Source organism: Taudactylus pleione, unplaced genomic scaffold (assembly GCF_031769625.1).
Source record: "Taudactylus pleione unplaced genomic scaffold, aTauple2 ptg000352l, whole genome shotgun sequence".
NCBI lineage: Eukaryota > Metazoa > Chordata > Amphibia > Anura > Myobatrachidae > Taudactylus > Taudactylus pleione.
In genome coordinates, this window is record NW_028284753.1 from 3,013,997 (window position 1) to 3,086,085 (window position 72,089).

Consider the following 72,089-nt stretch of genomic DNA (forward strand, 5'->3'; position numbering starts at 1 on the left):
ATCTAGGAGTGACACTGCAGTGGCAGGCAGGATGGCAGTTAGAAAAACTAGGCCCCAAACTGTACATAATGCAAAGAAAAAAAGAAGTGCAAGATGGAATTGTCCTTGGGCCCTCCCACCCACCCTTATGTTGTATAAACAGGACATGCACACTTTAACAAATCAATCATTTCAGCGCCAGGGTCTGCCACACAACTGTGGCTGAAATGATTGGTTCGTTTGGGCCCCCACAAAACAAGCTGGCAATTAATGTGTCCCTGCACAAACTGGCTCTACGGAGGCAAGATGTCATCCTCATCCTCCTCATCCACCGATTCCTCACCCTCTTCAGTGTGTACATCCTCATCCTCACAAAGTATTAACTCGTCCCCACTTGAATCCACCACCACAGGTCCCTCTGTACCTTCTGGAGGCTGGTCTCCCTGGAAGAGCTGATAATTCATTTTGATGAACATCATCTTCTCCACATTCTGTGGAAGCAACCTCCTATGCCTTTCGCTGACAAGGTTCCCGGCTGCACTAAACACTCTTTCGGAGTACACACTGGAGGGGGGGCAACTCAGGTAAAATAGAGCCAGTTTGTACAGGGGCCTCCAAATTGCCTCTTTTTCCTGCCAGTACAGGTATGGACTGTCTGACATGCCTACTTGGATGCTGTCACCGATGTAATCCTCCACCATTCTGTCAATGGTGACAGTATCATATGCAGTGACAGTAGACATGTCAGAAATTGTTGCCAGGTCCTTCAGTCCGGACCAGATGTCCAAACTTGGTCCTGCCTGCCCTGCATCACCGCCAGCGGGTTGCTTAGGATACCTAAGTTTTTTCCTGGCAGCCCCAGTTGCGGGAGAAAATGAAGAAGGAGCCGTTGACGTGTCACGTTCCGCTTCAGCTGACAGTGTGTTCACCAGCAGGTCTTTGCACCTCTGCAGGCTTGTGTCGGCCGGAAAGAGAGACACCACATAGGCTTTAAACCTAGGATCGAGCACGGTGGCCAAAATGTAGTGGTCTGATTTCAACAGATTGACCACCCTGGAATCCTGGCAAAGCGAATGAAGGGCTTCATCCACAAGTCCCACATGCCGAGCGGAATCGCTCCGTCTTAGCTCCTCCTTCACTTTCTCCAGCTGCTTCTGCAAAAGCCTGATGAGGGGAATGACCTGACTCAAGCTGGCAGTGTCTGAACTGACTTCACGTGTGGCAAGTTCGAAGGGCTGAAGAACCTTGCACAACACGGAAATCATTCTCCACTGCGCTTGAGTCAGGTGCATACCCCCTCCTTTGCCTATGTCATAGGTGGATGTATAGGCTTGTATGGCCTTTTGCTGCTCCTCCATCCTCTGAAGCATATAGAGGGTTGAGTTCCACCGCGTCACAACCTCTTGCTTCAGGTGATGGCGGGGCAGGTTCAAGAGTGTTTGCTGGCGCTCCAGTCTTCGGCACGCAGTCGCTGAATGGCGAAAGTGGCCAGAAATTTTTCGGGCCACCCAAAGCGTCTCCTGCACGCCCCTGTCGCTTTTCAGAAAATTCTGCACCACCAAGTTTATTGTGTGAGCAAAACATGGGACGTGCTGGAATTTGCCCAGATGTAATGCCCGCACAATATTGGTGGCGTTGTCAGATATCACAAATCCCCAGGAGAGTCTAAGTGGGGTAAGCCACTGGGCGATGATTTCCCTCAGTTTCTCTAAGAGGTTGTCGGCGGTGTGCCTCTTACTGAAACCGGTGATACACAGCGTAGCCTGCCTTGTAACGAGCTGGCGTTTCTGAGATGCTGCTACTGGTGACGCTGCTGCTGTTGCTGCGTAAGGTGATACATCTACCCAGTGGGCTGTCACAGTCATATAGTCCTTAGTCTGCCCTGTTCCACTTGTCCACATGTCCGTGGTTAAGTGGACATTGTGTACAACGGCATTTTTCAGGACACTGAGGACACTTTTTCTGACGTTTCTGTACAGTCTCGGTATCGCCTGCCTAGTGAAGTGGAATCTAGACGGGATTTGGAACTGGGGACACACTACCTCCATCAATTGTCTAAATCCCACTGCACTAATGGCGGATACCGGACGCACGTCTAACACCAACATAGCAGTCAAGGCCTCAGTTATACGTTTTGCTTCAGGATGACTGCTGTCGTACTTCATCCTCCTCGCTAAGGACTGTTGGAGGGTCAATTGTTTAGTAAAAGTAGTGGTGTTCCTACTTCCTCTCTGGGATGATGAACGACTCCCAGCAGCAGCAGCAACAGCAGCAGCGGCAGCAGTAGGCGTAGCAATGCAGGATCCTCCGGAGGAATCCCGGATAGGAGAGTCAGTCATGCCAGTGATATGGCCTGCAGGACTACTTCCGATCCTGACTAAGGAGGAAATTGACGAGGAGGGAGTTGACGGTGTGGTTTGCAGGCGCTTGGATACAACAGGACAACGGGATTTAGGTGTCCCTGGACTGCTTACGGTCTGAGCCAAAGTTTCTGAACTTGACAGTAACTTTTTATGAACGCGCTGCAGGTGCCGTATAAGGGAGGATGTTCCTAGGTGGTTGACGTCCCTACCCCTACTTATTTCACCTTTACATATGGTACATATGGCAAGACAGTTGTTGTCCGGATTTGGATAGAAATATTGCCAGACCAAAGAGGTGGAATGTTTGGTCTTCTGCCCAGGCATGACCGTGATGGGCTTTTTCATCCCACGGACAACAACTGTCTCCCCCGGAGCCTGATTTAAACAAACCACATCACCATCAGAATCCTCCTCGCCAACTTCCTCCTCAGCGCCAGCTACACCAGTATCCTCATCCTGTTGTACTTCAACAGTGACATCTTCAATTTGCATATCAGCAAGTGGACTGTGGGTGCTCCTTTCAGCACTTGCAGGGGGCGTGCAAATGGTGGAAAGAGCCACCTCTTCCCGTCCAGTGCTGGGAAGGTCAGGCATCGCAACCACCACCACACTTGGACTCTCTTTGGGGATTTGTGATATCTTCTTAGAAAGCACAGTTCTTCGCTGTGCTTTTGCCAGCTTAACTCTTTTGATTTTTTTAGTGGGATGAGTGCTTCCATCGTCATGTGAAGCTGAACCACTAGTCATGAACATACTAGGGATCGACCTTAGCCGTTCCTTGCCACTCCGTGTCGTAAATGGCATATTGGCAAGTTTACGTTTCTCTTCAGCTGATTTAAATGTCTTTTTCAAGGTCATTTTCCTGAACTTTGCCATTTGGGATTGTATGTGCCCTCTACTATGACATTGGACATCGGCCTTGGCAGACGACGTTGATGGCATGTTATCGTCTATGTCATGACTAGTGGCAGCAGCTTCAGCACTAGGAGGAAGTGGTTCTTGATCTTTCTCTATTTTATTTTTATCGGAGAAAGTTTGGTCCTCCATTTATGTTATATCGATTTGATATATACGTGCGGCTAAACACAGAAAATAAATTTTTTTTTGGTTCGGACTGGAGTGTACTTTGTGGGTTACAGCACCCTTAACGGTCAAGCCAGCCGGCCCTTTACTTATGACACAGGCGCACGCTTGGCACTACTTTGTTGATGCACGTGCGGCTACTGCGCACACAATTCACAAACACAGAAAATAATTTTTTTTTTGGTTTGGACTGGAGTGTACTTTCGGGGGTTACAGCACCCTTAACGGTCAAGCCAGCCGGCCCTTTACTTATGACACAGGCGCACGCTTGGCACTACTTTGTTGATGCACGTGCGGCTACTGCGCACACAATTCACAAACACAGAAAATAATTTTTTTTTTGGTTTGGACTGGAGTGTACTTTCGGGGGTTACAGCACCCTTAACGGTCAAGCCAGCCGGCCCTTTACTTATGACACAGGCGAACGCTTGACACTACTTTGTTGATGCACGTGCGGCTACTGCGCACACAATTCACAAACACAGAAAATAATTTTTTTTTGGTTTGGACTGGAGTGTACTTTCAGGGGTTACAGCACCCTTTAACGGTCAAGCCAGCCGGCCCTTTACTTATGACACAGGCGCACGCTTGGCACTACTTTGTTGATGCACGTGCGGCTACTGCGCACACAATTCACAAACACAGAAAATAATTTTTTTTTGGTTTGGACTGGAGTGTACTTTCGGGGGTTACAGCACCCTTTAACGGTCAAGCCAGCCGGCCCTTTACTTATGACACAGGGGCACTCTTGGCACTACTTTGTTGATGCACGTGCGGCTACTGCGCACACAATTCACAAACACAGAAAATAATTTTTTTTTAGGTTTGGACTGGAGTGTACTTTCGGGGGTTACAGCACCCTTAACGGTCAAGCCAGCCGGCCCTTTACTTATGACACAGGCGCACGCTTGGCACTACTTATTTGATGCACGTGCGGCTACTGCGCACACAATTAACAAACACAGAAAATAATTTTTTTTTGGTTTGGACTGGAGTGTACTTTCGGGGGTTACAGCACCCTTTAACGGTCAAGCCAGCCGGCCCTTTACTTATGACACAGGCGCACGCTTGGCACTACTTTGTTGATGCACGTGCGGCTACTGCGCACACAATTCACAAACACAGAAAATAATTTTTTTTTAGGTTTGGACTGGAGTGTACTTTCGGGGGTTACAGCACCCTTAACGGTCAAGCCAGCCGGCCCTTTACTTATGACACAGGCGCACGCTTGGCACTACTTTGTTGATGCACGTGCGGCTACTGCGCACACAATTCACAAACACAGAAAATATTTTTTTTTTTGGTTTGGACTGGAGTGTACTTTCGGGGGTTACAGCACCCTTAACGGTCAAGCCAGCCGGCCCTTTACTTATGACACAGGCGCACGCTTGGCACTACTTTGTTGATGCACGTGCGGCTACTGCGCACACAATTCACAAACACAGAAAATAATTTTTTTTTTGGTTTGGACTGGAGTGTACTTAGGGGGTTACAGCACCCTTTAACGGTCAAGCCAGCCGGCCCTTTACTTATGACACAGGCGCACGCTTGGCACTACTTTGTTGATGCACGTGCGGCTACTGCGCACACAATTCACAAACACAGAAAATAATTTTTTTTGGGTTTGGACTGGAGTGTACTTTCGGGGGTTACAGCACCCTTTAACGGTCAAGCCAGCCGGCCCTTTACTTATGACACAGGCGCACGCTTGGCACTACTTTGTTGATGCACGTGCGGCTACTGCGCACACAATTCACAAACACAGAAAATAATTTTTTTTTGGTTTGGACTGGAGTGTACTTTCGGGGGTTACAGCACCCTTTAACGGTCAAGCCAGCCGGCCCTTTACTTATGACACAGGCGCACGCTTGGCACTACTTTGTTGATGCACGTGCGGCTACTGCGCACACAATTCACAAACACAGAAAATAATTTTTTTTTTGGTTTGGACTGGAGTGTACTTAGGGGGTTACAGCACCCTTTAACGGTCAAGCCAGCCGGCCCTTTACTTATGACACAGGCGCACGCTTGGCACTACTTTGTTGATGCACGTGCGGCTACTGCGCACACAATTCACAAACACAGAAAATAATTTTTTTTTGGTTTGGACTGGAGTGTACTTTCGGGGGTTACAGCACCCTTTAACGGTCAAGCCAGCCGGCCCTTTACTTATGACACAGGCGCACGCTTGGCACTACTTTGTTGATGCACGTGCGGCTACTGCGCACACAATTCACAAACACAGAAAATAATTTTTTTTTGGTTTGGACTGGAGTGTACTTTCGGGGGTTACAGCACCCTTTAACGGTCAAGCCAGCCGGCCCTTTACTTATGACACAGGCGCACGCTTGGCACTACTTTGTTGATGCACGTGCGGCTACTGCGCACACAATTCACAAACACAGAAAATAATTTTTTTTTGGGTTTGGACTGGAGTGTACTTAGGGGGTTACAGCACCCTTTAACGGTCAAGCCAGCCGGCCCTTTACTTATGACACAGGCGCACGCTTGGCACTACTTTGTTGATGCACGTGCGGCTACTGCGCACACAATTCACAAACACAGAAAATAATTTTTTTGGGGTTTGGACTGGAGTGTACTTTCGGGGGTTACAGCACCCTTTAACGGTCAAGCCAGCCGGCCCTTTACTTATGACACAGGCGCACGCTTGGCACTACTTTGTTGATGCACGTGCGGCTACTGCGCACACAATTCACAAACACAGAAAATAATTTTTTTTTGGTTTGGACTGGAGTGTACTTTCGGGGGTTACAGCACCCTTTAACGGTCAAGCCAGCCGGCCCTTTACTTATGACACAGGCGCACGCTTGGCACTACTTTGTTGATGCACGTGCGGCTACTGCGCACACAATTCACAAACACAGAAAATAATTTTTTTTTGGTTTGGACTGGAGTGTACTTTCGGGGGTTACAGCACCCTTTAACGGTCAAGCCAGCCGGCCCTTTACTTATGACACAGGCGCACGCTTGGCACTACTTTGTTGATGCACGTGCGGCTACTGCGCACACAATTCACAAACACAGAAAATAATTTTTTTTTTGGTTTGGACTGGAGTGTACTTTGGGGGTTACAGCACCCTTTAATGGTCAAGCCAGCCGGCCCTTTACTTATGACACAGGCGCACGCTTGGCACTACTTTGTTGATGCACGTGCGGCTACTGCGCACACAATTCACAAACACAGAAAATAATTTTTTTTTTGGTTTGGACTGGAGTGTACTTTCGGGGGTTACAGCACCCTTAACAGTCAAGCCAGCCGGCCCTTTACTTATGACACAGGCGCACGCTTGGCACTACTTTGTTGATGCACGTGCGGCTACTGCGCACACAATTCACAAACACAGAAAATAATTTTTTTTTGGTTTGGACTGGAGTGTACTTTCGGGGGTTACAGCACCCTTTAACGGTCAAGCCAGCCGGCCCTTTACTTATGACACAGGCGCACGCTTGGCACTACTTTGTTGATGCACGTGCGGCTACTGAGCACACAATTCACAAACACAGAAAATATATTATTTTTTTAGCACTTGGGGGGAGCACCCCTGATGGACAGAGCACCCCCTGGACAACACTACAGCACTCCTTTAGGACTGGGACACTGCACAGGACTTTGGAGTGGACACAGCCCCTATGGAGAACTGACTGCACAACACAGTCCAGCCAGCCCCTATGGACTTTGAAGTAGTGGACACAGCCCCTATTAACAACAGCAGCACAACACAGCCAGCCCCTATGGACTTTGAAGTAGTGGACAACAGCAGCACTACACTACACTACACTACACAGCCCTAACTCCCACCCTCCCTCTTCACTGTCCACAGCCGAGTGAGAAAATGGCGCCGACGCGGGTACCTTATATAGGATCCAAAACCCGCGAGACTCGGAAGGCGGGATGATGACGTTTTGCCTCGATTTCAGATCCGAGTCAGGCGGGAAAAGTCGAGCCTGACTCGGATCGGACTCGGATCGGGGGGGCTCGGGGGGGTTCGGATTTCAGAAATCCGAACCCGCTCACCCCTAGTTTTGATATTTGTTTTTGTGTGTGCTACTGTTACGCTATTTTTGTTCAGTGACACTGCCGGCCAGACCGCAGTTTATCATCCACGTATTTGTGACTCTGCAGGTGGTCCATCCGCACTCCACAGGGGTGTTTTGTTGGGTGCTGTCTTGTTCATCAAGGGGCTGCTGGCAGGTTGGGAATTGCTTTTCTAGTGAAGTGGAATCTAGATGGGATTTGATAGCAGGGACACAGGACCTCAATTAACTGTCTAAAACCCACTGCATTATTGGTGGATATTGGACGCACATCTAATACCAGCATAGATGTTATGGCGTCAGTGATTCTCTGTGCAACTGGGTGACTGCTGTCATACTTGCTACCCCTGGCAAAGGATTGTTTACCAGTCAGTTGTTTTTTAAAGTACCACTAGTACTCTTCCTGGTCCCAATCTGGGATGAAAATCCACTCCCAGCAGCAGCAACAGCAGGCATAGCACTCAAGGATTCTTCTGGAGCAAGGACTGATGTGAATGATTTAAATATTTTTTTGTAAATGCCTCCCTTTCTCCCCTCCCCTCCTCCCTCATAAATTTGTTTTGCAATAAAAAAAAATAATTTCATTTACTACTAATCAAATCTTCCTTTATCTGCTTTCAACTACATATTGTTACGATTCCCAAAGCCAGCTCTGTGTGAATACCCTAAAACCCAGGCTAGAGAGGTCTTCCACCAATAATAACCACCCATTGTTCCTTTAGAAATATGAAACATTTGCCGGTACTTAGGTGGCCTCCTGGTCTTATTACTTGGGGTAATAGAGGTTCACACGGAAATACAATGGGACTCAATGGAGAAAGAAATGACAGGAACAGAAACTGGTATCCAGGAGACTTGAGAGTCAATGATGTGGCTGATGGACTGATGGTGTGGCTAGGATCCGATTGTAGAAGACAGTACTCAATTGATGCGGCTTTGGTAGCCAATAGTGCAGCTTGGAGCTGATTGTAATAGACAGTACTCAATTGATGCAGCTTTGGGAGGCAATGGTGTGGCTTAGAGCCAGTAGCAGAAGGAAGTAAACACTTGGGACCTCATTCAGACCCGCTTGCAAGCGGGTCGATGGTGTGGGCCTGCGCACGTGCAGCGCTCACACTGCGCGTGCGCAAGCCCTGGAGCGAGTGACAAATGCACTCACTCCGGGGCTCGCTACAAAATGGGTGGCTGTCGATGTTGATTGACAGCTCACCCCATTTTGTAGGCGAGGTGGGGGGGTGGCTGGACAAACGGAGGCGTTCCTGAAGGAACACCTGCCATTTGTAGGCACCCCTACTGACATCACCAGTGATGTCAGTAGGGAGCTTCCTGCTCTGTTAGAGCAGGAAGCTACCTGGGCCTTGCGGTAGATGAGACCCTACCGCAAGGGTATCGTAGCAAGCCCCGATGGGTGCGATGGTCTCTACCATCACGACCATCACCTAGTCACTCGCTAAAGCTGTGGGTGGTAACCCACAGCTCAGTGAGCGGCCAGGAGGCCGCCTTTCAAAAGAAAAGCGGCCGCCCTCATTCAGAGTGAGCGCTCGCTTTTTGCGAGCGCCTCTAATGAGGTCCTTGATGTGGCTTTGAGAGCCGATGGTGTGGCCTGAAACTGATTGTAGAAGAAAGAAAGGAATTTATGAGGGGATTTGAGAGCCGATGGTGCGGCTTGGAGCCGGTAGCAGAAGAAAGTATAAAATTGATGCAGCTTTGTGAGCATATGATGCGGCCTGAAGCCGATTTAGAAGAAAGAAAGTAATTGATGAGGCTTTGAGAGCCGGCAAGCAATTTGGTGTACAATTCTGTGTACTTTGGCTTTGAGAGCCAGTACGCAATTTAGTGTACAATTTTGTGTACAATTTCGTGTACTTCGGCTTGGAATGCCATGCGCAATTTGGTGTACAAGTTTGTGTACAATTTCATGTACTTCAGCTTTGAGTGCTGGTACGCAATTTGGTGCACTGATTAGTGTACAAGTTAAAGTTCTGCAGTTTTGAGCTGATGATAGCACGGGAGCTACTGATGCAACCCGGGAGCCGTAAGATATAGCGTTCCCGCTAGGCTGTTTTAGCGGGGCGCGACGCCCTGCCCTCCTTCTGGATGGCAAAAAGCACCCTGCCCTCCAGGAGGAGGGCAAAAAGCGCCCTGCCCTAACAGCCTGCAGGAGCCGTTCTCACCCGCGGGATGCAGTGTCCCACGGGTGGAGAAACATGTGGTGTCCCGGTCACCGCCGGAGAATAGACGTCGGGCGCATGTGCCCGGCATCTATTCTCCCTTTCTGCAGCGCTTGGGGGCTGCCCGGCATGTCCGTAAGAGCCGGGCACACCCCCAAGTATGACGAAAAGGGGGCGCGTCTTATAGACATGCCCCCTTTTCATAACCACGCCCCTTTTCGGGCGCGCGCCTTCGGCGCGTGCACAAGATTGCCCTCTCAAGCTCCGGTGCCCTGCCTTCCGCCGGAGCTAGAGGGAACACTAAGATAGACAGGTGAGCCGGTGGCATCTCGGAAGCTGTTGGTGTGGCCAGAGAGCATAGGAGAGACAGGTGAGGCGATGGCAGCACAGAAGCTGCTGGTGCAGCCAGAGAGCTGTAGGAGAGACAGGTGAGCCAATGGAGGTACGTAAGCTGCTAGTGCGGCCAGAGAGCCATAGGAGAAACTGGTGAGCTGAATACAGCACGAAAGCTGCTGGTGCAACCAGAGAGCCGTAGTAGAGACAGGTAAGCCAGTGGCAGTATGGAAGCTGTTGGTGCAGCTGAGCTGAGTGGACCTACATTAACGCTATAGTCAGCGAGATGACAAAAGTCCAGTGTGTACAAATAGGAAGAACACCCAATCATGCAGTGCCATGGATAGCATGTGACATCCTGATGCATGCCGATCGCCTATCAGCTAAGGAAAGCGGAACAACAGCGTCATGCAATGGTGAACTTCTGGAGGGAGATAATTCATGACCGCGACTTGTAACAGTACACCCCCCATGATGCAGGGTTGCAGAACCCCCAAAACAAGGTTTGTCCAGAAATTCTCGGAAGAACAGTCTCTTCAGCCTGGGAGCATGTAGAGCCCTTTCCGGAACCCAAGAGCACTCTTCCAGACCATAGCCCTTCCAGTGGACCAGGAAGTGCAGACGACAACTGAAGCAGACCTAGATGGAAAATTAGGCTTAAACTTGACGGAACTGAAGACTGGTTTGAACAATGAACAGTGATAGGTGTTATTGATGTGGAGAGACTTGGGTAGCTGAAGTTTGAAGGCTACCGGATTCACCTGTGAAATGATGAGGAATGGGCCAATGAACCTTGGGCCCAACTTCTGATTAGCCTGTTGAAGCTTAATAGTTTTTGTGAAGAGCCAAACCAAATCACCCTTCTTAAAAACATCTCCAATGTTTGTCAGCAGACTTCTTGGAGACAAGAGAGACCTTCCGAAGGCTTTGATTGACCTTAACCAGATGTGATAGAGTCGAGAGACAGAAGGCGACATCAACAAACCGGGATTGAATGAATTGGCTCTGGGATGTTGGCCCATGATGCACAAAAATGGGCAAACTGAAGATGCTAAATGACACGAGTTGTTGATCACAAATTCAGCAAGTGGCAGATGGGATACCCAGTCGTTATGACACTTGGACATGTAACAACGTAAATATTGTTCCAGACACTGGTTGACCTGCTCAGTTTGCCCATTGCATTGTGGATGGTAACCAGAAGACAGGCTAAGGTCAATGCCCAAGGAAGCACAAAAGGCCCTCCAGAACTGTGCAACAAACTGTGAACCACGATCCGAAATGATATCCCTAGGTAACCCATGCAGGCATAATATGTGTTGAAGAAATAGATCAGTGAGTTCTTTAGCAGAGGATAGCTTGGGCAAAGGTACAAAGTGTGCCATTTTACTAAAATGATCCACCACTGTCCAGATCACAGAACATCCAGCAGAAACTGGAAGATTGACACTAAAATCCATGGTGATGTGAGACCAGGGAATCTTCAGTATGGACAGAGGAAGCAACAGACCTGAAGGAGCTGTTCAAGGTGTTTTATTTCGGGCACAGATCTCACATGCCAGAATGAACTCGCACATCTTTGGTCAAGGAAGGCCACCAGACTGAACAGGAGAGCAATTCCAAGGTCTTACCAATACTCAGGTGGCCAAAAGCTCGACATGAGTGCAAATCCAGTAACACAGACTTTCAGAGCCTCTTTGGAACAAAAGGAAGACTGGCAGGTTTTTTCCGGAGGAGCCTCTGGCTGACAGGCTTGAATGAGTTTAGCCAAATTTTGAGTGGAAGTGGAAGAATGTGTCAGGAAGAATCAGTTTGTCAGAATTGGGAATCAGTTGAACTGGTTCAACGCTCCTGGAGAGAGTGTCCGCTTTGATGTTTTTAGACCCAGGACGGAAGGAAATGACAAAATTAAAATGGGTGAAAAATGATGTCCAGAGTGCTTGCTGGGAGTTCAACCTCTTAGCTTACTGGATGTAGGAAAGGTTCTTATGGTCAGTAAGAACTGTGATCCGGTGTTTGGCCCCTTCCAGCCAATGACTCCAGTCTTCGAAGGACCATATCATTGTGAGCAACTCCTGATTTCCCACATAATAATTACGCTCTGCAGAGGAACATTTGTATGAAAAGAAGGCACAGGGAAGCAATTTATCGTCAGCAGGATCTTTTGCGACAAGACGGCTCCGGCTCCCACTTCGGATGCGTCCACTTCCAGAACAAATGGAAGATCTGGGTCTGGGTGATGGAGTACTGGCGCCTGAGTGAATGGGACCTTGAGGGCTTCAAAGGACTGTACTGCTATAGCTGACCAATTTAAGGTATCTGCTCCTTTCTTGGTTAATTCCACAAGGGGTGTCACAATAGTGGAAAACGATTTTCTGAATTGGCGGTATTAGTTGGAAAAGCTGAGGAAACATTGTATTGCCTAGAGAGAAGTTGGCTAGATCCATCTCAATATTGCTTCGACTTTACCATGATCCATCGAAAACCCTTGGGACGAAATTACATATCCTAAAAAAGAGATCCGGGTAACATCAAAATTGCATTTCTCCAGCTTGGTGTACGGATGGTTTTCTCGTAGTTTTTGAAGGAACAAATGTACATGCTGATAATGTTGCTCAAGCTACTGGAAAAAAATTACACCACAACAAATATTCCCAGAAACTCTCATAGGAAATCATTGATAAGGTCTTGGAAGACTGCCAGGGCATTGGATAGGCTGAACGGCATGACTACTCGTAATGTCCCGAGTGAGTACAGAAAGCTGTCTTCCATTTGTCCCCACTTCTGATGCGAATCAAGTTATATGCTCCTCGAAGGTCAAAATATTGGCCTTGCACAGCTGATCGAACAGTACTGAGATGAGAGGTAACTGATATGAATTTTTTATGGTGATATTATTGAGGCCTCTGTAATCAATACAGGGGTACAGGGATCAATCCTTCTTTTCCACAAAGAAGAAACAATCCCCAACTGGTGACTTTGAGGGACGGATGAACCCCTTAGCCAATGCGTCCTCAATGTACAATCTCATGGCCTTATCTTCAGGTACTGACAGGGAACATAACAAACCTTTAGGCAGTTTAGCACCTGGAACCAGGTTGATGGCACAATCATAGGATCGTTGAGGAGTAAGAACATCTGCAAGTTGTTTAGAAAAGACATTGGCAAAGTCACGGTACTGGAGAGGAATGGTGGAGGACCAATTAATGATGGGATTATGGCCCTCATTCAGAGCCGTATGCTCTGAGCAGAGCGCATGCTCTGAATGAGGGCCGGCCTCCATGAAAATGGAGCGTCCTTCTGGATGCTCATATAGCTGTGGGTCACCACCCACAGGCTATATGAGCGTGCAATTTGATGGCCGCGATGGTCGAGACCATCGCGACCATCGAAACTGCGAGCCGGAGCCTGCGGTTGAGGTTTTCAACCGCAAGCTCCGGAGTGATTTTGGCTCTATCAGAGCCAAAATCACTCCCACTGACATCACTAGTGATGTCAGTGGGCCGGCTTCTGACGGGAGGCGTTCCCGTGGGAACGCCCCCGTCAGGGAGGCACGCCCCCGGCACGCCTACCAAAGGGGGCGTGCTGTCAATCAACATTGACAGCACGCCCCCTTTGATTGGACACAACGAGCGAAGGACTTTCCTTCGCTCGTCGCGTCTGGCGCATGCGCACGACGGAGCTCCCTCCGTCGTGCGCATGCTCAGTCCAGAACATTGACCCACTTGCGAGCGGACAGTCGCTCGCGAGTGGGTCTGAATCAGGCCCTATGTTCTCTAAGCCATGGGAGACCAAGAACAACTGGAGCCAACGGACCATGGAGAAGATAAAACGAAAGCACCTCCGAGTGTAGAACTCCAACAGTCATGTGGAGAGGAGGTGTTTTGAACTTGATATGACCACATAAAATCAAACTCCCATCCTATCCGCAGATCGGGATCCTCTGATCTAAAGGAACAGTGGGAATATTAAGGCCTTGAAAGAAATGAGTCCATAAAATTACCAGCTGCCCGCTATCCATAAATGTTTAAGTGGCAAAAGTTGACTTGAGGAGTTGAACGATCATCGAATTTTTGGAGGAAATGGGGACCAGGCCTAAATTTACTGTCATTCCCCCTGAACATTTAGGCCTTGCCTTTTACCGGCCTGAGTGGACAGTTGTTTACAGTATGTCCTTTGTCTCAGCAGTACATACAAATGCCTAGGGTACATCTCCTACGTCTGTCATCGGGTTATAGTCGAGATGCCCCAATTTGCATAGGCTCCTCTGGATTTGATGCTGGAACCCATGAGAGAGAGCGGGGCAACCTGGTGGGAAGATTTTGCTCCCAGAGACGTCGGTCAATCCTCATGGCCCTCTGCATGAGATCGTCCAGTGTGTCAGCAGGACAATGTTGGACGAGGATATCTTTAACGGCATCAAAAAGGCCAAGACATTATTGAATGCGTAAGGCCGGGTCATTCCATCCAGAGTCAGTAGCCCATCTGCGGAATTCAGAAGAGTAATCTTCTGCCACCTTCTGACCCTGTTTGAGGGAATGTAACTTGAACTCTGCCAGAGCAGGTCTATCATGGTTCATCATACAGTAGACCCATGGCAGTAAAGAAAACATTGACTGATTGTAATGCTGCATGGGTTGAGGGCAACCCAAAAGCCCAAGGCTGTGGATCCCTCTGGAGAAGGGAAATCACCAGTCCTACTCATTGTGCTTCTGTCCCAGAGGAAAAAGGACAAAGCCTGCAGTATAACTTGCAGCTTTCACAGAAGTTGAGGAATTGCTGGTGGTCTCCAGCGAATCGATTTTGCTAATTAATTTTGGGCTCTTTGGAAGGAACAGAAACTGTGGAAGGTCGGCTTTCTTCACCACGCAGGTAGAGTTCTTGGACTTTCTGAGTGAGGACTTGGATTTGCACAGCGAGCACCTGGGCAGTGTTCTTTATCTGTTCCATGATAGTCCTCTACTATGAATTATAATTTTGTGGGCCGACTATAATGTTACAAATTCCAGAGCCAGCTCTGTGTGAATCCCCTAAAACCCAGGCTAGCGAGGTCATCCACCAATAACAACCGCCCGTTGTTCCCTTAGAACTGTAAAAAATTTGCCTGTATTTAGGCAGCCATCTGGTCTTATAACTTGGGGTAATAGAGGTTCACATGGAAATACAATGGGACACAATGGAGAGAGGAATGACAGGAACAGAAACTGGTATCCAGGAGACTTGAGAGTCGATTATGTTGCTGATGGACCAATGGTGTGGCTAGGAGCCAATTGTAGAAGACAGTACTCAATTGATGCGGCTTTGGTAGCGATGGTGTGGCTTGGAGCTGGTTGTAAAAGACAGTACTCAATTGATGCGGCTTTGGGAGCCGATGGTGCGGTATGGAGCTGGTAGTAGAAGAAAGGAAGAAGTTGATGAGGCTTTGAGAGCCGATGGTGCAGCTTGGATCCGGTAGCAGAAGGATGTCCACAATTGATGCGGCTTTGAGAGCCAATAGTGAGGCCTGAAGCCGATTGTAGAAGAAAGAAAACAATAGATGAAACTTTGAGAGCCAATGGTGCAGCTTGGAGCCAGTAGCAGAAGGAAGTGAACAATTGACGCAGCTTTGTAAGCTCATGTTGAGGCCTGAAGCCAATTGTAGAAGTACAAGTTTGTGTACAATTTTGTGTACTTCGGCACTGAGTGCCGGTACTCAATTTGGTGTACTGATTAGTGTACAGGTTAAAGTTCTGCGATTTTGAGCTGGTGGCAGCTCGGAAGCTGCCAGAGAGCCATAGAAGAGACAGGTGAGCCGATGGAAGTACAGAAGCTGCTGGTGCGGCCAGAGAGCCGTAGGAGAGGCAGGTGAGCCGATGGCAGCACGAAAGCAGCTGGTGCAGCCAGAGAGCCGTAGGAAAGGCAGGTGAGCCGATGGCAGCATGGAAGCTGCTGGTGCAGCCAGAGAGCCATAGAAGAGTAGGGTGAGCTGATGGCAGCAGGGAAGCTGTTGATGCGGCTGAGCCGAGTGGACCTACAGGAACGCTATAGTCGGCGAGGTGGCAAAAGTCCAGTGTGTACAAATAGGAAGACTGCCCAATCACGTAGTGCTATGGATAGCATGAGATGTTCTGAGTCATGCCGATCGCCTAGCAGCTGAGGAAACCGTAACAACAAACAGCGTCATGCAACGGTGAACTTCTGGAGGGAGATAAGTCGTGACCGTGACTTGTAATACATATATACTCCAACTTCCTCAGGCCTCTTGAGTAATAAAAACATTTGTTTTCTGATGTGGAAGTTAAACTGCCACAGCTGCTGCAATCTTTGACATGCAATTGCTGAATGCCAAAAATGTTTATGGCCACAGAATGCATCTCTTGCATGCCCCTTTAATTTTAACAAATATTCTGAACCACCAAGTTGATTTTGTGGGAAAAACATGGGACATATTGTTCACCCATGCTCTCCCCTCCTCCCTCATAAATTTCATAAAATTAAAAAAATATATAAAATTTACTACAAATCAACTCTTTATTTCCCTGCCTTCAACTACATACATACTCAATCTTCCTTAAGCCTCTTGATTAATGAAAACATATGTTTCCTTATGTGCCATGTTGGAAGTTGAACTGCCACGTGTTTGTGCTGCTCACTGCTGCCGCTTAGATTCGTCAGCCAGGTACCTTGGTTCAAAGTTTGGGCCTAAACTGTATTAAAACAATATTGTGAGCAGTGAGGTGGTCAAAACTGACTGGAAATTATTGTTGTTGAGGTTAATAATACTGTATTAACAAAAAAAAACATTATGTGATTTTAGCTGTTTTTATCAATTTAGAAAAAAAATACATAAAGATCCAAACCAAAACCAAAACACGCGAGGGTAGTTTAGGCTAAACCAAATCCAGATCCAAACAACGAAAGAGATTCAGATCCAAACCCAAAACCAAAACACGGGGATCGGCGCACATCCCTAATTCTATGGGCTATATTTACTAAAGTGTGGATTTTTAGAAGTGAAGATGTTGCCCATAGCAATAATCAGATTCTACCTAACATTTATTTAGCACTTTCTAGAAGTTAATAGCTAAAATTTGATTGGTTGCTATGGGCAACATCAACACTTCTAAAAACCTGCACTTTAGTAAATATACCCCTAGTATATAACCAGCCCCTTGTGTAGCTGCTGTCCTTGATTGAGTAATACAAATTAACAGTTTAACCCCTTCAGACCTGGGGCGAGATGCAGGAAGGGGAGAAATGCGGTCAAACCCCGAAAATGCAGGTTTGACCACATCTCTCATATGCACTAAGCCCCGGAGTGCAATGCACTCTGGGACTTAGTTGCGGGGGGTAACGCCATCTTCCAGACGGCGTTACCCATAGAAGCCTATGTGGGCTTCTTTCCGCTGAGTGCTGTGAGAGGGATCCAATCGGATCCCCCCCAGCGGCACGCGCGTCCTTCTGCACATGCGCAGAAGGACGCCGGAGGGGCTTCTGGGTCATAGACATGGAAGTCCCTCCATCGCAATGGGCCTCTCTTACCGACAGAACGGTCCTTTGTGGGGATCTTTAGGCATACCGGCATTACCAACGCCAGCATGCATGTGATGACCGGTGGAATGCATCACATCGTGAGTATGATGCGTCATGCATTGCACCCCTGGTCTGCTTCTAATCTATCCTCATACATAAAATTACGCTTATGAGTCTATAGAACATATTCTATTGCAGTGAAAGAGGTTCATGCTCTAATGAAAGCATATTTTAGGTCATTTATAGTTGCTGAACATATGAAATAAATAATTAGGTTTATTCAAATACAAAAAAAGACAAATCTCAGGTGCACAACTCCAAATTATTAATAATATATAAATGCAATAAAATTTTGCAATCAATAGAGGTTTTTAGCATAATCTTGGCCAAGGTTATGGGCCTACCCACCATATCCAGGTAACCTCTGTAGGGTAGGTCCCTAACATACTACGATTCAAATCCAGAGCACAGGACACCCCCAAACTAGCCCAGCTAAGCTGCCCCAGGGCACCGCCATAGTAAGAAAAGTGCAGTGTGAAAGAGATAGTTAGGAGCAGCTACTGCTGCATATAAAGAATGAAAATAAAAAGTGAGGTACATATATAATAAACAAACAGTGAAGGGTTAAAATGTGTTATAAAGGAAAAATGTGTTATAATGCGGTGCCCTGACACAGATCAACAAAGGCAATCCAGGGGGACCCACGCCCCAAAAATGAACCAAAGTTGCACTACAGTATATAAAACTTGTAGGACTTACCTAGAATAGTGCCTAATACCAGTGTGCATATTCATTACAAGACTCCATGCTTTTAAACCAATAAAGTAGGGGTGCTAATCCAGACTGAGGGCGTCTCCTTTCCCTCAGGTGTGCAATAAAGCACATTAAATGGAGTATATAGGAAAGATTTCTGGACTGCACACCCTGAATATATATATATATAATGGGAGGTGCTACCTGATGAGACTAATTGCAGGCACAAAAAAAGACAAATCTCAGGTGCACAACTCCAAATTATTAATAATATATAAATGCAATAAAATTTTGCAATCAATAGAGGTTTTTAGCATAATCTTGGCCAAGGTTATGGGCCTACCCACCATATCCAGGTAACCTCTGTAGGGTAGGTCCCTAACATACTACGATTCAAATCCAGAGCACAGGACACCCCCAAACTAGCCCAGCTAAGCCGCCCCAGGGCACCGCCATAGTAAGAAAAGTGCAGTGTGAAAGAGATAGTTAGGAGCAGCTACTGCTGCATATAAAGAATGAAAATAAAAAGTGAGGTACATATATAATAAACAAACAGTGAAGGGTTAAAATGTGTTATAAAGGAAAAATGTGTTATAATGCGGTGCCCTGACACAGATCAACAAAGGCAATCCAGGGGGACCCACGCCCCAAAAATGAACCAAAGTTGCACTACAGTATATAAAACTTGTAGGACTTACCTAGAATTGTGCCTAATACCAGTGTGCATATTCATTACAAGACTCCATGCTTTTAAACCAATAAAGTAGGGGTGCTAATCCAGACTGAGGGCGTCTCCTTTCCCTCAGGTGTGCAATAAAGCACATTAAATGGAGTATAAAGGAAAGATTTCTGGACTGCACACCCTGAATATATATATATATATATAATGGGAGGTGCTACCTGATGAGACTAATTGCAGGCACAAAAAAAGACAAATCTCAGGTGCACAACTCCAAATTATTAATAATATATAAATGCAATAAAATTTTGCAATCAATAGAGGTTTTTAGCATAATCTTTGCCAAGGTTATGGGCCTACCCACCATATCCAGGTAACCTCTGTAGGGTAGGTCCCTAACATACTATGATTCAAATCCAGAGCACAGGACACCCCCAAACTAGCCCAGCTAAGCCGCCCCAGGGCACCGCCATAGTAAGAAAAGTGCAGTGTGAAAGAGATAGTTAGGAGCAGCTACTGCTGCATATAAAGAATGAAAATAAAAAGTGAGGTACATATATAATAAGCAAACAGTGAAGGGTTAAAATGTGTTATAAAGGAAAAATGTGTTATAATGCGGTGCCCTGACACAGATCAACAAAGGCAATCCAGGGGGACCCACGCCCCAAAAATGAACCAAAGTTGCACTACAGTATATAAAACTTGTAGGACTTACCTAGAATTGTGCCTAATACCAGTGTGCATATTCATTACAAGACTCCATGCTTTTAAACCAATAAAGTAGGGGTGCTAATCCAGACTGAGGGCGTCTCCTTTCCCTCAGGTGTGCAATAAAGCACATTAAATGGAGTATATAGGAAAGATTTCTGGACTGCACAACCTGAATATATATATATATAATGGGAGGTGCTACCTGATGAGACTAATTGCAGGCACAAAAAAAGACAAATCTCAGGTGCACAACTCCAAATTATTAATAATATATAAATGCAATAAAATTTTGCAATCAATAGAGGGTTTTAGCATAATCTTGGCCAAGGTTATGGGCCTACCCACCATATCCAGGTAACCTCTGTAGGGTAGGTCCCTAACATACTACGATTCAAATCCAGAGCACAGGACACCCCCAAACTAGCCCAGCTAAGCTGCCCCAGGGCACCGCCATAGTAAGAAAAGTGCAGTGTGAAAGAGATAGTTAGGAGCAGCTACTGCTGCATATAAAGAAGGAAATTAAAAGTGAGGTACATATATAATAAACAAACAGTGAAGGGTTAAAATGTGTTATAAAGGAAAAATGTGTTATAATGCGGTGCCCTGACACAGATCAACAAAGGCAATCCAGGGGGACCCACGCCCCAAAAATGAACCAAAGTTGCACTACAGTATATAAAACTTGTAGGACTTACCTAGAATTGTGCCTAATACCAGTGTGCATATTCATTACAAGACTCCATGCTTTTAAACCAATAAAGTAGGGGTGCTAATCCAGACTGAGGGCGTCTCCTTTCCCTCAGGTGTGCAATAAAGCACATTAAATGGAGTATATAGGAAAGATTTCTGGACTGCACACCCTGAATATATATATATATATATATAATGGGAGGTGCTACCTGATGAGACTAATTGCAGGCACAAAAAAAGACAAATCTCAGGTGCACAACTCCAAATTATTAATAATATATAAATGCAATAAAATTTTGCAATCAATAGAGGTTTTTAGCATAATCTTGGCCAAGGTTATGGGCCTACCCACCATATCCAGGTAACCTCTGTAGGGTAGGTCCCTAACATACTACGATTCAAATCCAGAGCACAGGACACCCCCAAACTAGCCCAGCTAAGCCGCCCCAGGGCACCGCCATAGTAAGAAAAGTGCAGTGTGAAAGAGATAGTTAGGAGCAGCTACTGCTGCATATAAAGAATGAAAATAAAAAGTGAGGTACATATATAATAAACAAACAGTGAAGGGTTAAAATGTGTTATAAAGGAAAAATGTGTTATAATGCGGTGCCCTGACACAGATCAACAAAGGCAATCCAGGGGGACCCACGCCCCAAAAATGAACCAAAGTTACACTACAGTATATAAAACTTGTAGGACTTACCTAGAATTGTGCCTAATACCAGTGTGCATATTCATTACAAGACTCCATGCTTTTAAACCAATAAAGTAGGGGTGCTAATCCAGACTGAGGGCGTCTCCTTTCCCTCAGGTGTGCAATAAAGCACATTAAATGGAGTATAAAGGAAAGATTTCTGGACTGCACACCCTGAATATATATATATATATAATGGGAGGTGCTACCTGATGAGACTAATTGCAGGCACAAAAAAAGACAAATCTCAGGTGCACAACTCCAAATTATTAATAATATATAAATGCAATAAAATTTTGCAATCAATAGAGGTTTTTAGCATAATCTTGGCCAAGGTTATGGGCCTACCCACCATATCCAGGTAACCTCTGTAGGGTAGGTCCCTAACATACTACGATTCAAATCCAGAGCACAGGACACCCCCAAACTAGCCCAGCTAAGCCGCCCCAGGGCACCGCCATAGTAAGAAAAGTGCAGTGTGAAAGAGATTGTTAGGAGCAGCTACTGCTGCACATAAAGAATGAAAATAAAAAGTGAGGTACATATATAATAAACAAACAGTGAAGGGTTAAAATGTGTTATAAAGGAAAAATGTGTTATAATGCGGTGCCCTGACACAGATCAACAAAGGCAATCCAGGGGGACCCACGCCCCAAAAATGAACCAAAGTTGCACTACAGTATATAAAACTATTCGGACAAAAGTCCAGGAATGATGATGTTCGTCCGTGCAAAATGACGTTTTGCCTCTTTCTGAGTTCCGTTTTTTAGGAGGGAAAAATCCGAACTCCACGTGCAAACTCGAACCTATCCGAGCCTGCACATCCCTAGTATATATAAACCACAACCCCCCCCAGGCAAATATATATATATATATCCAAACGGACTGGCACTCAGTCTCCAGACTGGCTAATTTTGCCAGGTTGCCCTTCAATGTAATAATGTAGAAGTTATGCAAGAATGAGGCGGCACTCCAGGTCTTATATAAAGATGCTTGTATTGATCCATATTACCATACACCAATGTTTCAGAACACCTCTGCGTTTTTTATCAAGGTAACAGGTGTTCTGAAATTATATATATATATGCACACATAGGGGCATATTCAATTGGGTGCGAGAATAGCAAAGACACCCACACCTGTGAGGATTTTCCTGCAGGTGCAGGTTTTTTGCTATTCAATTAGGTGCGGATTTTTAGTTTTTTTACACGCCGGGAGGTTTTCATTCTCGCACCTCCAGAGCAAGTGTGATTTTTTCATAAAATCATTAAGTTTCAGAAAAATCAGTGGGGCTTACTCTGGGACCCCGGTGGCACCCCCCCACCCGAAGACTAATTAAACAACTGGAAGTTACCAATTAGCTTAATTAGTCCATAATTACTTACCTTCTGCAGCGATGTCTTCTGCATCCAGCGTCGAAAGCCGGGTCTTCTGCAGAAGGGTGAGTATGTCAGTGTGTGTGAGTATTTGTTAGTGTCTGTAAGTGTGTATGAGTGAGTGTGTGCATGACCCTGGTTTGTGTGCCCCCCCCCCAGAATGGACGCAGGGAGAACTACAACTCCCAGCAGCCCTTGCCCCTCCCAGCAGCCCCTGGAGCCTCCCAGCAGCCACCTATTCAGTCAGAAGATAGAGGAGGCCACCGGGAGCCACGGAGACCACCGGAGACCCCCGGGCAGGTAAGTGCAGAATTATTAATTTTTTCTTTTTTACGTGGCTTGGGGTTTTCAGAGCTGAAAACCCGGCAACCACTTTTGTCCGTAGCACAGCAGAACAGGAGACAACAATACATTTTAAATCATACTGATTAACATTGTATTATTTGAATGGTGTGAAAGATCTCTTAATTGTGTCCTCATCCTTGTTCAGCTATACGCTTTGTAATCTGAGCTAGGTGTACATATCCAATTGCTCAGCCATACGCTGTATAATTTGGGCCTGTATCATTTGGGCCATGTGTACGCACACAGCAGATTGAAACAATATATATTAATGCTTAGTCGTACGCTATATATTTATGGCAAAGTGTATGCATATAACAGGGTGAAAGAAGAAATATTAATGCACTTTAGAGACACGGGTATCAAATTGAGGATAAAGCTTATTCATTTGTGTGAATAAAATTATCCTTGTTAACTGTGGTCTATAAAAAAGAGTGTGTTTGATTAACACTCACTTACAGTATATCTAGATAAAGGACACAACCTGATCAACTGGGTGTCTAATCAAGAGCTACATGTGTATTAGCAATTAAGATTATTGCCTTGACTATATGCCAGTGATAAAGGCATATTAATCACTTTTCTGGATAATTTCCAAACTTGCTTATTAAAGTGGGTTCAAGCATAGTTGGATTGCTGCAATAAAAATAGACGCAGCGATTGTATGCAGTAGAGTGCAATCATTTCTAGTAGAGGTTGAGTCTCCCATATCCAAATATTCCGAAATACAGAATAATTTTGGCATGACCGAGATAATGAAACCTTTGATTTTTGATGGTTCAATGTACACAAACTTTGTCTAAGGCACAAATTATTAATTAATTGTATAAAATTACCTTCAGGCTGTGTGTATAAGGTGTATATGAAACATAAATTAATTTCATTTCTGTACACAAACTTTGCTCGAGCCACAAAATTATTGAAATTATTGTATAAAATTACCTGCAGGCTGTGTGTATAAGGTGTATATAACATAAATGCATTCTGTGTGTATATTGGGGACCCATTCCCAAGATATTTCATTATAGTATGCAAATATTCCAAAATACGGAATATTCCGTTATCCAAAATACCCCTGGTCCCAAGCATTTTGGATATGAGAGACTCAACCTGTAATCATATTCTTAATACAATTATACTATACATACACAGATTGCTAAATAGGATAGACTGACTGTCTTTTCCACATAGGTGAATGCAATTGAGTACTATTTGTAGCAATTTAAGATCAAAGGCAGTCAGACTGTTATTCTAGAGATATATACAGCAGAATATTGTTTGTAGCAACCTCATTTTTTATTGTGAAGAATTTGGACGGATTGATTGCCTTCACATTTAATGTATGCAGTCAAGTGTTAACTTTATTTTGCCAGATAAGACATATATTGTGTACACACAAAAGAAATTTGAGACCACAAAACAACTTTATAGGATTATTTAATATGTTCAATTATGTGACAAGACACGGATGATTTAAGATAATAGATTATCAGTATAGGAAATAAAGTGCATCATATTCAAGCAGTGGTAATAAAAAGAAAGGAAGAGGATACAACACGAAAGTATAGATTTTGATGTGAATACAGAGATCCCGGACACAGAATTGTCATCTTATATTAATATTTCACCATGTGTTGATGTAATTTTAATAAATTATAATTAAAAGTTATATTTTAATAATATTTTTAGATGAGCGCACCAAAACACTATTCTTTTTGAGTATAATTGATCTATTGATCTGCTGTTTCATACCTCCAGAGGTATGAGATTCTAATGAATGTATTAATCCAAGCAAATGAACTGGTTGGCAAACACATTAACTAGTGCAGCTGTTGCCCTTTGGTTCTAAAATCTACTGTATCTGTAATACTTATTAGAACTATTATTTATTTATAACCAAACCACTAGCATGATTCTGATCTAAACCAGAGGTACCCAAACGCGGCTCTCAAGGCTCCCCCACAGTTCAGACTTTACAGATATCCATGGTTGAGCGCAAGTGGTTAAATTAAATTGACTAAGGTACTAATTAAGTCAGCTATGTTCAACCATGGATATCTCTAAAACCTGAACTGTTGGGGAGCCTTAAAGACCATGTTTGGGAACCTCTGATCCAGGGCCGGCTCCAGGAGTAGCCACGCCCTTTGCCGGAAGGATGTAAAGTGATCTCTAGGGATCCCGCTGTCGAATCTTGCGGTTTTAGCTCAGGCGTCAATTTCAAAAGTCTCATTGAAATCAATTTGCTGACCACTGATTGGCTGAGAGAGCCGTCTGTCACGGCTCTCAGCCAATCAGCGCTTCCCCATAGACTTCAATGGGGCAAACAGATGCAAGATGACAGCCCCGACCATACCAAGTACAATGCCACCCACAGTGCCAACACCGCCGGCACCCCCATGCAGTGTCGACACCACCACACCCCAGCACTGTCAACACCGCAGCACTCCTGCACTCCCAACACCGCTGGCACTTCTGCACTGAGAACACTTCCGGCACTCCTGCAATACTGACACCTCCAGCATTCCTATACTGAGGACATCGCCACCACCTCTGCACTGCTGACATCGCTAGCAACCCCTCATTGAGGATACAATCTGCACCCCCGGACTACCAACACCACCGGCACTTCTGCACTCCGAACACTGCCGGCACTCATGCACTGAAGACACCGCCACCACCCCTGCACGGCCACCACCACTGACATCCTATTGCACAGCCGACAGCGTTGGCACCCTCTGTCACAGTAAGTTCACCATTGGTGTATCCAACCCGTACTGTATTTGACCTGCATTGTATCTGACCCGCACTGTATCCAACCCATGCTGTATCCTGCACTATATGCGACCCGCACTGTATCCATCCTGCACTGTATCCGACCCGCAGGTACGGACTGCTGTTTTTATAGTTGAGTAGATTTTGGGGAACTGCTCAATAAAAGGTTGATTGATCACATTGCTAATTTGCAAAACATTTTTAAACAAAAATAACCAGTGTATTTGTGACGCTGCTCTGTTTCTAATTTTAGCCAGCCAGCCTTTGGCTTATAATGGTGAGCTGTGAGGTGGTCAAAATTGAGTTTAAATGACTGGAAATTAATGCTATTGAGTTTAATAATACTCTATGAGCAAAAAAAGGCCCAAATTATGTGATTTTAGCTTTTTTTGTCAAGTTTTGGAAAAAAACAAAACCACAACCAGTCAGTGTTTTGGCAAGACCAAAACCAGACGACAAATTAGAAAGAACCAAAACCATCAAAAATGGCCCAGCACACATCTCTAATTTTTTATGAAATCTAGAACAAAACAGAAACCAAACAAATCATACTGCTTTTGCGAAAACCACAACAAAAAATGGTTTAGATCAGAGCTGGGTTGGCTCTTGGGGTGTTCGACTAGTGCAGTCAAACAGGGGAGCCACCCCATAGAGGACGCACCCCTCCCAACATCCCGATTTCAGCGGGGCAGCACTGTCCTGCTGTTCTACCTGTGGGATGAAGTTTCCCGCTGGTGGTCTGGTGCGGTCCTTAAGGCTCCTCAACAGTTCAGGTTTTTTAGATTGGTGGTTTAGGCTTGGGTAGGGATCCGAGGCAGACAGGGAAACCAGAGCTGTGGCTTGGATCGCCTCGGATTCTGGAAGTTCGGGCGTGTTCAGATACCAAGGAATCTGAACCGCTCATCTCTATTAGAAATAGTCAGTAACAGGTGAAATCACATAGCAATGGCACAAACACATGTCAGTTTAATACAAGATATGACACCTACGAAACACAATGGCTAAGTAATAGCAGATGGGATGGCATTTTAATAAAAGATACACCAAGGTGGGTTTTACCAAGAAATGAAATGGTTTCAGAAAGACAACATAAATCATTCTATGTGGTATACAGCCTGTGCATGGCATAGATAACATCGGCAGTAATTAAAGTCAGATCATTTAACAGCAGCAGACACTGCTCAACAGTAGATAGTGATGATATATCAAGGTGGGCAACAGCCAGAGATTTATTGTAGACTTACTCATTTCTTGGTCATGGCTGGCAGACTTCAGAGTAGAGTGCAGTAGACACAATCTTCACTGGATTTGTATCCAGGTAGTAGGATATGGTCATTTGGTACATTTTCTCCATCTCCAACATATTCTAAGGTTGGGCACACAATAGACAATATATTGGCCAATTTGTTGTTTTGAGGCAAATTGGAATGACATATCATCCATATTGTCTAATGTGTATGCACATTCCTGTATTCACATGTGTTGTTCATCCCATTTTATAATCTGCTGTACTGCACGCAATTGTGCACATTGCGCAGTGTGTACAGCCAACCGGACAACAACACAATATGTTGTTTCCGATCTGGTCACTGAAGATGTCACCTTAAGCCACTCACTATCTTCCATTTTCATCTACAGTCAGCTTGTCACATGCTATACATGCAAGCAACTCCTGGCCAGCTCCCTGGGGCATGTTTGGCAGCAGCCAAATGTTTGTTGTGGACACAGATGTGCAAGATTTATCTGGTAGGTTTGCTGCAGTTCATTTTTCTACACCCCATATAATTAATTTGCCTCTTTCTCTTGATAGATCTATCTATCTATCTATCTATCTATCTATCTATCTATCTATCTATCTATCTATCTATCGACCGATATATCTATATAGACTGCTGACACTAAGGGAGCGTCAACTTTTTGGTGGTTTATGTATACATCATTTATATGTAAATACAGTGACAAATTTATAAAGTATTTTACAATTTATGTAAAATAAATGAAAAGAACACACAGAATTCAACATTAACATGCCTTATTTAAATACAGCATTAACATAGTTTATTTAATTTGGACATTGAGTATGTTGTGCTGCTGAACTTGTTGTTAATTATTTTGTGTCCTCTATTCTAGATACTGTATCATGTCCATGGAAGATAACAGCTAATTTGTTCAAAAGATCCTGGAAGCCTACAGGGAGAATGAGTACTTGTGGCGGATACGCTCCAAAGATTACTCTAATAAAGTGAAATAAACTTCACTTTGGATCAGGAGCCACAGAGACCATCTTTGAGCTTGTTGGATCCAAGACTGGGTGAAGATGAGGATGATGACGTGGAAGAATGTTACAGCAATGATTTGGTAAGTGGAAACACCAAACACACACCATGCAGAATGTTCAAGTGTACGTTTAGTATAAAATATTGCATCGTTTTTTTACTTAATGAAGTCATCCTGCCATGGCACTGCCCCCACACCATTAAAGTAAGTAAAGTATTTATCAAGTACCTCCCTGGCATGTGCATGGGCTGTTTCTCCAACCCCTGCTGTCAACAATGTCCATCTATCCATATCCACGCACTCTGTCTTATCTGGCATAACTGTGTATGTTGGCCTTTGCTTGTGTGCTGTAGAAAATTATGCAGTGCACAGCATGCCATGATGACCCAGTAAATCTTGTCAGCATGCAGATCGAAGATCCTGAATCTGTTACTTAAAAATCCAAAGGCACTTTCCACAAACTGCTGTGTTCTTGAAAGCCTGTAGTTAAAATTCTGCCTCTCTTTGGTGAGTGCCCTTTGCGGATATGTAGTGTTCCCTCTAGCTCCGGCGGCAGGCAGGGCGCCGGAGCTAGAGAGGGCAATGTTGTGGCGCGCACGCGTCCGAAAAGGGGCGTGGTTACGAAAAGGGGGCATGTCTATAAGACGCGTCCCCCTTTTCGTCATACTTGGGGGCGTGCCCGGCGCTTACGGACATGCCGGGCAGCCCCCAAGCGCTGCAGAAAGGGAGAATAGACGCCGGGCGCATGCGCCCGGCGTCTATTCCCCGCGGGGACCAGGTCCCCGCATGTTTGTCCACCCGCGGGACACTGCGTCCCGCGGGTGAGAACGGCTCCCGCAGGCTGTTAGGGCAGGGCGCTTTTTGCCCTCCTCCTGGAGGGCAGGGTGCTTTCTGCCCTCCAGAAGGAGGGCAGGGCGCCGCGCCCCGCTAAAACAGCCTAGCGGGACACTAGATATGGCTTCATGCCATTCTCATGTAGAGCAAAGGCCTCATCAGCTACAAATACAAAATATAGGCCATGCTTTGCTTCCTCGGCAGACAATTTATTAAGTTTTTTGGACATCAGTTTCTGATAGAAACTTGTCTGCTTAAAGCAAGGGTCAGGGAACTTTTTTACCTTTTACCCCAAAATATATTTAGATATGCCGACGATACCCCCTTGATTTGAAAGGAAGTAAATCATATAGTAGTGCCCCCATATAATGCCCCTGTAGTAGTGCCTCCATAGTTATGCCCCTGTAGTAGTGCCCCCATATAATGCCCCTGTAGTAGTGCCCCCATATAATGCCCCTGTAGTAGTGCCCCCATAGCTATACTCCCATAATTATGCCTCTGTAGTAGTGCCCCCAATGTTATGCCCCTGTAGTAGTGCCCCCATATAGTGCCCCTGTAGTAGTGCCCCCATATAATGCCCCTGTAGTGCCGCTTGTACAAAAAAAAAAACCTCACCTTAATCCCCGCTCCTGCATCTGCCGCCGTCCTGTCTGCCCGGCTGCATCATGTATCTATGGGAGAGACGTCATGATGTCTCTCTCATAGTGCGCATGGAGAGAGCCAGAAGCCGGAGTTAAGAAGAGAACTCCAGCCTCTGGCTAACGCAGCGCTGCAGGGAAGGAGCCAGGTGCCCGCTGGTAATAACATCTCAGCGGGTGTCCGGCTTAGAGCCTCCCTGCAGCACAGCTGGGCATGCATATGAATCATTCTATATTATAGAATGATTCATGTGCATGCCCGGCTGTCCATCCATTACCCCGAGGAATTTAATTTTTACCCCATGTGGGGTAATTTACCCCTGTTCCCTGACCACTGGCTTAAAGGAACCACCATCTGAAGCTCTACCATTCTTGCCAATGCCTAGACAAATAAATTCATAGTTAGTATTGACCACAACCATCAATACAATGCTAAAGAATCCCTTGTAATTAAAATGAAAGGATCTGCTGTTGCATCTATGGCTCACCCACAGTTTGGGAAGTTCCACCGGCCATTGAATTCTTCAGCTATAATTTGCCATTTCTCCACAGTTGTAGGGAACTAGGTAAAAAAGTTAAATATTGTAAAAACTTCACGTGAACATATAATATATACTTTACAGACTACAACACCAGAACTACCTATCAACCTTTTCGCAAGAAGCAAGCATGACTAGCCAGCAGCTGGATTGTGAAGCTACAGTCTTTGCAGAACCAGTGCCACGAAAGAAGAATGAAATTAAGAATACAGTGTTGGAGGATGGAAACTCATACGCCAAGTCCTAACATCTGCAAATGAAGTATTGCGCAAGCCCTTAGATGAGTGGGATGGTTTTGGTTCTGGTATGACCTTTAAGATGAGGCGTATGAATCAGGAGCAGAGGGCACACACTGAACGCATTGTTTATGACACAATGGGAGCGATTCAATTCAATGAGAATTGAATAGCGCCGGGAGCGAGCTCCCGGAGCTATTCAATTCACTGCGCTGAGTGGTCGGAGAATGCCGGTTATCGCAGTCATCGTGCCTTAACAAGGGTGTTAAGTAGCGGTAACCGTCATTCTCTGATCAAAGTGCCGGGCGCGCGGCTATTAGCACTGTGCTATGTAGAAGACCAGCTGTGTGCCCTGCGAGCAATGAGTATAAACTGTCACACTGCATTCAGTTAGACACTCACCGCAGTAACAGAGGATAAAGCACTTGCCTACAGACAACTTTATGTGTGGTCGTTGTTTTGGATGGGCAGCCTACTAGTGTCCAAAGCCTTCAACAGTAATATATTACAGCCCTTTCATTACTCCACCTAAGGAGAGAGATGGGGGTTCAGACATTAAAAGTGAATACACACTGGGCAACATCGTAATCATGCAATTGCTCAGTAATCGTGCACAAATCGTGCACTATAATGTCGGAAAAGACCAGCGATGCGCGCTCCCGTTGGTCATTCCCGACATTGTCCATCGCCTGAACATGCAGCCCAATCTGTCGATAACGACAGATTCAGGGGCGTATCTATAATGGGTGCAGAGTTTGCGGGGAACACGGGCCCCTGGATCCAGGGGGGCCCCACACCGCACACCCTGCACCCATAATATTACTTACCTCTCCGGAGTCCCACGTTGGCGCAGGGGTCCGGTGCTGTAAAACGACTGTAAAATGGCCGCGGCGGCCATTTTCCCATCGTTTGTGCATGCGCAGTACAGGGAAAATGCCGGCCGCTGCCATTTTCCCAGTGACCTGTGCATACACTATAGACTTTGGGCACACTGTAGTACCCAGAGTCTACAACTCCGGTGCTGGCCACGCACAGCTCAGTGCGCTGCCGGCCGCCGGGTGGAGAGGAGGGGGCCTGTGTTGGAGACTGCACCCGGGCCCCATCCTCTCTAGAGACGCCCCTGGACAGATTGGCCATGTTCTGGAATGATGGAGGGTGCCAACACTGAATGAGTGATCATTCAGTGTAGGCACTACAGGGGATCAGAAGCGACTGAACGATTACAATGTCGTAATCGTACAGTCTTTCCTAATCGCCCAGTGTGTACGCACATTAAGGCTACAATGATTAGTACAATTGCACAGCTCCACAGTCTTTAGTCAGCAAAGAGAGGTAAAGGGGGGATCTAATATACTGTTGTTACTGAAGCTATCTCCTTTATGGGAAAAATACTGGGGAAGTGCTAATGACACTTGCTGTACTATAAGCTATGTAATTTTCTCTCTACTAGAAATAAGCTATTTAGAGTAAATGGCCATCATAGTAAACTTCAGCCACAGTTTGGGTCATAATCAGAACTATTTAACTGAAGGAGATAAAGTCTTGGGAACTTGGATTATAAACTATTTGACATCTCAAGTAATTTGAGTCCCCCATTTGCTATTAATAACACAATTGTTATATGTCATATGAATAGTTGAAATAATACTACTTTGTGATAAGGAGACAGTGTTTCAATCTGTTACCATGAATATCATTATTTGTATCTTACTTACTCATCAGGAAACAACAAGAGGGCTTATATTCTTCCCCACTGCAACAAGGCACCATACATATCATTGACAAGCAATGATACCTAGGGGTATTTTTACTAAAGTGAGGGTTTATAGAAGTGGAGATGTTGCCCATAGAAACCAATCACATTCTAGCTATTATGTTCTAGAAGGTGCTAGTTAAATGTTAAGTAGAATCTGATTGGTTGTTATGGGCAACATCTCCAATTCGAAAAACTTTCACTTTAGTAAATATACCCCCTAGTGTTAGTTTAAGGCACTAGGTTCAGCGGTTCCCCCACAGGACTATTTGCAGCTTTAACAGGGAACTATTTACATATATTCTAATAAAGTTCATAAGTTTACCTCTATCTCTTAAGAACTTTGCTTCTATTTAGTTGTATGTTAGCTACACTACTCCGTTAATATTATATTTGAGCACCAATATTTAAATGCTCTTTTACTGTTTAAATACTGAATGATTGACATGCTGTGGCTTTAGGGAGGCGGAGTGTGGGCATGCCTGGTCACCATTCCCGGAAATGGGGGAATGTCATCCCCGTTTTCCTGGTGGGTCAAGGCAAGGTCTGCATTTACGATCACAGATTCCTGGCCTCTTACATGATCAGCACCCTGTCAGGCTATGGAGAGCTTCAGCTCCCGCAGCCTGACCAAAGGAGCAACCATCATGACCGTCAGTCATGATGGTTGCGATGGTGATCCCAGCCTGTGATGTAGGTCGCAGTGATGGTATCACAAATGCAGCAAGCAGGTGACTGACATCTCCTTCTGCATTTGCATCGGAGATGGATGGATTTGCGCAGTCACTTGTGTGCAGCTCTGCAAATCCATCCATCTCTGAATCAGGCCCTTAATTCCATCAAATGGTAACAACTGCTATACAAACTTAAAAATAGTCCCAGGATAGAAGTTAAACCTGTATAAAGCTCTTAATGCACTTAAACATATAAAACAGAAATGACAATTGCGGCATTAAAAACTTGAGGAACTGAAAGTCCTGGTAATTGAATGATATAAGCAATGTTCAAGGAATTATCACATGGGAAAGATCCATTTGCCTGTATATTCTGGCTATGTTCTTTGGGTTCCCATAGTACATTTGCAGAAAAAGGGGGGGAAGCTGATGAACACTGTAAGTACTAAGAATAATAAATATAAAAAATATATAATAAACTATCAATTAACATGGTGTTATATAGAGGTTCTTAGTACATGTTTGGACAAAGATGTTTGCCCACCTACCACGTCACGGTGACCTCATCAGGTGGGTCCCTATCCTCCCTAATACTGACACATAGTATAAATGTATCTAGGACTTACCTGTAATAGTGCCCATTACATGTGTGTACTGCAGTGCAAGGACCAATACTAATTAAAATCACCTGGGGCAGGTTGGAGGCGTGCTAGCCTAACACCATGTTAATTGATAGTTTATTATATATTTTTTATATTTATTATTCTTAGTACTTAGAGTGTGTATCAGCTTCCCCCCTTTTTTCTGCAATAGAACTACAGGTCTCAGCATGGTAGCACCTCTTATAATGTTGTAATTACATTGTGCAGTCCATTCCCCCCCTTTCTTCCCATGTATGTGTATTTAAGGTACACTTGAAGGTGCGAGACTCCTTCTCTTGGGCTAGCACGCCTCCTACCTGCCCCAGGTGATTTTACTTAGTAGTGGTCCTTGCATTGCAGTACACACATGTATTGGGCACTATTACAGGTAAGTCCTAGATAAATTTATACAATGTATATATAGATAAGGGAAGGGAGAGGTAGGGAAGGATTGATTGCACAGGAATATTGGTTTGGTAAAAAAGATCGTTATAAAGTAAAAAAGGTAGAAGGTGCACCCTCGGAGTAAATTGAGTATATCAGAGAGAAGAGAAAAAGGACTCCGTATGTGGGGCACACACCTATAGAATTATCAAGCTATAAAAAATACCTTTTATTGAAATTCATTAAAAAGGTAAAGAGAAAAAAATGGCCAAAAATACCTATCAGGTTGGACAATACAAACAAACAAATGATATTAGAGTTCACATCAGCTTTATATTAAGGAGTGCCAACGGCATAAGAATTTATCACTACGAGAGCAGTAGAAATAGAGTGGAACTACACGGTGACTGTATAGTGACCCTCTAGGTCCTAAGAATAGAACAATTTCTTACCTGTATGAACAGGGATTTATCTGTTGTAAGTTAAAACACACTATTAGAAGTGAGCCACTTAATGACCTTAATATGAAGGAATAGGTGGAATGTGATTAATATGAGATCATAAGTCACGTGACTGGCTCTATCTTTCTCTCTCGGAGGAAATTAGAATGGCATTTTCCATATGTTATAATATATGATGTGATCTATGTATTAGAATAGGGCATAGAGAACCAACGGCATGCCCTCATTAGCATCTAGAATATACACATGTTTTCCATAATACTTGAGTGGCGACACCACTGTTACACACACTGAAACACACAGTTATACTTACCTGTGATTGGATATTACTAACAGGACATTTAGTTGAATAGAAGCGAACGCAATTTTAATTTAATTTAGTTATTTACATTATATATATATATATATATTTTTAACATAATTTTGCTTTTTAGTCCCATGTTATTATATGTATTAATAAAAAATGTTTTATATATCATCTCATGTTTAGTGCATCACAGTGGACATTTCTTCTTTCTTCTTATCAATTTACAAACAAACAAACAATTCTCCAATTGTAGGAGATACACTGTAATATTACTGCAGTTTATGATGTATATTTTGGTCAATACCTATGGAAAAAATATGTTTATATCTTTCAAAAACCACAAGGCAGGGCTTTTAGGTATTAAGATATACAATTTTGATGTAATCGGCAATCACGATTGTTTTTTGTATATATTGAAATATATACAACAGTCGATAATTTCGATGTTTCTTATATATACATATAGCAATGTAGGTATTCAGGATTGCCTCTAAGCAGATTCCTGCTATGCAATCATCTCAATTTGTGTTGTGTATTTAGCCAGAAACTATGGAACAAGTATATGTATCCTATGTTAATATCTTTCAAAACCCACAGGACAGGACAATTAGTATTGAGATATACAATTTTAAATGCAATCGGCAATCACAATAGTTTCCCTTTGTATATTGAAATATATATAACAATTGGTGATCACAGTTGTTTCTTTATATATATATATATATATATATATATATATATATATATATTATATATGCACATGGCACTTAGCAAAGCAAGTATTCAAGATTGCCTCCAAGCAGATTCTTGCTATGCAGTCATCTCAATTTATGTTGTATATTTAGTCAGTGCCTATGGAATACATATATATATCATGTTCATATCTTTCGAAAACCACAAAACAGGATATTGAGTATTGAAATATACAATTTTGAATGAAATCGGCAATCACAATTGTTTCCTGTGTATATTGAAATATATATGACAATTGGTAATCACAGTTGTTCCTGATATATATCTATATATAGCAATGCAGGTATTCAGGATTGCCCCTGAGCAGATTTCTGCTATGCATTCATTTTCAGTAGAGGAATAAACAGTGAATCTTCCTAAGTGTGGTAACAGCAATAAAACACATGCATATTAAAGTGAAATGAGCACTCTTAAGGTGCCCACACACATAGCGACATTTTACACGATTTGGCCGATTTCGACGAATCGTGACGACAAATTGGTTAAAAAAAGTACAAATCGTGAGTTTATACTCACGAGCACGATGCCGATACGCGTCCCTGCTCGTCGTATATAGCATCTTCTAATCTGCCGTGCTGTAGGACTGATTAGCCAACCATGAAAACGATGGAAGCCGATCGTGAGGGTTTTTTTCCTCACGATGAATCGTACGATTCATCACACGATGCGGAATTTGACTGACAGAAGCCTGGACATGCCCCATCGCCATCTTGTGCAGCATCGTGTATGGAGCAAGACAGTCGCACTTTGGGAGCCTGCACACTGAAGTCTTGTTTTGTTGGATATTTGGTGAGTATTTGTACAGTTTGCAACCACACTGACCACCAATATGTGCTCCCCACTGCCCACCAATGTGTGCCCCCAGGTAATAAATGCATGACCCAGCCACCGCCCGCCGTATTGAGGTGGGCGGTGGCTGGGTCATGCATTAAGCTCCCACTGCCCACCAATGTGTGTAATACATCAAAAAAATAAATAAATAAACACGTATTTTCCAAAAAAACGCCATACATTACATTTAAAAACACACATTATTTAAAGCTGGGGGTCTTCTACCTTTCGTTCTCCAGCTGTTGTGGAACTACAGATCCCAGGATGACCTGCCACCCACCTTTGAAACTGTTTTTAGGGCATCCTGGGATCTGTAGTTCTACCACGACAGGCCCAAAGGTGGAAAACTCATACTGTCAAACAAAGAAAAACATTATATTACCAAGCAATAAACACATAACATTCCTGTAAAAGAAAACAGGATTAGAATACCATAACAAACCTTTAAAAACCTGTAAAAAAGAAAATATTAAAACATTAAAAATGTAAACTATAACAACATTACATTTAACAAAACTATGGCCCTCATTCAGAGCCACTCGCAAACAGCAGTACGCTCGTTGCGTTCCGATGTTGACTAACCACGCATGCGTCGGTGTTACACTGCGCATGTGCGTACGGCAGATTGCGAGCTTTTTATCTGTCGTTCCTAAAATAGCGTACAGGAAGTGACATGTCAAATGTGATTGACAGAACAGGGCGTTTTTGGGTGTTGACGGGGGTGGAGATGGAAAAACGCAGGCGTGGCGAGGCGTTTTTGGGGCGTACATACATTAGCAGATGCGAACGTCAAATGTGTTCGGACCGTCACATACGTCACTGGAACATCCTCTTTCCCTTCAAAATGCTCGCACAGTTTCGGGTCTGGATTACTCGACCACATTGGCGATGGCCTTCTCCTCCTTCCCGGGACTCCACGATGTTGCAGCGATTAATCGCGGGTGGTCACAAAAGCAATTAGTGTTGTATTGAAAACCGGCTTGGTATGTGTTTGGAAAGCAGTTTATTGGGATAGCACAAAACCGTACGCAGGTGGAAATCATACCTGCTAATGTCAGGATTACACAATCAATTGGCGTACATTTTTTGGGGTTTTTTTTGGCCTCAATTTGTTGTTTATGGCCTATTGTGACAATAATGTCATCATGTTTTAATTAGCTCCCCTTTTTTTTTTTAATGTGCAATTTGCATCGTTATGTGTTTTTTTAAACGTTCCTTCAAGAGGCCTTTTTTTTATACAAATGAAATGGTTTTTGGTGTCCTTTTTTGCCTTTAGGGCCAGGATTAAATGTAACCCATTTGTCCAATAATGTCACAATACAATGTCAGATTTTTTTCATAAATTTATTGTTTAAACACAAACCAATTGGCATAATATTTTTTTTTAGTTTTTCTGCCAAAGATACTTTTTTTCAAAAATAAATAATCAATAACTGATAACATAAACGTACAAAAATAACTTAAAAACATTTCACAAGAAAGGAGAGGGAAGTTTTGACCAGAAAGGAATATGAGCCAAGCACAGAAGGAGTGTGGGAAAAGTCGCCATTGCTGTCACCGTTTTTTCGCCCGTTTGGATGGGGGAGGGTGGGCGCCAGACCGGGTCCGGGATGCCATCGGGCTGGCCTGTCCAGAGGCAGATGTTGTGGCCTCTGGACTAGGCACAGGGCTAGGCACATTTGGAGGATTGGCTGATGTTGTGCCAGAGGTGGAGGATCCTGATGTTCCGGCAGGAAGGGAGGTCGGCTCCACCATGTGCTGGCGAACGAGCTGCTCCAGGGCATCGGCGATGCGGATGTTGGCCCTGGTATTTTCCGCCAGGGCCTGACCAATGGTCACGTTGGCCGCAGCATTTTGCTCCAGGGCCTCAGCCACCCGTAGCAGACTGGCGTCCATCCTCTGCAGAATCTCCGTATGGAAATCCGATTTGAAATTGAGTTCTGTGAGGAGGCCCACTGCCTGCGAGGGGGCACGCCCTGGACTGGCTTCTGCAGGGTCCTCAGCCGGATGTACTGGTTCCTCCCCTGCAGAGCCAGCAGAAATTCTGCAGCCAAGGCTTCCCTCTGGAGCAGACTCATCCGCCTGTGTCTCTGTTGGAAAAATGAGAAAAGACTCACATTAGAATCTACATATTGGCACAATAGCATTTCAGAGTTGGTGACATCACAATACTTACCTGGGCCAACATGAGGAGCCGCAAAGTCTGGCATGTCCGTATCCATGTTGGACACGCCAAACACCTCCACAGGCTGCACACACCCCTGTGCCAGCTCTTCTAAATCCGTCAACTCCAATGACACAGGGGTGGGACCCCCACCTGTCCCCCTTGCATGCCTAGCCCTGTCCGCGAGTTTTTGCTTTAGGCGATATTTGAAGTCGCCCCATCTGTGGGGAAAAATGGAAGCCATTATCCTTTGGTTTAAAATGGGGTTTGTTTTTAGGGGGGGCAAGGGTTTACTTACCGCCGTTTGACATCCCGGGCTAGACGGACATAATCACCCACCGTATTGACAGCAACGGCTACCTCTTCCCACATTCTCCACTTCTGGCTTAGACTCATATTCCTGTCTGCCTGTGGCAGGATGTCCACACACTTCTGGATCAAAACCTCCATCTCCTTTCTTGTGAAATGTGGCTGCCTTTTTTTTTTGGCCGCTTTGGCCGGAATACTGGGCCCAGCAGCCTCTTCCATGTCATCCTCCTCACCTATTTGTGTAAATTTACAGAATTCACAAAATCACAACTTGCCTCATCTTATGTTTCAAATTAATCGTTGATAGAAAATGCATGAAAGACTTACCGCCTGACTCTTGGGCATTTTTTCCCTGGTCTGTCGCCATGTCTGAGGTCCAAACAAGAAATACACCAGAATTTGAATGTGTTTTCGTGACGTATTTATACATGCGTCCATATTTTGTGGCCGCATCATTGATTGTGCGGCCCTATGATCCCTCCTTAATTTGTGCGGGAAACGAAACACTATTTATGGCTTGGTGTGTCTCAAGTCGAGGTGGCGTTTTTGGATTGTTGGAGGTTATCTTGGCTGGAGTTTATTGATTGTGTAGAAAGGAGTTGGAGGTTGGAGAATCGTTTGTTGGTTAGATTTGCGTTTTTTTTTCCGTTATCTTTGTTGGTTTATATTTTTGGGACCTCGTCTGTTGATTTGGTAAGTTTTGTGAAGTCTAACTTTTGTTCAATTGTTGTTTCATTGTGTTTCGTATATTTTGTAATTTTTGGATACCTAATTTATTCTATTTTAGATTTTGTTTATTTTCGACCCCAAAGACCTTTTGATTTTGCATCTTAGATATTTGCTCTTGGTAAGTCCATTTTTTATCTTGTATTAGCGAACTAATTAGCGCATTTTTAGTAGTTACTCTTGTGACTTGTATTAGCGAACTAATTAGCACATTTTTAGTAGTTACTCTTGTGACTTGTATTAGCGAACTAATTAGCACATTTTTAGTAGTTACTCTTGTGACTTGTATTAGCGAACTAATTAGCACATTTTTAGTAGTTACTCTTGTGACTTGTATTAGCGAACTAATTAGCGCATTTTAAACAGCTTAATAATCATTCTAACTTTTTGATGGTTTCGCTTTCGCTTTTTGAGCCAACATTTCGACCCGTTTTGATGTACTGTGTTAAATGTTGCTTTGCGGTTTTGCTAAATGGGTGTTTTGCATATTTGAACTTTGGTCTAGCACAAAATGTATCCACAAAAATGCACAGAGTGAAATGTGTCAAGTAATTTTGTTGTTTATTTTCAGTTTGGACGTATCATGACAATAGCCCGGCATGTAAGCAGCAATGGATGGTATCATCAAGCTAAGTTGTTTTAATATAGTTTTGGGGTGGGTCAAAAGCCTTACTTTGAATTTTTGGAATTTCAGGTTGATCTGGGGAGGATTGTTCTTGCCATGCTCCCGGATGCCGACCAACCTCAATCTCATCCCAAGCGTAGGCATCGTAGGCATGCAAGGCCCCAGATATTTCGAACATGTGTCACCCTTTTTGGAATGCCCGATGATGAGGTTTTAAGACGCTACCGTCTACCTCCCAAAATCATCATAGACACTCTCTCATTAATAGAAAGTGATCTTGAGCGGCAAATTGACAGTCCAACAGCAATACCACCACTGACGCAATTTATGGCGGTGTTACATTTCTGTGCCTCAGTATCGTTTCAAACAACGGTGGGAATAGTGGCGGGCATCTCCCAATCCTCCTTTTCCCGGATCCTGAGGGCAGTGATGGAGGCACTTTTCAAGCACCTCCATCATTTTATTCAAATGCCTTTGGATATGGGTGCCCTTAGTGTGGCCAAGGCCAATTTTTACCAAATAGCTGGCTTCCCACACATCATAGGGGTTGTGGATGGTACTCACATACCACTTCAGCCTCCAGCACGGCTGGAGGCAATATTTCGAAACAGGAAACACTATCACTCCCTGAATGTAATGGTGGTATGTGATGCCTCCCTCCAGATCCTGTCCCTGAATGCTAAGTTACCAGGAAGTGCACATGACTCCTTCGTCATCCGGCAATCAGGGATATGGCAGAAATTAACCAACCTACAAGCTGGTGATGCGTGGCTTCTGGGTAAGTGGAGACCTTTAGTACATAACAATGTTAAGCTTGATACACAGTATTCCTGATGTTGTCTCTTATTTTTCACAGGAGACAGTGGATACCCTTGCATGTCCTGGCTGCTCACTCCTTATTTGGCTCCCACACCAGGCCCACAAAGTGAGTATAATTCCGCACTTACAGCCACCAGGCAAGTGGTGGAGCGCTGTATCGGCCTTTTAAAAGGCCGATTCAGATGCCTCCACCGCTCTGGTGGCGAGCTCATGTATTTGCCGGATATGGTGTCGAAAATTGTGGTCCTGTGTGGGATATTTCACAACATCGCCATAAGGAGTGGTGTCCCAATGCAGCCAGAGGATGCCTTACCTGAGGATGGCCCCCCCGAGGTTGGTCGGAGGTCAGTATGTGGGGGGGCCATACGCGATGATGTGGTGGCCAGATTTTTTAGGTAAGTTTGACCCAAACTACAGTGTTTATACCTAATGTGTTTGTGTTTGTTTGCGAACATCTAATTTATTTATTTTTTTTCACCATCTTCTGTTTTTTCACATAATCTTTGCCACTCCAACACTCACTACTTCCTGCTACCCTTACCAAACCTGGATCTGGTGATTTTGTCCATATATTCTGGAACCCATATCGCAACGCCATGTTTGTGGAATCATGTTGGCATGGTCCTTCGTCAACCAGTTCTTGATTGTTTTTTTTAATTAAATATTTTATTTGTATGTGTTGTATTTGAGATTATCACTGTTTTTTTGTTTTGGGACTGACCACTTTGATTTCTCATTTATGTTGTGAATAAATGTTTGGAGAGTGAAATGGTCTTCCTTTTTTTGGACGTTAACAGCAAGTGTAACCAGGTTAACACACCTTACAATTGACTAAGGGGTAATCCAGTACTGACACCAGTTGATGTAAACTGAAATATGTTTGCAGGTTCCCAACCCACACCAAAAGGAAGCCTGTCCAAACCTTTGGATTTTGAAGATTGGCCTAAGCAGCTTGCACACCAACTAGGAACCTGTAAAATGGCGAAATATCTAATTGACACTACACCCAAAAAGGGAAATGACATTGTTACTGTTATGTGTTTCTTGTGGCTGTTTAACATACAAATACAAAATACAATCTAACTTTTAAAAAAGGGAAATCCTTGCAGGAACAGTCTACTTATGTCAGGGAAAACTATTTGTGTTTTAGAAAAAAAGAATGAGCCAGAACGTATATTAGAACTACAAAATTTATTTACAAAACGAAAATAAACAAAAAAAACTACTGGCGAAGGATGCCAGACAGCCGGTCAAGGGCCACAAGAAGGCAAATGACATGTTGGCGCATCTGGCCAACACAATCCTCCACCTCTTGACGACGCCTCTGTTCCTCTGTGGGTGAGAAAAGTGTGTGGATTAATAAAACAATAGGGAATCCACATTAAAAAAACAAAAACACAACGAAATCACTCTTAAACCGAAAAAAGAAAAACCAAAACAAAAAGGGGGTGCTGGCAAAAATCCAAGGCCTATGTACAAATTCACACATGTGTGATATGTGTATGTTGAAATCAGCAGGAAGAGGTAAAGGCAAACTGCTAAATCACCAAAAGAAAACCAAACAAGCACGAATAAAGGCACGACACATGATTACATACAAACAGTTTGTGGTTAAAAAAAAAGAGAAATAAAAACATACCGGGAGCCAAAACGGGAGCTCCGGAAGTCCCTCCATGTTCCTCCTCGGAGGAGCCTTCATTCCCCAAAGAACGGGGAGGGGTAATGATGGACTCCGGGGAGGGGGTAATTGGAAGAGGGGTGGGTGGAGGAGAGGGGGAAGTGGGACGGAGGGGAAGGAGGCCCGACAGTTCCGGGAGAGGGTCTGGGAAGGCTGGGGAGGAGTGGGGTATAGGGGAAATATTTGGGGTGGAGTGTTGGCTGGGGGTTGCGGATAGTGGCCGGGAACGCCGTCTGGCCGGACGGTGACGGCGTAGTCTTGGCTGTCCTCCTAAAATATGTCAAACAAATTGAGGTTAGCTTCTGGGCAAATCCGGGGCCCAAATAAAATAAAAAAAACCAGCAACAAAAAACATGCAAAAAGGAGTAGAATGAAAAAAACAGAAATAGAGGGAAAACAAGCACACGCTGATATGAGGACAAATAATTAATAGGACAGACAGGAAAACATGCACACGCAGATATGAGGACAAATAATTAATAGGACAGACAGGAAAACATGCACACGCAGATATGAGGACAAATAATTAATAGGACAGACAGGAAAACATGCACACGCAGATATGAGGACAAATAATTAATAGGACAGACAGGAAAACATGCACACGCAGATATGAGGACAAATAATTAATAGGACAGACAGGAAAACATGCACACGCAGATATGAGGACAAATAATTAATAGGACAGACTGGAAAACATGCACACGCAGTTTGCCCCACAAACACAAACATGAAAACCACAATACATAACACTTACTTTCAACGATCTGCATGCGAAAGCATGCCAGCAAGCGGGGCGTTCGCCGTTGCAGGTCTGACCACCTGCGCTCAAGCTGCCTGATGTTGCGGCGTGAACCCATCGACCGCAGGCGGGACCGTGCCTCCGCATACGCGGAGCGCTTCTGCCGGTTGGTGATGGGTGGAGGCTGGCTGGTGATCCGCCTATCCATCACCTCCGTAAGCACCAGCAGCTCGCGCCTGGTGAATGCGGAGGCTCTCATGATGGCAATGGAGTTTTTCATACAAAACATTTTTGATAAAGTGTGGCCAAAATTTCTGATTGGCTAATGTATTTTGGAAATTAACAGGAGCAATTTTATTGGTTAGTGTATGAGTCATGTGTTCAACAGGGCCAGAAATCTCTGGAGAGTTATGATAGGCTTGATGCAGTGACATGCGTTTGCAAATTTAAATAAAGAAATGAACCCCGGAAAATATGCGGGGATCCACAGCAATAGAACAATTGTTTAATTGTGGTTCACATGTTTTTTGAACAATAAAAGCGAATGTTCCATCCGTACGTATTCTGCGGGTAAACACAAACACGGACAAGAGTAAAGTTTCTTGCATTGTGTTGAAAAAAAAAAAACAATTAAGCTAATTGATACATTGATTGGCATGATACGATTGAGGGAGGTAGGCAGAATAAAGGAGCAGGTAATCGACATCTGACAAGGCCACTTCCGGTTTCACTTGTGCGTGCGTTCCCTTCAAGCCATTTCGGGGATGTACGCTCGCTATTTCGCACGCTCGTTAGTTAGAGGAGGGGTCGCCTGAGTTTAGGGAGGAATTTTAGATGCGAACGAAAATACGAGCGAGCCATTGAATTTAAATATTTTTGTACGTACGCCTAACATACGTGCGCCCGCTTGCGAGTGGCTCTGAATGAGGGCCTATATACACAAATATTTAAATGTCCTTTTTTTTCTTATTCATAGATAATGTCCATGGATTCAGAACGTGAATTCGTTACAGGATTCATTGAAATCCTGCACTCGAAAGACTGTCTGTGGAAGATCAGTTCTCGGAAGTACCACAATAAGTCGCACAAGTTGGCCGCACTCGAGGAACGGTTGGTGTATACAAAAAAATACATATCTGACGCAGACCTGAAAACTGTACGGCAAAAGATTCAAAATCTCAGGACAGTGTACATCAAAGAAAAAAGGAAGGTGGATGACTCCAAAAAATCAGGAGCGGCTACAGATGAAATATATACTCCTGCGCTGTGGTACTACCAAATGATGTCATTCATCAGTGAACAAGAGCCTCAAAGGGAATAAATCACCTTGATGTCTGAGCGTGAGGGAGATGAGGAGGTTGCAGAAGTCTTGGTAAGTAGTGACACAGTTTAAACCAAAATCCTTAATGTTTTTGTTGTTAAATCCCAAATGTCCAATTTAGTCAGTAGTTCACAGACAGTCCTCCTGCCATGGTACAGCACCTGGTCCATTGAAATAGGTCATGTACTCCTCCCTCACTTCTTTGGCACGTGCGGTGGATGTTGTTGTAGTTGGTGGTGCAGACACAGATGTCAAATGTTCAATGTCCTCCAGGGGTCCTACATCTTCTGGTCTAGCTGGGACTGGTCCTCGTTGAGTAGATTTTCTTCGCAGAAAGTTGTGCAGCGGAAGCGGTTGTTCATCATTCCAAACGCATTTTCCACAATGCGCCGTGCCCGGGATAGACATTAGTTGTAGATCCTTTTCTCTCTGGTCAGGCCCCTGTGTGCAAATGGCTTCATCACATGTTCATGTAATGCAAAAGCCTCGTCTGCAACGAAAACGTAATTTAGGCCGTGCTTTGTCTGGTCCAGTGAGGGCAAGTTGAGGGTTTTGTTGGCGAGTCTCTGGTAGAAAGCCGTCTTTTTGAAGGACCCACCATCCGAAGCACGCCCATTCTTGCCGACATCCACAAACAGAAATTCGTAGTTGGCATTCACCACTGCCATGAGAACGATGCTGAAGAATCCTTTGTAGTTGTAGTAATATGATCCGGTGTTGGCAGGTGGGTTGATGCGGATGTGTTTCCCATCGATGGCTCCTCCGCAGTTAGGGAAATTCCAACATTGTTCAAAATCTTCCGCGATGCTGGTCCACTCCTCCACGGTGTTAGGAAACTGTAAAAATAGTAAAAAAGATGTTAAAACATGACTATAATATTTTCTATATCTTTTTTCCCTATATAGACTGCCACCGAAGACCCTAATTTAACATCCACACCGGACCTCAGTCTGCTCGGTGGCGACAGTGATCCGGAGAATAGCACACAAGTGGAAACTCCACTTCCACCTGGACCCTCATCTTCTCAACAACCCCAAAAAAAGAAAAAAAAAGCAGGCAGAAAGGAGAATTTTACAGAACGTGGGGACCATTTTTTACAAAACGCAGAACGGCTGCTGCAGAAACCCCAGATGCAATAGATGATTTCACAGCTCATGTGAACAGCACATTGAGAAATCTGGATGCAGATATCCAAATAAATTTTTTAAGGTTAAACTATGACCTCTTGAGTTGCTGTATGAGCAAAAATATCTAAAATTCTACATACATTGCAGATCCAATGCTATTTCCCCTGCCCCAAATAGGTATGTCCGCCCCCCCGGCCCAGTTAGATATTACTCCCCCACCAAGCACGCCAAGCACCAGCACCACCTTGTATAATACTCTGCTGGATGCAGCAGATGAGTCGCCCCAATATACAGAGATGTAAATTTTTTCTTGATTTTAATGTCACCAAATTTTATGAATTCTCTTAGGTGCTTGCTGCATGGGATAGGGTGGTGATGACGCCATTTGGACAAGGTCACTATGCACATGGCACAAGTACACATTGCTGGAAGCCGGGGCCACAATGTGTACTTGTGCCATGTGTGTATTGGCCTGTTCAAACTGGCGTCTGACCCACCCTATCACATACAGCCAGCTATCTATTGGGTTTCATAAAATTTGGTGATATTTAATTTGGTTGTTTTTTTGTCTTGCTTTTAATGTCACCAAATTTTATGAATTCCAATTGGTGCTTGCTGCATGGGATAGGGTGGTGATGACGCCATTTGGACAAGGTCACTACACACATAGCACAAGTACACATTGCTGGAAGCAAATTTTTCTTTGCACAAGAAACCAATGTGTGGTGTTTTTTTTAACTTACCTTGCAATAGTGGTACTGTAGCACTTTTACGATGGCTTTGCAGGTCTCCGGAATGATGACGCCCAAGGACTGAGGTGAGATGAGTGTCGCAAACTTCAGGACTTCCAGTGACCTTCCTGTAGCCAGGTACCTCAGGGTAGCCACCAGTCTCTCTTCAGCAGGGATTGCCCTCCGCCACCTTGTGTCCAGTCTCTTGATGTGGGGGGTCACCAGATGCAGCAATTCTTGGAAGCTGGCATCATCCATGCGCAGGTAGTTCCGATAGTTGTCCGGGTTGTTCTCCTTGATCTCCATCAGCAGGGACATGTGAGAGCGGGTATCCCTTTGTAGCAGCCACTCCTTGGTCCAGCATGCTCTTGTCCTTCTTCGCTGGGCCCTCTTCCTAATCTCCCGGACCCCGGCTTCAGCGACCAACACTCTATACTGATAGGGACGCATCAGTACAGAATTCAGGAACAGGATAGAATGCAGGTAGGTAGCACACACTTGCAGGTAGAATAAACTTTGTATAAGGCAAGCCAAATACAAAGAGCACAGTAGCAATGTACAGGATTCAGCAGGAATACACCTAGCCTCATCTAGTAGCAGAGCAGAATGTACACAGAGTTTAAAGGGTGCCTGCTTTTTATACTCTCTAGCTAGCCCCTCCCATTGTTATGGCTATTTAAATTTCCCTCCAATAGTCAAGAGCCTGTTTTATTTTTTTTTTCAACTCATGATTTGTTATGGGCAATCTCACGATACGTACCAGCCGATAGATCGTGAGATCGTACGACAGATTGGGTGTCTTTTTTCCAAAATCGTGATCATGACGGCAAGGGAGCTCCCGTGAAAGTTCATGAGGAAATTGGCCATAAAATCGTATCGTGAGCACATCGGTATATGTATGGGCACCTTAAGAGTGCAAAAAAGGGGCAAAATAATAAATGGATAATAAATCATATGAAAGTGAAAAAAATGCACACAATTAAAATTGCTATACACCACGGATAACCACAGTAATATATTAATATTGGTAGTAGAGGCGTCCCTCGATTCTACCTATGAGACTAAGTATAACAAAATTATGATAGATATAGAGGAAAGAGTTGTGTACTTATACACCTGGGATCTGCTGTTTCCTGTTTTATAAATATATAAAGGCCAGAAAATGAGAGTCCCCAGTACTGGCCCAATGAAGTAAGATAAGGTGCTTCTGCTTTAAAGCCAATTCGCACCGTTGTCCCTGTTGCCTAACAGCAGCGCAGGGAGTCCCGGTGGCTGGCAGTAATGAGAGAGCAGTAGGGAGTAGAAGGAAGTACCTGATACTTAGTCTCCATTCATATGTGGTAACTGGGGTGCGGGGGTCCAGAGTGCGTACGGAGGAACCCCCAGCAGGCTCACCAACACGTGTTTCACCGGGGCTTTCCTTGACAATTGTTTGTTTGTTTGTATTGTCCAACCTGATAGGTATTTTTGGCCATTTTTTTCTCTTTTCCTTTTTAATGAATTTAAATAAAAGGTATTTTTTATAGCTTGATAATTCTATAGGAGTGTGCCACACATACGGAGTCCTTTTTCTCTTCTCTCTGATAAATTTATACAATGTGTCAGTATTAGGGATGTTAGGGACCCACCTGATGAGGTCACCGTGAAGTGGTAGGTGGGCAAACATCTTTGGCCAAACATGTACTAAGAACCTCTATATAACACCATGTTCATTGATAGTTTATTATATATTTTTTATATTTATTATTCTTAGTACTTAGAGTGTGCATCAGCTTCCCCCCCTTTTTTCTGCAATAGAACTACAGGTCTCAGCATGGTAGCAGCTCTGATAATGTAATTAGGTTGTGCAGCCCACCCACCCCATAGTACATCCAGGAGACTGTGGGCCTGATTCAGACCCGCTCTCTAGCAAGCGGCCGCTTGTTGCAGACTATGTTCGCTAATGTGTGCATGCGTGTAGTTCACAGTGCACGTTAGAAAACTAGTACGAGTGATCGGAATGTGCTCGCTCGCCCTGCAAAGACAGCCCAGGGGAATGAGTGATAGGAGAGGCCGTTTGTGGGTGGTAACAGGGGCAGGGCAGTAGTAACGGGGGAGTGGAGTTGCGGACACAGGCATGCCAGAGTGTTTCCATGCCGCTTATGGGGCGTGCAGAATTAACTGGCAGCATCATAGTACACGTCACCTGGTTGAAAAATACACTGAAGTGCTCGCAGTGCTTGCGGTAGGGTACAGTCAACCGCAAGTGCTGCAGTCAGATCTGATGTAACCCAATGTACGGATGGTTGAATATACTTCCTGGAGATGACATACGCTAGTGGGCGGCTAAAGACAGGCTAGTGGGCGTCTATGAACACAAAGTGATCGCTTGCCAAGACATAGAGGGCGTGCTTATGCCTTGCCGAGTGAGCGGCTTCCTTGACGTCACCTTGCAAAATTTCCATACGCTAGGAGTGGCCGCATCTAGCGAGCGGATCTGAATCAGGCTCCGTGGCCGCTGTGCTAAATTAAATGTAGCTGCCGACCGCTAGGGCTGGATTAAGGGTTTGCGGGCTCAGGGCACTTAAGACAGGGGGGGGGGGGTTAAGGGCTAAAATTAAAAGCAAGCAATGTTGTTTTTTTTCCTGTCTCTTTGTAAGAATTGTCTCAACAACAAAATACGCAGGGATTGCATGACCCTAACCATTTTTGTAAGCGAATCTGGATTTTGTGCTCCATCTAGTTTGTACACAGTGCACTCATACACATGTGAGCATGTGAAGCCATGCATTGTGTGGGCAGTTTATGGGTACTACGTTACATGTACCTCATACAGCTTAACAATAATACTAGGCATATTTCATGGTGAGGAAGGAAAGGGAAGAGCGAGAGTGAAAACAGTAAAAAATATTAAACTGTGGAAAGCATCAATAAAATAAATGTTTCTAGACAAACTCATTGTCTTTACCCAAGCAACACTCGTTCCTCCAGCTCTTAACATGGTTACTTCACCCAGAGCCGGATTTAGACCTGATGGGGCCCTAGGCAAGATACCGATTTTGGGGTCCCCCTCCCTCAAACAATCCATATCACTATACTTTCAATCCTAATTCATGAACCCCTTTCCCCACCCCTCTCCCATTTCCCATCACAGCACCCCTCTACTCACAGCATAGACCTCTTTCCCCTCTGAGTACCCCTCTCTACTCACCGCACAAACAGCTGTCCTCTCACAGCACAGAAGCCCTCTCTCCTCAAAGCACAGACCCCACTCAGCACACAACCCTTCCCCCACACAGCACAGATGCCTTTCCCCTCTGAGCACCCCTCTCTCCTCACATGACAAACAGCTCTCCCCTCTCAGCACAGGCCCCCTCTCCCTTCTAAGCACAGACCCCTCTCAGCAATGACCCCTCTCTTCCCTCAGAACAGATCTCCCCTCGCCGAACAGATCCTCCCTCTCAGCACAGATCCCCCCTCTGTCCTTTTAGCACAGATCCCCCCTCTACCCTCTCAGCACAGATCCCCCTCAGCCCTTTTAGCACAGATCCCCCCCCGACCTCTCAGCACAGAACCCCCCCTCTGCCCTCACAGCACAGACCCCCCCCCCCCCCCGTGCCCTCACAGGAGAGATCCACCTCCCATCCCCTCATAGCAGCTTTCTCCCATTCAGTTACAGGCCGCTCATCAGCATAAGAACTTACCTGCCTGGCCTTGCTGGCAGTGCCAGATTAAGGTCTACATGGGCCTGGAGCTTACATTTATGAAAGGCCTATGGTGTGTCACTGTAGGGGGAGGGACAAGCACCGTGGTAGTATGATGTAGGGACATGAACAGTGTTGTGGCGATGTGTGCTGTGCAAGGGGCACTGTAGGGTGTGGCTAGCTGTGTGAAAATAGTGAATTATCAAACATTTTAGCCCCCTCTGTCAGCCAGCCGCCGCCATTAAAAAAATAAACACCAGAACAAACATTCAACAACAAAAAGTACTCACAATAAACAAGGCCAGGATATGTTATGTCTTACCTGCAGTTGCATCCTTGACAACTTGCTCCAGATGTCAGCTGGTAATGTAAGTTCCGTTGGTGCTTGTCTAAACTTTGGCCTGTCTGGAAGAGATACTTTAGGTAATAAACACCTATATTTAACCACTTAACTGTATGATATTTTTTTTTTTTACAATTTTGGGGAAAAAAAATATCAGATCATGTAAATAATAATCATTTAAACCTGATTCAGTATAATTGAGTTAATAATGTATGCAGAATTTGTTAATACAATTATACTGAATCAAGGTTAAATAGCTGTTATTTTTGACTATTTAAAAAATATATACAATTTTTGGGACATTTTGGGATTTTATTTATACAATTGAACACTAGGAGGCATAGGTCTTATTGCCACCTCCCTCCACATCTCTCATTGCCACCTTCCTAATATCTCCCTGATTGACCCCTCCATAGTTTTGTCATTACTCCTTTCATAGCTCTCTCATTGTTAGTTTTCTCCATATCTCACACTGCCCCCCTCATATCTCACTGCTACCCGCCTCCACAGCTCATTGCCCCCACACCTCACCGCTCCCCTCTGCAGCTCACTGCCCCATTACATCTCACCACTCCCCACACCTCACTGCCCCCCTACTGATCAGACGGGAAGCAGTCGGAAAGCCGGCGGACGCAATGCCGACTGCCGGCTTCCCGACTGCTTAATCCCGGCAACGGTTAAATGACAGGCATCGAAATCTCGACACCTGTCATTTTACCTACGCCGGGAGACTGGCGCCCGACATCCCGATCGAAGGAATGCCGGGCACCGGCCGTGGACAGCCACGGGGGGAGGGTTACGTTTAGGGACTTAGGGTTAGGCACTTCCCCCGGGAGGTTAGGGTCAGGCTAGGGGAAGGGGGGGCTAGGGTTAGGCACCCCGGGGGGGAGGTTAGGTTTAGGCACCCTCCACGGGGGACTTAGGTTTAGGTGGCCGGGTAAGGGGGGGTTAGGTTTAGGCACTTAGAGGGGAGATTAGGGTTAGGCAGACCTAAGGGAGGGTTAGGGTTAGAATAGGTTAGTTTATACTTACCTTCCGACGTTCGGGATTTCCACCTGTGTTGGACTGCCGGGATTTGTACCGCCGGCCATGCGGCCAGCGTTAAATCATACTGATCCCGATCAGACTGTCTGCTTCACATATCACTGCACCCCATAGCACACACTGCCCCTCACTCCTCCCCCTCAGCAGCTCACTGTCCCATCACACCTCACTGCTCCTCCTCACACATCATTGCTCTCCATGCAGCTCACTGCCTCCCTACTGCTCACACTGTCCAGTCACAGTTCACTGCTCCCCTCAGCTCACTACCCACATCACACCTTATGCTCCCCCCCATAGTTCAATGACCCATCACACCTCACTGCCCACATCACACCTCACTGCTCTCTTTGCAACCTATCATTCCCATCACAAGTCACTGCTCCCCCCACCCCACAGAACACTGCCCCCACATCTCACACTGCCCCATCACATCTTATTGCTTTCCCTGCTGCCCACTGACCCCTCTCACCTCACTGCTCCCCCTGCAGCTCATTGCCATCACACCTCATAGCTTACTGCTGCAGCTCACTGCCCCAACACACCTCACAGCTCCCCTTGCAGCTCACTGCCCCACAGCCCCATCATACCTCACTGCTACCCCTGCAGGCCACTGTCCCCTTACACCTCATTTGTCCTCCTGCAGCTCACTGCCCCATCACAACTCAATGTTCTCCCTGCAGATCACTTGCCCCTTACACCTCACTGTTCCCCTACTGTTCTAAATGCACCCATCACAGCTCACACTGCCACCCTTACATCCGCACTGCTCCCCTCATGCCTCTGAAAGCCTTTCATACTATCCATTTCACCCAGCATTTTAATTGACCCACCTCTCACACACACAGTGAAATTCAGAGGTCCACATGCAAGAGAGACACCCCCCCCCCGCTCCCAACATCACTCACGTGTTTCCTTCCACTCTCTCTCTTACCTTACAAGTAGGTCTCTCTCTGGCTGGCTGGGATCTGCTGCAGCCCCTCCTCCCCCTCTGATTGCAGCACTGGGTGCTGCTGCTGGTGGGCGGTGGGCTGGCAGAGTTGCAGATTGTGGCCGGAGCTAGGTGGAGCAGCTGGGACAGAGCGGTGGCGGGTGAGTCAGTGCGCTGCGTGGGTGTCACTATTTTATAAGCAGGCAGCTGGGAGTGGAGGTGGGATCACGTGAAGTCATGACGTCACGCGGTACTCGCGCAGTGCTCCTCTGGGAGCGCTGTAACTGTGTAGATTTCTTCGGGCAAAGGGGCCCATCCATGGGCCCCTTGGGTCCCGCCGGGCCCTAGGCGAATGCCTAGGTTGCCTAGCAGGAAATCCGGCCCTGACTTCACCCATCCCGAGCTCCATATGCTGCTGTTGGCTGTGACTGTGCAACAGGGGTGTCTTCTATGTGGAAGCAAGCAGGGACAACCTTATTGCTAGTTAGCTGTAAAGACTTGACAAAGGACCATTGGAGGTCCGAAACGCATTGGAGAGTCTGAGGATGTGCCTGGAGAACAACACTGCAGCCACCGCTACCAGTCCACCGAACATCCCCCGGCGCGCTACGTCATCAAGCGGCGGCAACCCGGCATGTCACGTGGTCGCGGCTCGGACGGGAGTCCGCAGCTGAAGTCTACTATTACACAAAGGTAGTCAGGGTCAGGGTGAGTTAGGTGGCACTAGGATTGCATCATTAGCGGATCCAAATGTGCTTCTTACAGAACTGGCACACCTCTAAATAATCTATTAAGACTATAAACATTATTTTAACATTATTTTAAGATTTTTGTATGCCACTCTCTTTCCTTGACTCCTTTCTTTCTTTCCTTCTTCCTTTTCTCACTGCTTTTTTAATTTATTTCTGAACTTTCATTATATTATTTATGTATTTATTTATTTTTTGTATTAATTTAAAAAAAAATTCAATTATACTTTCATTTAAATTTTATTTTTATATTTTTATTTTAAATTGTATTTTTTTGCATTCACTATCATCCAATTACATATTTTGACATCAGTAGCAATTGCACCATCATCTACCAACATATTTTAGATTCATAGGCAGAAATTGTATATCCTTACACCAGCGCTCATATACCCACCCAACTTCAATCTTTACCAATTTTGAGCTGCGGAATTCCAAGCGCAAAACAAAAAGCACTATATCCCTATTCCAGTAAAGACTACCCATTCACCAGCTGTCCCCCTCCTTCTCTGCCTGAAATGGCAGCCAGTATGGCTAGTGTTTGCACAGTGCACCTGTGCAGGTTGTCACCATCACTCACTGACACTGTAAAGCATGTAACAGTAGTTAGCTGTGAGAGTGGCGCATAGTGAATACAGGCAAGCGGAGCGGATCATCATCAGTGATTCGATAAGTAGTGTGGTTGATGGGGAGTCCTCTCACAAAGGGGGGCCCAGGACACTTGCCTCCTGGGCCCCCCTTTAATCCAGCTCTGCTGACCGCGTCCGGTCTCAGTGCTGTGTACAACTTTATGCAGGTAAGTGCCAAAACAGGAAATACTGATTTCAGAGACACAACAATAACAGCTGCTGGAACCTTACTGTGCAAGGCTGGGTAGCTCAACAATATCCCAATTGCATACTTGCCTACCCTCCCGATTCAGCTGGGATCCTCCCGAAATTGGGTGCTGCTCCTGGGCTCCACGGAATGGCAGGCAAGCCTCCCGGCAGTTGCTGACCGCTCTGGCACCCCCTGAGGTTTTAAGAGAAACCCCCACGGAGGGGGAGGCCGATGACGCGATTCATGCAGATTCACCTAATATTGGCCCCGCCCACTGCTTAACAATGTCGGTAATCTCGGCATTGTGTAGCGGGTTGGGGCCAAAATTATGCGACCGCACGGCCACGCCGCGCTCCATCCACAAACCTGTCCGGCCACGCCCCAATTCCAGTGCTCATACATCTTTGCTGCAGTCGTGCTAGAAACCCTATCTTGGCGTGTTAGAGCCCGTGGTTATTTTTGCCAAAAATGTATAGTGACTAGGACGCACCAGCAGCCTGTGTTGATTAATTTGATATGCAAACAGGGCAGGATTTACCGTGAGGCAACCTAGGGCCTGATGGATCCCAAGTGGCCCGTGGCCGCGCCAGCCAGAAATCCGTCCCTGGAGAGAACCTGCTGCGGTGTGTGTTACCTGCGACTGCTGGCTGAGGCTGGGGAGAGAGGACACACACACTGAGTAGAGGGGGCCTACTACTCACAGGGAGAGGGGGCCCTCCTCTCCCTGCCCTTGTTCTCCTCTCAGGGCTGTAGGGAGGGCAATGTAGTTGGTGCTGCCCTAGGTTATGATCCAGTGCCACAACCACAGTGTAATGCTGAGCCCGGGTGTCAGCTGCAAAGGAGAACTTCCAAGTGGCGTGCCCAAATCCCCTGTCCTCGGCTTCCCTGATTCCCCTAATGATCTCTATCCTGTCCTAAGTAATGTTGCGGATGTGATGTCATCATGTCGTGATGTTGCTAACTATTGCTGCACTGTCACGGTCAGTGGAGAGAGGAGAGAGTCCCATGCGGCTGGATACTACACTGAGAATGGATGAGGAGGAGCCAGGCTGCCGAGACAGAGAGCAACAGAAAAAAGGCTCAATTAAAGACCCGCTCGCTAGATGCGTACGCTCGCACCCAGCGTATGCAAATTTGGGAAGGCAGGCGATCGCACGGCAAGGCATTAGCACGCCCACTATGTCTTGGTGTGCGATCGCTCAGTGTGTGCAGACGCCCAACAGCCTGTCTTAATACGCCCATTTGCGCATGTCATCTCCAGGAAGTGTATGCAACCATCGGTACTTCGGGTACCATTGGATGCAATCAGTGCTTGAGGTTGACCATACCCTACCGCAAGCACTGCGAGCAGTTCAGTGTAAAAACCAGCCAGGTGATGTGTACTATGATGCTGCCTATAATTTATGCACGCCTCTGAAACAACATTGAGATGCTCAGGCACGCCTGCGTTCGAATCTCCACTGCCCCCATTTCTAGCAGCCAGCCCCATCACCACCCACAATGGCTTCTTCTGTCAGTCACTCTGCTGGGCTGTCTATGCGCAGTGAGCGAATGCATCCCGATCTCTCGCACTGGTTCACGCACGCTCACTGTGATGCATACGCATGCGCACATTGCTAAAATCATCCAGCTACGAGCGAACGCATCCTAGCAAACGGGTCTGAATCAAGTCCAGAGAGAGAACCAAGAAGGTAAGCTAAATACCTGTGGGGGGAGGCACATTACTGGAAATACAGATCACAGAGGGGGGGCACACTGCTGGGATCACAAAGGGGGGGCACTCTGCTGGGATCACAGAGGGAAGACACACTGCTGGGATCATAGAGAGGAGGCACACTGCTGGGATCATAGAGAGGAGAGGCACACTGCTGGGATCACAGAGGGGGAGCACACTGCTGGGAACAGAGAGGAAGGCACACTGCTGGGATCACAGAGGGGGAGCACACTGCTGGGAACACAGAGGGGAGGCACACTGCTGGGAACAGAGAGGGGAGGCACACTGCTGGGATCACAGAGGGGTAGCACACTGCTGGGAATACAGAGGGGAGGCACACTGCTGTGATCACAGAGGGGGCCACACTGCTGGGAACAGAGAGGGGAGGCACACTGCTGTGATCACAGAGGGGCCACACTGCTGGGAACAGAGAGGGGAGGCACACTTCTGGGAAAAACAGAGAGGGAGGGAACACTGCTGGGAACACAGAGGGGAGGCACACTGCTGGGATCACAGATGGGGCACACTGCTGGGAACAGAGAGGAGAGGAACACTGCTGGGAACAGAGATGGTTAGGAACACTGCTGTGATCACGGGGGGGGCACTGCTGGGATCACACAGGGGAGGCACACTGATGGGATCACAGTGGGGGCAAACTGCTGGGATCACAGAGGAGGGGCACACTTCTGGGATCACAGAGGGAAGGGCACTGCTGGGATCAAAGAGGGGGCCACACTGCTGGGAACACAGAGGGGAGGCACACTGCTGGGAACAGAGAGGGGAGGTACACTGCTGGGAACAGAGAGGGGAGGTACACTTCTGGGAACAACAGAGAGGGAGGGAACACTGCTGGGAACACAGAGGGGGAACACACTGCTGGGAACAGAGAGGGGAGGCACACTGCTGGGAACAGACAGGGGAGGTACACTTCTGGGAACAACAGAAAGGGAGGGAACACTGCTGGGAACACAGAGGGGGAACACACTGCTGGGAACAGAGAGGGGAGGCACACTGCTGGGAATAGAAAGCGGAGGTACACTTCTGGGAACAACAGAGAGGGAGGGAACACTGCTGGGAACACAGAGGGGGCCACACTGCTGGGAACAGAGAGAGGGGCACACTGCTGGGAACACAGAGGGGGGCACTTTGCTCGGACCACAGAGGGTGGGCACACTAGTGGGAACACAGGGGACACACTGCTGGGAATACAGGGAGGGCACATTACTGTAAATACAGAAGTAGGGGGCACAGTGGGGAAGCACATTACTACCAATACATGGGGGAAGGACATTGTGATTGCAAACATTAGCATATCTTTGCAGTGAGACTGCATGCGTAATCGTTATTGTGATCTCAATAGTGATCCGTAATTAATCAGGACCTCTATTCCTTTCTTAGATTTGCAATTTTTAGGGATCTCGCCATTCTGATTAGAGATGGCTGTGACGTATACTAAGTAGGAAACCTGTGTGCTTCAGAGGCAGACAAATCTCTTTAAACATTTGCAAGTAAATCATGGTAACTTATGAGACAAGTTGCAACATTTCACAATGTCATTGCAAAAACATCTTTGGTATATATAAAAAAAAAATGACCAGGGAAAGCTCCTCGGATAACAACCTGTAACGCCGATCACAGACCCGTGAATTTGAGAGCGTTGTTATTTCATTAGGATGTTTTGAATTTAATGTTGGAAGAAGTGCACTCTTGCACTGACTCAAATCTTTTACTCTGCAAGGTAAGCTGACTTGGAAGTCACTAGGCCCTGCCGGGGCTCAGTCAGACAGGCCTGAGCTCTGACTTGCTCTATTGCACATGTCCGGCAAATCCGTTTGTCTTTCCTCCCTAGCGTTCAATGAGAATAGACCGATTCAGGAGACTTACAACCGCAGAGCTATACAGCGCCCATACTGGACACTTCTGTGCTTACAGGGCCGGATTAAGGGGGGGGGCCACAGGAGCGTTCGTCCCGGGACCCCCACACACATAGGCGAAACTAGAGATCTGGTAATGGGTGGTCCCAGTTTTAGCACATCAGATATTGTGTTACTGTTTCTTGAAAAAAAAAAAAAATATCACACATACACCAGTGGCATCTGTCCCCATGGTGTTACTCTGTGTGGGGAGGGATGGTGTGTGCGGCGGGGGGTATGGCCTCATAGGCAGGGGGCATGGTCACTTGGGAAGGGGTATGGCCTTGCCGCACCGACCCCAGTGGTCCGGTGTGGTGGGGGGTGCCAGATGTACAGGTGAGCACTGTGCAGTGCCGGCTCCCTCACACTGTCAGGAGCCGAGTGCTGCATTTAATGATACAGTGTAGCACCCGGCTCCTGTCACCTTGGTGTCACCCCTAGGCAGGTTTTTGGGACCCCAGTCAGTTTGAAAGTCTTTTTTTACCTATATGGTGGTTTCTCTCCAACGGGGAACATCTGAGGAATTTGAACCTCACTGGGCAGTGTCTTCAGCTGGTATTCACTATTCATGTAGGAGATCACATTGTCTGGAAGATGCCTCCATCCCTGGGACCCCCTGCATCTTTCCATCCTTAGGCTCACCTGTGGCTCTCATCCTCATTCCCCCAGCCCCAGTGTGCCTCTCTCAGCCCCATTCCCCAGTGTGCCTCTCTCAGCCCCATTCCCCAGTGTGCATCTATCAGCCCCATTCCCCAGGCCCCAGTGTGCCTCTCTCAGCCCCATTTCCCAGTGTGCGTCTCTCAGCCCAATTCCCCGGCCCCAAAGTGCGTCTCTCAGCCCCATTCCCCCAGCCCCATTGTGCGTCTCTCAACCCATTCCCCCGACCCAGTGTGCGTCTCTCAGCACCATTCCCCCAGCCCCAGTGTGCATCTCTCAGCCCCATTCCACCGGACCCAGTGTGCGTCTCTTAGCCCCCTTCCACCGGTCCCAGTGTGCATCTCCCTGCCCCATTCCCCCGGCCCCAGTGTGCATCTCTCAGCCCCATTCCCCCAGCCCCAGTGTGCATCTCTCAGCCCCATTCCACCAGCCCCAGTGTACGTCTCAGCGCCATTCCCCCGGCACCAGTGTGTGTCTCTCAGCCCCATTCCCCCAGCCCCAGTGTGCCTCTCTCAGCCCCATTGCCCAGTGTGCGTCTCTGAGCCCCATTCCCCCAGCCCCAGTGTGCGTCTCTCAACCCATTCCCCCGGCCCCAGTGTGCATCTCTCAGCCCCATTCCCCCTGCCCCAGTGTGCGTCTCTCAGCCCCAGTCCCCCGGCCCCAGTGTGCCTCTCTCAACCCCATTCCCCAGTGTGCGTCTCTCAGCCCCAGTGTGCGTCTCTCAGCCCCATTCCCCTGGCCCCAGTGTGCGTCTCTCAGCCCCATACCCCCGGCCCCAGTGTTCATCTCTCAGACCCATTCCCCCGGCCCCAGTGTGCATCTCTCAGCCCCATTTCCACGGTCCCAGCGTGCGACTCTCAGCTCCATTCCCCTGACCCCAGTGTGCGTCTCTCAGCCCCATTCCCCCGGCCCCAGTGTGCGTCTCTCAGCCCCATTCCCCCGGCCCCAGTGTTCATCTCTCAGACCCATTTCCCCGGCCCCAGTGTGCGTCTCTCAGCCCCATTCCCCCGGCCCCAGTGTGCGTCTCTCAGCCCCATTCCCCTGGCCCCAGTGTGTGTCTCAGCCCCATTCCCCCGGCCCCAGTGTTCATCTCTCAGACCCATTCCTCCGGCCCCAGTGTGCATCTCTCAGCCCCATTTCCATGGTCCCAGCGTGCGTCTCTCAGCTCCATTCCCCTGACCCCAGTGTGCATCTCTCAGCTCCATTCCCCAGACCCCAGTGTGCATCTCTCAGCTCCATTCCCCCGGCCCCAGTGTGTGTCCCAGCCCCATTCCCCCGGCCCCAGTGAGCATCTCTCAGCCCCATTCCCCCGGCCCCAGTGTGCCTCTCTCAGCCCCATTGCCCAGTGTGCGTCTCTGAGCCCCATTCCCCCAGCCCCAGTGTGCGTCTCTCAACCCATTCCCCCGGCCCCAGTGTGCATCTCTCAGCCCCATTCCCCCTGCCCCAGTGTGCGTCTCTCAGCGCCAGTCCCCCGGCCCCAGTGTGCCTCTCTCAACCCCATTCCCCAGTGTGCGTCTCTCAGCCCCATTCCCCCGGACCCAGTGTTCATCTCTCAGACCCATTCCCCCGGCCCCAGTGTGCATCTCTCAGCCCCATTTCCACGGTCCAAGCGTGCGACTCTCAGCTCCATTCCCCTGACCCCAGTGTGCGTCTCTCAGCCCCATTCCCCCGGCCCCAGTGTGCGTCTCTCAGCCCCATTCCCCCGGCCCCAGTGTTCATCTCTCAGACCCATTTCCCCGGCCCCAGTGTGCGTCTCTCAGCCCCATTCCCCCGGCCCCAGTGTGCGTCTCTCAGCCCCATTCCCCCGGCCCCAGTGTGTGTCTCAGCCCCATTCCCCCGGCCCCAGTGTTCATCTCTCAGACCCATTCCCCCGGCCCCAGTGTGCATCTCTCAGCCCCATTTCCACGGTCCCAGCGTGCGTCTCTCAGCTCCATTCCCCTGACCCCAGTGTGCATCTCTCAGCTCCTTTCCCCAGACCCCAGTGTGCATCTCTCAGCTCCATTCCCCCGGCCCCAGTGTGTGTCCCAGCCCCATTCCCCCAGCCCCAGTGTGCATCTCTCAGCCCCATTCCCCAGTGTGGGTCTCTCAGCCCCATTCCCCCAGCCCCAGTGTGCGTCTCTCAGCACCATTCCTCCGGCCCCAGAGTGCGTCTCTCAGCACCATTCCCACGGCCCCAGTGTTCATCTCTCAGACCCATTCCCCCGGCCCCAGTGTGCATCTCTCAGTCCCATTTCCATGATTCCAGCGTGCGTCTCTCAGCCCCATTCCCCTGGCCCCAGAATTCATCTCTCAGCCCCATTCCCCCATCCCCAGTGTGCATCTCTCAGCTCCATTCCCCCGGCCCCAGTGTGTGTCTCAGCCCCATTCCCCCAGCCACAGTGTACATCTTTCAGCCCCATTCCCCGGCCCCAGTGTGCGTCTCTCAGCCCCATTCCCCCGGCCCCCGTGTGCATCTCTCAGCTCCATTCCCCCGGCCCCAGTGTGCGTCTCTCAGCCCGATTCCCCCAGCCCCAGTGTGTCTCTCAGCCCCCTCCCCCCGGCCCCAGTGTTCATCTCTCAGCCCCATTCCCCTGGCCCCAGTGTGCATCTCTCAGCCCCATTCCCATGGCCCCAGTGTGCATCTCTCAGCTCCATTCCCCCGACCCCAGTGTGCATCTCTCAGGTCCATTCCACCGGCCCCAGTGTGTGTCTCAGCTCCATTCCTCGGCCCCAGTGTGCGTCTCTCAGCCCCATTCCTCCGGCCCCAGTGTTCATCTTTCAGACCCATTCCCCCGGCCCCAGTGTTCATCTCTCAGACCCATTCCCCGGCCCCAGTGTGCGTCTCTCAGCCCCATTTCCATGGTCCCAGCGTGCATCTCTCAGCCCCATTTCCACGGTCCCAGCGTGCGTCTCTCAGCTCCATTCCCCTGACGCCAGTGTGCATGTCTCAGCTCCATTCCCCCAGTCCCTGTGTGCGTCTGCATCAATCCCCATCCCAAGTCACCCCAGCCCAATGCAGTCTGCTCCAACCTCCCCCCCAGCTCCCTGTGCAGTCAGCTCCAACCCCCCCAGACTCCCTCTTTCTCACATCACTGAGCCCTCACGGCACAGACCCGCCCTACAACACAGACCCCTCTCACATCACTGACCCCTCTCAGCACAGACCCATCACCTCTAAACACAGACCCCCTTTCACAGCACAGACCCCTTCTATCTCACATCACTAACCCCTCTCACAACAGACCCCCCACCCTCACAGCACAGACCACCTCTTTCTCACATCACTAACCCCTCTCACAACAGACCCCCCACCCTCACAGCACAGACCCCCTCTTTTTCATGTTACTAATCCTTCTTGACCACAGACCCCCCTCACAGCACAGACCCCCTCTTTCTCACATCACAGACTCACCACTCACAGCACAGACCCCCTCTCACAACACAGACCCCCCTCTCACAGCACAGACCCCCCCTCACAGCACAGTCCCCCCCTCGCAGCACAGACTCCCCTAACAGCACAGACCCCGAACTCGCAGCACAGACCACCCCTCGCAGCTGGGCCCCCAATCACAGCACAGACCCCCTCTTTCTCACATCACAGATCCCCTCTTTATCACAGTACAAACCCCCCCTCACTGCACAAACCCCCCCTCAAAACACAGACCATTGGGTTACTTCACCTGTGCCTCCAGGCTCCCATTAATTATATTTAAAAAAAAATGTAAATTGGTTGCAGAGGCTAATGGGTGGTCCGGTGCTCCCCCGGACCACCCCTTAGTTTCGCCTATGCCCACACAGAAAGGGCCCCCACATGTCCCCACCAGGGATTAAAGTGGGACGAAATGGGAGACGGAACCAGTTCCGCCTCCTCCAGCCCTCTTCAGCCTGGTGCCGCAGGGAGGCTCCATTTGCAGGGTGCCCGCTGAGATTTTCTTACCAGCGGCCTCCAGCTCCAGCAGTGTGCAGTGCACTATGGGAGAGACAGGGGAAAGATTTCTGGACTGCACAACCTGACTATATATATAATGGGAGGTGCTACCTGATGAGACTAATTGCAGGCACAGAAACAGACAAATCTCAGGTGCACAACTCCAAATTATTAATAATATATATAAATGCAATAAAATTTTGCAATCAATAGAGGTTTTTAGCATAATCATGGCCAAGGTTATGCGCCTACCCACCATATCAAGGTAACCTCTTTCGGGTAGGTAACATACCAGGGTTCAAATCCAGAGCGAAGGACCCCCAAAACTGGCCCAGCCAAGCTGCCCCAGGGCACCACCATAGTAAGAAAAGTGCAGTGTAAAGGGATAGTTAGGAGCAGCTGCATATAAAGAATGCTTAATATATAAGTGATGAGCCGGTTCGGATTTCTGAAATCCGAACCCCCCCGAGCCCCCTCGATCGGAGTCGTATCCGAGTCAGGCTCGACTTTTCCCGCCTGACTCGGAACTGAAATCGAGGCAAAACGTCATCACGCCTTCCGGATCTCGCGGGTTTTGGATTCTATAAAAGGTCCCCACGTCGGCACCATTTCTCACTCCGGCTGTGGACAGTGAAGAGGGAGGGTGGGAGCTAGGGCTGGCTGGGCTGTGTTGTGCTGCTGTTGTTCATAGGGGCTGACTGGGCTGTGTTGTGCTGCTGTTGTCCATAGGGGCTGGCTGGGCTGTGTTGGGCTGTGTTGTGCTGCTGTCATAGGGGCTGGGTAGTGTTGTGCTGTGCTGCGATGTGCTGCTGTTGTCCATGGGGGCGGTGTCCACTACTTCAAAGTCCATAGGGGCTGGCTGGACTGTGTTGTGCAGTCAGTTGTCCATAGGGACTGTTTCCACTCCAAAGTCTATAGGGGCTGGCTGGACTGTGTTGTGCAGTGTCCCATAAAGGCTGTAGTCCTAGAGGGGTGCTGTAGTGTTGTCCAGGGGGTGATCTGTGCATCAGGGGTGCTCCTCCAAAGTGCACTCCAAAAAAAAAAATTTTTTTCTGTGTTTGTGAATTGTGTGCGCAGTAGCCGCACGTGCATCAACAAAGTAACGCCAAACGTGCGCCTGTGTATCATAAGTAAAGGGCCGGCTGGCTTGTCCGATAAAGGGTGTTGTAACCCCAAAAGTGCACTCCAAACAAAATAAAAAATAATTTTCTGTGTTTGTGAATTGTGTGCACTGTGGCTGCACGTGCATCAACAAAGGAGCAGCGCCAAGCGTTCGCCTGTGTCATAAGTAAAGGGCCGGATGGCTTGTCCGTTAAAGGGTGCTGTAACCCCCAAAGTGCACTCCAAAAAAAATAAAATATTCTTCTTTTTTTTCTGTCTTTGTGAATTGTGTGGGCTGTAGCCACACCTGCATCCTCAAAGCAGTAGTGCCAAGCGTGCGTCTCTCTGTTAAAGGGTGGTGTAACCCCCAAAGTGCACTCCAACAAAAATAAAACATTTTCTTCTGTGTTTGTGAATTGTGTGCCCTGTACATGCATCAAAAAAGGAGCAGTGCCAAGCGTGCGCCTGTGTCCCATAAGTCTGTTAAAGGGTGGTGTAACCCCCAAAGTGCACTCCACAAAAAATAAACAATTCGTTTTTTTCTGTGTTTGTGTGCAAATGTATGCGCAGTAGCCCCACGACATAAAAACACTATTGTGAGGTGTGAGGTGTTCAGAATAGACTGGAAATGAGAGGAAATTAAGGTTATTGAGGTTAATAATAGCATAGGAGCAGAAAAACCCACAAAATCTGTGATTTTAGCTGTTCTTATGCTTATTTTCAAAAAAATACAGATCCAAAACACAAAACCCAGAACCCAAAACACGGAAGGGTGGTTTTTGCAAAACCAATCCAGATCCAAAACACGAAGAAAGATCCAGATCCAAAACATGAAAAGTGGCCAGTGCACACCCCTAATATATATATATATATATATATATATATATATAATACGCTTTTAAAATATTTCTTCATACAGCTGTTACACCTTGTTTTTTCTACCTGATTCAGTAATTCTAAGAACTGGTTAAGCTGTACCATATGTAGACTAGTGATGTGTGCCGACCCCCGTCTTTTGGTTTTGGTTTTAAATCGGTATGTCCTTCAAGGTTTTGAATCTTGATTCAGTATTGCAAAACCACCCTTGCATGTTTTGATATTGGTTTTGGATCTGTATTTTTTTTTTTAAATGATAAAAACAGCTAAAATCACATAATGTTTTTGTTCCTAAAGTATTATTATTTCCAGGCATTTTTAACCAGCTCACAATATTGTTTTCACTACTTTTCACCAATATAGGCCATACTGTAGGCTGCAGTGAGCTGGCTGGCTAAAGTAAGCAACAGAGCAGTGGCACAAACACATGGCAGTTTAAAAAATATAGGACATACTGTATATGAAACATTACCACATGGCAGTAGTAGTTTAAGAAACTATAAAAATGTCAGTCAGCAATGCCCCAAATTGTGCAAATTATAAAGAAAAGAGGTGCAAGAAGGAATTGCCTTTGGGTCCTCCCACCTGATGATGAAGGTGTTGGTGGTGGAGATTGCAGGTGCTGGGATCTAGCTGAGGGAAAGGAGATAACTGATGCTGGACTGTCTGTTGTTATGTTTTTAGCAGCAGTTTCTGATTTTCCCAAAAATGTTCCATGAACTCACTGCAAATGATGTAACAGGGAGGAGGTTCTTAGACGGTTAAGGTCCCTACCTCTACTTACTCTGGTTTTACAATAGGTACAGATGGCTTGACAATTGTTGTCTGGATTTGGGTAGAAATGATTCCATAAGAAGTGGATTATTTTGTCTTGTCCCCAGGCATGACAATGGGGTTTTCCTTATCATGGGCAACAACTGTTTTCACTGGTGCCTGATTTACACAAACAACATCCTCATCATCAGCATCCTTATTAGCATCAGCTACACAAATATCCTCCTCATCCTGGAGCATTTCCACAGAAGCATCCTCAATTTGTATGTCAGCAGGTTCACTTGTGCTACTCATCCCCATATTTGCAAAGGACACAAGTAGTGGAAGGAGGCTCCTTTTCGAGTACAGTATTGGAAAGGTCAGGCTCACACATGGCACCCAACCGCAGGGATTTGTGACATTTCTGAGAGCACAGATGGTTCCTGTGCCTTAACGATTTTAATTTTCTTGAAATTTCTACAGGGAGAAGGGCTTACATCATCATAAGAGGCAGAACCACCAGTCATAAATGAAGGCCAAGGCCACAGCCTTTCCTTGCCACCTCGTTTGGTGAAAGGCATATTGCCAATTTTATGTCTTTCTGCAGATAACTTTCCTTTTGATGTTTATTTCTTTATCAATGTAAAAGATTGCTTCTTTGATGTTAGATGCCCTGACTTAAACCCTGCATGTCCTTGGGCATTGGCTTTAGTAGATGACGTAGATAGACTAGTATTGTCATAAGTGGTCGCACTGGCAGCAGCTCCGGCTCTAGTATATGGTTCCTGCTCTCCTCTCAACTGATCATTCTTCATATCAACAAACACGAATGTAGTGGGGTACAGCACACAATTTATAACAATTTTAAATATTACACTACGGTACCAATGACCTACAGCGTCACAAGATTTTATATGAATATTACACTGCGGTTCCACTTAATGTGTCACAATAAGTGTATGAATATTACACTGCGCTACAACTTACAGTGTCACAATAAGTGTATGAATATTACACTGCGCTGCCATTTAGTGTCACAACATTTTTTATGAATATTACACTGTGCTACCACTTACAGTGTCACAATATCTTTTAGGAATATTATACTGCGGTTCCACTTACAGTGTCACAATACGTGTATGAATATTGTGCCACGCTACCACTTAGGCCACCATATATTCAATTTGAGGTGAAAAGTCTGAATCCGAGGAAAAGTATCGCGGATGACGTCACTTCACCAAGCGGAAAGTTTCCGCCGTATTCAATTCCAAGACAAAAGTCAATGCAATGTAATCAGCTGAAATGTTTCGCCTTTGAATAGCAGGCGTAAAAAAGTGCAGAATTGCGGTTTTGGGATGCAAACTTTGGGAAACCTCCCTGCATCTTTGGGACACTCCCCCAAAGATAAACTGTGTAAAAAAAAAAAAAAACATTTTAGAACACCCCAAAAAAGTACTTTCATTTTGTGGGTGTAAAAGTGCAAAGTTGGGGGACAAACTTAAAAACTAGCGAAATAGACTTCAGGGGGGTCCCCAAGTATGGGGCAGGTGTTTTTTCGATTGCAGGTGCTTGCGGCAGGTGGATTTTTAATGTCATTTAAAACTTAATTTTAGCAACTTAAATATATGCTAGCACCCATTTTCAAGTACCCCAAATTTGCTCGGAGTAGTTATTTACACATAACACTACTGCTTAATGGTATTCTTCAGCACTTGTGATAATGCGCTAATTGGCACCATTTGACACAACTTACGCACCCCGATTACCTTCATTAGGGTTAATCGGGGGCATCTATAATGATCCCCAATGTTAGAGCATCTTTTGGGGGGTGTCAAGCTGAGTTTCCCATTTTTGACAGGACTTTTCCTGTTTCAGTTTCGTCGGGTGCCTTTTCTGCATCCTTTCTAATTGAATACGGCGAATAGCGGGAGCGTGCCCGATACTTTTCTGCATGCAAAACACGCGATGTAGGCGAAAAGTCCGGCAGGTGGAAAAGTATCGCTGGTGCGAAACTAATTGAACACAGACCTTAGTGTCACAATATATGTATGAATAGTACAATGCGTTTCCACTTACAATGACGCAATATTTTTTATGAATATGTTACACTGCAGTTCCACTTAGTGTCACAATACGTTTTATGAATATTACACTGCGCTACCACTTACAGTGTCACAATACGTGTATGAATATTACACTGCGCTACCACTTAGTGTCACATTATTTTTATGAATTTTATATTGCGCTACCACTTTCCGCTACCACTTACAGTGTCACAATATTTTTATGAATATTACACTGCGCTACCACTTTCAGTGTCAGAATACTTGTATGAATATATTACACTGCAGTATTACTGACCGACAACGTCACTCACAATACTTTATGATTTGACACTGCAGTATGATGAACCTACAGTGTCACTCACAATATGGCCAGCAGCATCACAGTGCTTTGGAAACACTGGGGTAGGGGGGGGGTGGCATACAGCGTCACAGTGTGGGGTACAGCACAAAAAAATATATTTGAATTTCTTTTTACTTTCAGTTATTTTACTTTTTTTTTTACATCCCATGGACGGAGAGCACACTGGATGGATAGCACAATACTTGATGAATTTTACACTGCAGTATGATGAACCTACATCATCACTCACATTATGACCAGCAGCATCACAGTGCTTTGGATACACTTGGGAGGATGGCAGGGGGGGCAAGGCATACATCATCAACTTTTTTTATAGCCTATTATTTAAAAAAAAATGTTTTAAACTTTTAGTTATTTATGACTGGATGGACAGCACAACCCTGGTCAGCACACCCATTGATGGGCAGCACAGCACACCCCTGCATGAGCAACGATAATAACACAGCCCCCTGGACAAAGCACAGCACACCCCGCCTGGATTGGACAACACAGCCCAGCACAGCAAAATCCTTGATGGGCAACACAGTCCCTTGGACAGAGCACAGCACACCCTGCCTGGATTGAACAACACAGCCCAGCACAGCAAACCCCTTGATGGGCAACACAAAACAGCCCTCCCTCAACGGAGCACAGCACTGCACCACCGAACAGCCCGGGACTCGGCAAGCAAATGGCGCTGATCACCACAGGGAAAGATTTATATACAATCCAAAACCCGCGAGAATCCGACAGTGGGAGTATGATGTTTTTCCTCATTTTGGATTCCGGGTCAGGTGAGAAAACCCGAGACTGACACATTTCCTGCTTGGATCCTCATCCGTGCATCTCTACTTATTAGTGATTTGGAATAGAGATATATTTTATGTTTACTTACTAACAGCAACTTTACAAGTTTCATGTTATTTATCCTATAATATGATTGTAGCATTTCGGGTATTGGCCAATACCCTTTTACCATGATCACCGAACATCCTCATTCTCTTGCCATTTTTGTGACAAAATGTAATCTAATGTTTAACATAATCTCTATTTGTGTATATGGAATCTGGTACTAAACAATACTGGTTCTGGACCAGTTTTTATTAAAGTAGAACCCTCTATCTATTAAGGTGTCAATTCAGTATTGTGATTAACCCTTAATAATTAACCTTATAACTGTAAAATTAAATAAAGATACGGACAACCACTGCTTGGCTTAAAGGTCACAGCTTTTATTAATTATGACCAAACTAGAATCTCTGATAGCTGGTAAAGAGGGTGTTATGAGATCAGCTCTAGCCAAAGTAAATATATGCCACCATATGAGGGGCAACTGTAACGCTCCTCCTGAGGACGCAACAGCGCCGTGAAGGACTCACCTCCCCTTACCCATGTACAGTCTAAGTGCCTCCTCAGATAGGCACCCAGGTCCCTCCGCAGGAGTAGGACATCTTGCCTAATTTTGAAGGGCAAGTGCCACATAGCGACTTCTTGCGCCACATGTGGCCCCTGATCTGCAGCTCCCTCCCGGTTTGACAAAAAAACGCAGCCTGCCACCATAACAATAAATGATCTAATCAAAAACTGCAAACAGATCCTTAATGAACATTCTTAGCCCTATATTTGACAAATGAATCCCATCAGATCTATAAAAATGCAGTGAGTACAGAAAGATCAAAGAATGCCTAACCACTGAACCACCCAGACTCCTGATAAACCGGGATACTGCTGTTAATCTTTTCCCTGGCCTTCTCTAATGCTACGTGATCCCTGGCATCCCTCCAAACCAAACATGGCACGATATTAGACCATACTAGCCGCACAACTGACCATTTATCCTGTAAACAATTGACATCAGCTCTTATTTTAAGTATGGGATCGATGTCCTTCACCTGACCAATGTCGTTACCTCCTAAGTGAATAACAGTCCATCCTGGCTTGCCCAAACTTCTGCTCTAATGAAAAAATCAAATCCAGCAATGCTGCCCAACAAAGGCCCCTAACTCTAATCCACCTAACTATATGACCTCCCTACAGTAACAAGGCCCTATTAGCCAGTGGATGCCTCTCTGCCCAATAAAAATAAGAGTGGCCCACAAACTACACCACTCCGAATGAAAAATCTTGAGCTGAAACAAGAAATAACCCTATAGTCAGAATAATCACCCAAAATCAATAGCATTTAAAAAAAATGAATGAGGAAAATACCTAGCAATGACTGATGAAATATAAGGAACAATCCAGGCCCCAAATCCAGGCCCCACACACGGACAGCGGATTTACTATGGAATAAATATCCTGCAAACCTCACATGTCTCCCATCACCCTCCAAATCAATAAATGTGCCTTATAGAATTCACACTTGATCACAACTTATTATTTTACATCTGAACATCTCTTTACAATAACTACTTTCACCAATTTCTACATTTACCTGAGACTGCTGGTTTATACGTTAACCAAACTCTCTAAATAGCCCTTCATGAAGTGGCTTCAGCTACCCGTCAGACTTCACGTAAACTGATATAACAGCCATGGCTTTCCCCAGACACCTACAAAAACTGCCTCTTAAAGTAGAATGTCAGTGGCATAAATCTTAATTCAAATGACTTCCACACATACTGTAAAATAGGAATCCAGCCATCTGTCATCCTAACCCTCTGTCCCATGCTCACTGTCTACCCCATCCGTGTCACCCGTCTGTTTGCCCATCCCCTCTAGAATGTAAGCTCTCACGAGCAGGGCCCTCTTTCCTCTTGTGTTTATCCTTTCTTTACTTATATTATCTGCTCTATACTCAAAAGCACCTAACCCGTGACTTTTGCCATCCTGCTTCTGTTGCAGCAGTGTTTATATACCATGTACTTGTCTTGTAGTGTCTTAAACTGTATGTTCTGCTCAACTGTTTATGTACTATGTCTATGTACTATGTTTGTGCACTATGTTTATGTACTATGTAAGGCGCTGCGGAACCCTTGTGGTGCCATATAAATAAAGGATGATGATAAAGGAACAATGAACCCAAATAAATGAGTAAACTCAAAAAAACCCTTGTGGACTCTCGTGATATATAAGCCAATTGCTCCAAGAGGCCCCCTCAGAGGAAAAATTTAAAATTCTCTTCATAACCCTCGATTTTGGAATGCTAATCATTAAAAATCAGGCAGGTAAACAACATTTTTGGGTTACGCAGGGAGCGCAAACTTATAATTTATCGCTACACACATATGCCTTGTAATCTCCTGTTTTCCATCTCCCAATTCATTGTTTGGCTGCTGGAGGCAACCCGCTGACCACAGCGCAAGTTGCTGCACCTATTCTGAAGGAATGTGTGCCATAGTCCTCAGACTCAATGGCCAAATGAACCACACACCGCTTAAAAATGGCAGCAAAGTGAATTTTTGTAAGTGGGGATATATCTTCATAAACCAACCATTGTTCGCCTCTGGGTTATTTCGCATTCCAAAATAACCCAGAGAAAGCTGGAGGGGGCAAATCGTGATGTTAGCATGTGCTTTCAATTTAGACCACTGTCCCTTACCCAACTGGTCAGTCTTAGAATTATGTATCTTAAAAATAACATGCCTATCCTTTATTATAATGTTTTTAAACAATAAACCCGATGTAACTGAATTTTTCCTAGCTGTTACCAACTCATTAATTCTAAAAGTCCCGGAAAAAGCAAACAAAAAGGCTAATCTGAAAAGATGAGCTTCATAATCAGATTCTACAACGTTAACAACTGCAGAAAGACTCTCCAACATCCCCAAATCCACTGGATTTCTGGAATCCGCGTTGTTATAGTATTCCTTGCCCCAACTCTTAAGTGCTCTAGCAAGTACAAACGCCTTTGTACGATCATAAATGTTGTGTAACTTCTAAAAAACTTCAATACCTGCCAAAGCTACGGCCATCGCCCCCTTTGATCTGCCACATTGGTAATGCCCCCAAACAAATGCCAAAAGGCATTGATCTAATGACTCACCCTTATCTCTAAATCGGGACAAGAATGATTCCCAATCCTGCCAAGCTGCCGTATACATCTTCAATGTTGCTGGAGCCAAATCAAATCTTCGGTATTCGCGTTGGACGCCTATGCATGAAACCTTGCAAGGTTGAAATGCGACAAAGCATCAGCTATTGTGTTTTCAACTCCAGGCACATGTTTTGCTTTAAAACCTATATTTGCCTGCAAACGTCTTAGAACTAAGGCCCTGATTCAGAGCCGGACGCTCTGACCAGAGCGCTCGCTCTGAATCAGGGCCCTCCTCCATTAATATGGAGCGTCCTCCTGGACGCTCGTATAGCTGTGGGTCACCACCCACAGCATATACGAGCGTGCAACAAGATGGTCGCGATGGTCTTGACCATCGCGACCAACGGACTTGCGAGTGAAACCCTGTGGTCGGATTTCTCAACCGCAAGGCCAGGAGTGATTTTGGCTCTATCAGAGCCAAAATCACTCCCACTGACATCACTAGTGATGTCAGTGGGGCCGGCTTCAGACGGTAGGCGTTCCCATGGGAACGCCTCCGTCTGGCAGGCACGCCCCCGGCACGCCCACCAAAGGGGGCGTGCTGTCAATCAACATCAACAGCACGCCCCCTTTGGTGCGAGACCCGGAGCGATGGAAAGTCCTTCGCTCGCCGGGTCTCGCGCATGCGCACGACGGAGCTCCCTCCATCGTGCGCATTGCGCAGTGGGGACCATCGACCCACTTGCGAGCGTACTGCCGCTCGCGAGTGGGTCTGAATGACCCCCTAAGTGTCTCAATAGCCGCAAAGCCTGCGGGGGGAACGACGACCTCTGGTTATTAATTGCGTGCACAACCCCCAGGTTGTCACATCAAAATAGAATATTTTGGTTAGCCAACCTATCATTCCACAGTTCCACAGACAGAATGATCAGAAATAACTCCAGCAACAGGAGATTAGTAGTGAAACCTGGACTGTCGCCATGCTACTGGCCATGGTGCTGCACACCAATCCCCATCTAAGTAAACCCCAAAACTTGTGGGACCTACAGCATGCGTAAAAACTTGCAAAGATGCATTATTCACTGGCCTGCTATGTCAAATTCTTTCTAAATTGATATCTGTTAAAAATTTTAAGA